The sequence below is a fragment of the Drosophila suzukii genome, unplaced genomic scaffold (assembly GCF_043229965.1).
Source record: "Drosophila suzukii unplaced genomic scaffold, CBGP_Dsuzu_IsoJpt1.0 scf_4, whole genome shotgun sequence".
Lineage (NCBI taxonomy): Eukaryota > Metazoa > Arthropoda > Insecta > Diptera > Drosophilidae > Drosophila > Drosophila suzukii.
The window spans coordinates 5677734-5749822 of record NW_027255927.1 but is presented as its reverse complement, the minus strand read 5'-3'; the positions used below and the strand labels follow the sequence as shown (position 1 = coordinate 5749822).

The 72089-nt window shown below is 35.6% G+C and overlaps 1 long non-coding RNA gene across 2 annotated transcripts; it reads right to left on the bottom strand.

Annotated features, from left to right (window-relative positions):
* Positions 1-65375: 65375 nt before the first annotated feature.
* Positions 65376-66937, bottom strand: LOC139354917 (uncharacterized). Of its 2 annotated transcripts, XR_011605748.1 has the most exons (3): positions 66744-66937; positions 66518-66657; positions 65376-66403 (listed from the first exon to the last, which is right to left on the bottom strand). It is a non-coding gene; the product is annotated as an uncharacterized lncRNA (long non-coding RNA). The 2 variants fall into 2 exon arrangements; XR_011605747.1 differs by lacking the exon at positions 65376-66403 and having other exon boundaries at positions 66446-66657.
* Positions 66938-72089: the final 5152 nt, after the last annotated feature.

Below are 72089 nucleotides of genomic sequence, written 5' to 3'. Positions count from 1 at the left end.
AATATTGAATAAGCACCTTTCTCAAGGAACGATCTCTTAAAGCCCGCGATGTAGACCTAAGTAATATTGTTGAGAAATAAAGTATTACTATTGCACTTAATAACATTTTCTTCTATTAAGTTTCAGAACTTGGTTAACATGCCATCCATTTGCTTTGAATACTTCCATATTCCGGAGAGCAGTTTCAACGCGCCCTTTAGATTGGTGGAGCAGTATCTTGTCCCGAAACGGAACACTCAGCCAGATGCCATATTTTTAGATACCATTATTGTGTTTAAATACTATGAATTAGTATTTGTCGGGTCAGCCAAAGCAGTTAATTAACGACTCTTAATCCAAGATCTTATATCAGCTGCATCGTAATAATCATCTCTTTCGATCTCGCTCTCTCGGTCTCTTGGCTTGCATTCTTGTGCCCAACGTTTGGCTGGCTAACTCTTGTAAAGTTGAACGAATTTATTCTCGACATTAAACACACTCCTTCCTCGCCTCTTGTAATATTTTGCTAATAAATTGTTAATCAGTACATAAGCCAACAAAAATGTCGTATTTCTTCAATTCAACAACAGCTAATAGAAAAGCTTCTTAGCTCACCATAAACAATATTTAGTGCAAATCATACGTATGGGTGAAATTTTTAAAGCGCAAAGCAACTGCACTCTTTAATAGAGTGGAGCGTCTGGTGGATTCCTTATCAAGTGCGACGTTAACTTCATGTGATGAGTCCGGCCTTCACATCAAAGCGCGCCTTGCCATTGCTTTCGAACTCAACATTTGCTGATTGTTTTTCTCGCGGTGCTTTTGGCCCTCAGCAGCGTCAGACTCGACATAGGGCAACCTTACTGCCCCCTCTTGAGCTTCCGAAATTCTCAGGAGACTATGCGGGTTTCATCATAGATTATAGATAGCCATCCTGACCTTACCAACACAGAAAAGCCACAACATCTACGATCATGTCTAAGGGACTTTGCGCTGGAAACCATTCGCTCGCTGGATATTTCGGATTGAAACTATTCTATTGCTTTAGTTTTGTTGCTGGTTTATTGTTGGACACATTACTGAGATCCTGGGGCTAAAGGCGTTTCAGCTTGGTTCCGTTTTGATGATCCGCGCATAAATTCAACGCTCACATACGCGCTCTAAAGGTACTGGGCACATCGGAACAAATCTCAGGTTGCATCATCGACCAAATACTGCTTCAAAAGCTGGATCCGACAAGTCAGACAAAATGGAAAGAGCGTCTGGAACACCCTGCTTTAGTCAACGTAATTCATGTGAGGCAATGCAATTTCAGTAATTGCCGTACATGAAGATCTGAGCACCACACCCTGCTTCACCTAGGAAATTAGCTTCCACTTCTTTGCAAGAAACATCGCAGTCTCCAGAAACGCTTGCCTCTGTCTCACTAAATCTTGTCATAGAACTCTCTGTATTTACTTTCGCTTCAACTGTACTGGTTCACAGGATTGTAGTAATGATATTGTGCCAAAGATTTAGTAAAAAGCCGATCTGTGGTTTTCGTTCCTTGTCGAGCTCTACTCGAATCGGGCTCTCAGAGCAACTAATAACATCCAGAATAACAAACCAGCTTTAAGCAAAGCAGATAAGGACTTCAGCATCTGTAACAGGAATAGGAGATTCTAATTTTGTGACGGGATGTCACTCGGTTAATATTACAATACAGTCCCGAACATCCTAATACTCATTTAACATTACCGCAGTAATCAAAACGAATATAACAGAGCGACAGCTTAGCTTACAGTAAGCTAACCCCAAGTTTTATGCTCCCCAGGGTGTGGACCTCTTGATTGGAGCCAGCTACGAGCTGTTGTGCGGTTGGCAAATCAAGCTTTTTCCTGGATTACCTCTAATTCAAAAGACTCGCCAGGACCTGGTTGTTTCTGAAGGTTATTGCCTCTCCCATGGCTCCTCCTTAATGTCGTCTCATGATCTACCCTTCGCTAGAAAAGTGAATAGTTTGGTTGGGTTAGATGATCTTGTTCGACGATTTGGGGAGTGGAAAGCTACGCGAAGTCAATTATACGAGCTACAAAGTAAGAGTTAGACTGTGAGGTGCACTTCGTTTGCCAGCCGGTCATTATTCTGTTCGATTACCTGCCAAACTGAATCTTGATCTGTTTGATCCTACCAGCAAGCTCATCGTAGATTCTTGTCTGTAGACAGAAAGCTGGATTGTCGGCCAACCTTGAAGGCTTAATATGTGGCATTCATAAAGAAATTCCTTGATTTATGACATATGTCATTTGTGACATCGCCGGTGACATCGGGTCGTGCCGATACTTCTTGCTTCATCATAGCGTCCTAAAGAAAAATAGCTACACCACAAAACTTCGCGTAGTTTTCGATGGATCTGCGGCCAGTTAATCTGGCTATTCTCTCAACGATGTGCATATGGCGGGTCCAGTAATTCAGTATAATCTGTAACTGTTCTAGATTCTTCTTCGGTTTTGCTCACAACCAGTAGCAATCACTGGAGATACTTGCAAAGTGTACAGTTTTTTTTAGTTTTGCAAGGAGGATAGCTATTTGCATTGCATTCTGTGGAGGGAATCCCCTACTTATGAAACGAAACCAGCATCATTACTGTCTGTACAAAAAACGCACAAGTTGTCAGCAGACGTGCTGACAGCGTTTCCACTTGGGGCTGAGGTCCTGCTTCGCGATTTTTATGTTGATGACCTAACAAAATTCTAGCCATGGAAAATTCTAAACTTAGAAAGTTGTTATCGATGGTGCCCGCTGTTGTGGATGGAGTTGCTGAAGATGATAAAGAGTCGAATTTAAAGTTTGATGATGGCACTGAATTCACCAAAACGCTAGGTCTCCCTTCGGATTCTGTTTCTGACCAGTTACTGTTCTCCTTCTTGGTCTCACATTCAGCCTCAACCCCTTGTAAATGATCTGTTTTGTCTGCAACTGCGCGATTTTATGATTTACTCGTATTGGTTGGCTGTAATCACAAAATCGAAAATTTTTCTTCAGCAACTGTGCAAGGAGAAGTTGTCTTGGGATGAAAGCCTTCCTGAGTCTCACAACACGGAATGGAATGCTATATGCAAGAATTTTGGGCAGATTAAACAAGCGTCATATCCCCGTTTGGTTCTTTTTTTCCAAATTTCGAGAATGAGATTCATGGATTTTGTGATGCCAGCATAGAAGCATATGCCGCCTGTGTCTACATCGTTTTCAACGAACAAGCTCATTTGCTTTGCTCAAAGTCGAAAGTACCACCTCTGAAACCACTCACTGTGCCTGAAACTTGCTGGTGCTGAACTTTGTGGTGCTGAACTACTGTCTAGGCTCATCGCAGAAATGTCTGGGACGGCCATATTCGAGGGAAGGTTTTATTGCTGTTGTGACTCCACGGTTGCGCTTTTATGGATCCGAGACGTGCCCTTAAGATTCAACATTTTTGTAGCAAGCCGAGTTGCTGGTATTAAAGAGTTAACTAAGTCAGTGAAGTGGCGTTACGTTCCAACATCTCTAAATCCAGCCGATATTCCGTCCCGAGGTGCTTTTCCACTGAACTGAGCAAGTCTCCTTTCTGGGCTCATGAACCTCCATTTCTCTGTGGCTCCAAAGCTGACTGGCCGCCCTAAACAATCATCGCTGAACAGCCAGCACTTGAGCTTCGTCAAAGGATCCTGGTAATAAAGTCTCCATACGAAGACATAGTAGCCACCTCCAAATTTGCCAGCTCTTTTGCTGCGCTTTAAAGAATTTTCGAATACATCTATAAGATTAGTAATCCCATTCGTCACCCAATGCTCACGGTGGCCGATCTTCAAAATGGTACTCAGCTGTTGCTTCGTCTTGTCAATCGCTCTCATTTATGGGACGACATAAAATCGTTGCAGTCGAAGTGGTAAGTACATCCATCTAGCTCGCTCGCATATCATTTGCCTTTCATTGACCAGCTTAAGCTTCTTAAAGTGGATGGCCGACTGAGAAACTCATCGCTAGATTGTAATGGCCGTCATCCACTTATATTACCACGGGGTCATTCGATCACTAGGGCCATCATTACTCACTTTCATGAACGCAATCTGCACACTGGTTCCCCAGCTCTACTTGGCACAATTCGATCGCAATATTGGCCTATTGGGGGAGGAAGACGGTAAGCAAGGCAGTTAACAAATGCGTCAGATGTTTTCGTTCGATGGATCTTATGCATTTAAAGTCATTGGCATTGCTGTTTGCTGGCATTTCCGCTACAAGTCGGAAGTGCGAAACAAGCCTTCAGTAAAATGCTACGTTTGCGTCTTCGTTTGCTTTGCCAAGAAATCAATTCATTTCAAATTCATCAAAGATCTCTCGACGATGTCGTTTCTTTATGGTCTTAAACGATGTACATGCACCAGAAGAAAGCTGCTGCGAATTTGGTCTAACAATGCAACCAACTTTGTAGGCGCGCGCCATGAGCTGCTTGAACTAAGACCAATGTTCCTCAGCGACGCCCACCAGAAATCTACATTGGACTTTTGCCTATAGGAATCCATTAATTGGTCACTTATTCAACCGAGATCACCGCACTTTGGTGGTCTTTGTGAAGCGGATGTGAAGATTGCTGACCATCATTTATATCGCACTATTGGTCCTTCTGTTTTAGCCTTTGATAAGTTGCGGACCCTGGTGTGCCATATTTCTGCTATGGTTAATTCTCGACCCTTAGTCTCGATTTCGAAGATCCCTGCTGATCTGGATGTGTTAGCCCCAGCTCACTTTTAAATGGTGGTCCGCCTTCCTTATTCGTGGAGCCTGATGCGACCAGCCTTTTCTTCAATCTCCTGGATGGATGGCATTTCATTTCGTCAATTTAACAACAGCTAATAAAAAAGCCTATTAGCTGCAATATTCTTTTGTTAGATTTCTTGCTTCTGGAGACCTGAAACGCCACGTTGGATCCACATATTGGATAAGCAAGCCACACTTTTGCCGTTTCCGGGGGACAATGTCATAAACAGACATCGAACATATGCGGCGATGATGCATTTCCCCTTTATTAGCGTACTATGAAGTCATATAGTGGCACATATCTAATTATACGCTGAGTCGTGCTCGTCGTTACATCAGGAACGCATTTGGAACTCTCAGTGCAAATGCGATGACTGTTTAACGTACTTTGCTGAGCACTCCGAGCAAGTCCCAAAAAGTTATTGCAACCCGTTGTGCCCTGCATAATTTTTTAATGCGGAAGAGTCCAGAAACTTACGCGTTGCGCGATGTACTGAGCAATGTGCTTTTCAACCTGCGAGCCTGCTGACGAGGTCGCCCCCAGTATTTCAGTAAGGAAGTCCGAAACAACTTGATGGAATACCTGAACGGTAGTGCTATAAAAAAATAAAATAAAAATAATTTGAATGTTTAACAGATGTTTTTTTTATCTGAATTAGTAGATTAGGGATTTTTTCTCGTCCTACAGAAGCTTCGTCACCTTCTTCTCCACCTTGGCAGCATCTTCCGAACGCATGGTGTTTAGCCTTGATGGAGTGGAGTTGTCCAGCTGATGATGCAGGAAGTCGTAGCATGTTAAACAAGGGCCCGGCTTGTGAGCAATCAACGTCCAGCTTTCGCTTCTTTGTGGGCATCCTTTTTCCTCCCCCTATGAAAGAACACGTTAAATGTATTAGGAATATTATTCCTCGGGTACCTAATCATCTAGCGCGGCCTTCAGCTCGGCTTCAGCTACATAGTAGCTGATGGTGGTGGAGTCCAGTGACTCTTCATTGGAGATCTCGTCTGAGATCACACTACTGGTGGTTCTGCTATAATTGAAGTGATTAGTACAACGTAACCAAATTCTTTTATTAACCAAATTCTTAGGCGGCTTAAGCTTTTCGTCGGTTCTGTTGTTCAGCGCGGTACTCAGATGAACTAATGAAATACCAGAAATATACCAGATTTAGCGAGTAAATTTCGATGAACGCCGTTAGTCGGGGCCCAAAGAATAAGAAATTCAATCTTTAACGGTGTTCGTGCAGTATGGAAACAAAAACTAAAAATGGAAAAAGGACGAGTAATCCAATATGTTGCCCATTATTGTGGGACTTCACCGACAGAAAGCATTGCCACAACAGGGAAAATCCGCAGAATAGTCGAAGTGCTGAAGGAGATCCAAAAGAGATCCACTAGGCGTGTCATAGCAAAGAAAATAAGTTCTGGCCAAAAGAATTTGATTACGTTATACTAATAGAAGTATTTTTTTAACCATTAGTAATACAATCTACGACGAACTCTTCATTGAAGAACCACAGGACTCCCACTCCACCAGCTACTTGGCAGCTAAAGAGGAGACGGAGGACTCGCTGGCTTATATAGAAGAAGAAAAAAAAGGGTGCCCGCTAAGGGAAAGCTGGAGGAGCCATTACCAGCCATTGCCAGGATGCTGGGCGACCTCCTGAAGCTTCAGTCTAACACCCCTTTCCCAATCAGGCTCCCACTTCCTCAAGGTCCAATATGCCTATTTGGATTTTGAGCTGGACTGCAGATGGGGCGGGCAAGATGGCGAAGCATCCGTTGAACGAAAAGAAAGCTTTACACTACTAATGAAATTAAAAATAAATGAAATCATTCATTGAACATTCAATTTAATTATATTTTATTTTCTTTGTGCACCAGGAGACTCTTCTGTTTTAAATTGCTCCAATTTATTTGTTTTCCGTTTGTCAACAAACTGAATGACAGTAAGATCGTGTTACATGCATTGCGGATGAACTTCGAAAACTTCGGTCACACCACAAAGAATACGATTTTACGACTTGTGAAACTCTTAGCTGATCTGAGTACTAGGCTTAAACTAAGGGAATATAATCATGTCATGAATCCCGGAATTGACAATAACATTTCGACGCTAACTCAAAAATAACTATAAAGTCCTTTATAAATCGTGTTCACGTGGCACGTCGCTTCCTACATAAACATCTTGTCGGACGTGTCCTCGCAAAGAAAATTTGTTCTGACCAAAAAAATTTGGTTACGTTGTACTAATAACCACCAGTAATACACTCTCCGACGAGGTCACCATTGGGGAATCGCCGGAATCCACTACCAGCGACATCGGAATAAATTCTAGCTCCGAATACACCTATAATCTTATATGAATAGTAATTCAATATTAAAAAAAAAATGAAATATTAAAAAAATATATCGATATTAATTCCCTTTTCCCAAATTTGCCACTATGCAGCACTAGCCCATCCATTTTTATACCCGTTACTGGTAGATTCGTTGGAAAGTGTGTAATAGGTAGAAGAAAGAGTTTCCGACCCCATAAAGTATATATATTCTTGATCAGGACCACTAGCCGAGTCGATCTAGCCATATCCGTCTGTCCGTTTGTCCGTATGAATGCTGTGATCTCGGGAACTATAAAAGCTGCAATACTGGGACATCAAAAGTTTGTTTCGTCAGTGTGCAACGCCCACTCTAACGCCCACAAACCGCCCGAAGGTGTGGCTCCTACAGTTTTAATGCTAGAATACAATTTTTAACTGAAATGTGTTGTTCTGATCAATACCTATCGAATCAATACCCAAACCTGTGGCGCCCACAATTTTCATGTTAGAAAAAAAATTTAACTGAAATGTATTAGTCCCGTCAGTACCTATCTATTGACCCAAAAATAAAATTCCCACGCCCACTCTAATTAATATGCTAGAAAAATTTTTTTGCTAAAATGTATTATTGTCTCGTCAGTACCTATCGACTGACCCAAAAAAAGTTTGCCACGCCCACGCTTAAATCTGGTTGCCGCCCACATAACTATATATTGAGATCGCGTGTAGGTGGCGCATTACAATGTCGATTTGCTGCTTGCCTACTCCACGGAACACATTTTATTGAAATTGTCTTAAATCACATAAACACACAGGTTGGGCACTCGTAACTGAACAATCTTTTTAGTTCTGAAGTCGGGTGACACGCCAGAAGGCAAAAACACTCTGCCGCTGTCGACGTCTGCAGAGAAGTTGACTGCCGACGGAAACGGTTGGGCAAGAAAGAGAGGCAGATACTCGGAGATTTTCCTATCTTTCCAAGTCTTATAATCTAGTGTTTCTGCCTTTAATAGGCGCCTTCACAGAGTCGGATTTCGGGGTTCCGCTAGTCTCTATTCTTGCTAATACGCCCTAGAAAAGCAAGACGAAACGAGAAAAAAGTCTTGACATCGCTCATTCTTATGGCGTTATCAAACTGAAAAAAAGCGTTTTTCAGTAAGTGCGTCAGCAATTTAACGTTTAACAAGAGAGAACGCTATAGTCGAGTACCTCGACTATCAGATACCCGTTACTCAGCAAGCAGTAAAGCGAGATTGACATGCGCCACCTACCCGCGATCTCAATATATGGTTAATTTGGTGGTAGACAGATTTAGGCGTTATGGGCGTTAGAGTGGGCGTGGCAAACTTTTTTTGGGGACAATCTATAGGTTTTGACGAGACTAATACATTTCAGTTAACATTTCTTTCTAGCATGAAAATTGTGGGCGCCACAGGCCTATGCGGTTTGTGGGCGTAAGAGTGGGCGTGGCAAACTTTTTTTGGATCAATCGATAGGTTTAGTACAAAATCATTTCAGTTTATCTAGCATTAAAATTGTGGGCACCTTAGATTTGGGCGGCTTGTGGACGTTAAAGTGGGCATGGCATCTTTGCGTAACAAACATGCATTGCGTACAAGGGTACGGAATATAAACCTTAAATCCCAATTCTCTAATTTTTATAGTTTCTGAGATATCCGCGTTCATATTTACGATTTTTTGAAGTTTGTGGGTGGTTTGTGGGCGTTAGAGTGGGCGTGGCACATTGCTGAAACAAACTTGCGCTGCGTAAGAAGCTCAGCAATCGGCAAGCCAAATATCAATAGCCTAGCTCTTATAGTTTATGAGATCTCAGCGTTCATCCGGTCGGACAGACAGACGGACAGACTGTCAGACGGTCAAACGGACAGACGGACACGGCTAGATCGACTCGGCTAGTGATCCTGATCAAGAATATATATACTTCATGGCTTACCTATTGTCGATAAGGCAGTTTGTCGGTAAAGCAGTGCAAGCCAAGCTACAACTTAAACTTAAAGATTAAATCCGAAAGATACAATACAAACACAAGCGACAAATACAACTAACTTTTATCAAATCAAACAATTAATACACATAAAAGAGTCATGGGTTCTTCTGCTCCACCCACTAAACGTACCCGCAACAATGCAGGAACTGCCAGCGAACGCATCTCGGATGTAAATTCGCCACAGCTTCTGGAGCTCCTAAAGGCTCGCTTCGAGGAACTAACCGAGAAAATTGAGCCGGCCGTTCGGGAAGCTGAACAGCGAATGCTCAGCCGCCTTATGGATCGCTTGGACATAATCGCCGCGAAAGTAAAGCAAATGGATGCTCGTGTCCTGACGTTGTAGCGCGAGGTTGCCGATCTTCGCTCCATGAGGGACCGAATGGGTGAGCGGGCTGAGACGCTGAAACGGGAGGTGGAAAATCTACTAGCAGCAGGTGAGAGGTTGGGTGCACTGGAGGTCAGGCTGGCAACGCAATGCAGGGAGACTAGCTCGTGTGATCTGAGGGTTCATGGAGTTCCCTATGTCGAAGGTGAAGGTCTCAGAGCGCTCTATCTCAAGCGATGCTTTAATCTCCAGCTGACTCCACCACCAAAAGTCTGGCATATCTTCCGAGCAAGGAAATCACAACAAACACATGAGGATCCAGTAAAAATAATTAAAAAGCTAAGCCCACGCGAAAGATCAAGCTGCTTGGTGAAGTCGGAAGGTACAGGCGCGAGCACAAAAAAACAAAGTAGTATGGAAACGTGGATTCTGGGACAAGACATTTTTTTTCGCCCCAGAATGATTAACTGGTAAATTTTCCAAGATCTTTCCTTTCCACAAACGGGTCATATACATATCATAAAAGGGATTGAGGCAAGAGCTACCCAAACATGCGCACCTGTCTATTACCTGACCGGAATAAAAGGAATACATGCAGAAGTCTGAAGGCGCACGCCCATTGAAAAGATCATGGGCCTCACGCCAACGATCACACGCTGACTGCTACTCTAATAAGTTCCCATAAGGGTTGAAATAACGACCGCGCAACAACTCGCAAGTAGCCGACATATCTCACTCAAGGAAATATTTTTCATTTTCCGTACCTGTAATTTTAACTTGAAATAAAAGGTCAGAAGTTTAGTTTGTAGCATAATATTACATTTATTCATTAATTTTGGTATTGCGAACATGTTTTATTATATATTGAAATTAATTTTCTGCTTTGATTCCGGCGACTTGCATAGAAGAGGCAGGAGCACGTTTCTGACGTCAATTCAGGATTACAAAATGTAAAGTGTTCACCAAAATTCGTAGTTTTGAGATTATGTCGACCTCGATTCATGAACATAGTTTTTGTCTTTAGAAGGTATTGAAAATTCTGACTAAATATATGTCCTTTAAATTGTTCAATAAATTGGTCAATTTCCTCATGAAACTTAATTTGGTTAATTTTGTTTTCTTGCACATCTTTACACATCTAATCTCAACTTTAAAATAATGTATAAAAATTATTTTATTGATTTGGAGCTACCTTTAAAAAACGTCAAAATAATGTATGCATTGTTAAGAGCACAAACCAGGCCTTTAAGGTGTGTTTCACAATAGGGAAACCGGTTTCCTTTAAACCTGTTTAATGATGGACAGCCCATTTCCGCGATATTAATGAGCTGATGACTCCCAAAAAAACGTATGCAGAAATCGTTTCTTTTCCACACCTTTACAAATAATTTGTTTTTCCGCTTGTAATTGTCCTTAGATACTTTAGAGTTTGTTGAAAACTATTTTCTCCATCGTTCCAAAAAATGTTGTGATGTGTATTGGTTAACCAAATTGCAGTCTTTCAAGATTTTGTATTTACCAAAGTAAAATCATATGGTGCTTCTATTAAGAAACTATTATTTAAGTTTGGATCTTTTTCGAATACAATTAAAATTTCCTTTAGAATGAAATTATTATTAGTATGAAAGAAACATTGAACATCAATCAAAACAGTATCTCTCAATATTTTTCTAATGTTAAACAACTCGTTGTACTAGTCTGTTTAATGGGTTATATTCAACTGAACGGTCATGTATGAGGAGATAGTAAGCTTGGGTATTGACTCATGACTTAGTTTCTTCAGTTCTATTGAAATTCTCACATCAATAGGTCCAGTTTTCACTGATTCGATTTGATATGAAAGATCAACCACAATAATAGGGGTCTTCAATTTAAATTCATTTGAGGTCAAAAATAGTTGTGATTCACGATTATAGTAACTAGATTGAAACCTTTTATACATTTCATATAGGTGAGCATACTAATTCTTACTAAAATCAACATTTATATTATCAGATGGATATGACTCAGAACTCAAGTGAACTTTCAAGTTTGATAAGTTATTTGTGATAAGTTCTCCATTTAGTGTAAATCCAATTATGGCAAATCTTGGTTTTTTTGCGGTTAGCCGACAATTTCACATTTCAGCTGTGTTTACTACCATTCCCCAATTTGGGGTTAACATATGAATCCCAACTCTGGAATGCCATTGGTAGGTTTCATTTCATTTTTTTCATTTTTGGAATTCATTTGGGGAATTTTCCAGGTTTTATTCGTAATTTCCAGTTAAAAAGTTTTGTTCATTTCTGATTTGTTTAAACACATCGCCAAGATTCTTAGTTAGCATCAACACTTCTTCATGTAAGCATTTTAACAAAACTTTTTTATAATCCTCAGCAAATCCCAACAAATTTTTTAATGGTGTAGAAAAGTTGAAGTTTGGTCCCGTAGAAATCTCGTCTCCACTGCTCACCCCAGAATTTAATAGATATTGACTTTGTAGATTATCCAGAGATATACAATTTTTTTAGGGTAGTAGTCATACCGACATAGACTTGACACGTTGGACACGTTGTATTTAGTTGTTACCTAGCAGTATTTTGATGGTTACTTTCTGTTTAGTCTTGTTTTTGGATGGTTACTATCTGTATAATATCTGTAAAATACTCGGTTTTAGATAATAACTAAATGCTAACAAGTGTTATGAGTTGTTATGGTCCCTTATTACACAAGTTAAAGTTTCTCAGATGTGTTAGCCAAACACACTTGCAGTGAACTATCATTACCTGACCGTCATCAAAGTCACATGCCCAAGACCCAAGGACATTGAATAAAATACTTTCCCTACATTTGTACCTGTAGTTTTAATTACAGTCAGAAACAAATTTTGTAGGATCATTCAATATTTTTTTATATACTTTATTATTGTAAACATATTACATTAAATTCATAAATAATTATATTTTATGTATATTTGTATATAATTAATTTTCTGACTCCATTCCTCTGTAAGAAATATGTCGGTTATTAATCTTCGTTCCAAACGCAGATTTTCGCTTGGTTCCCATAGATAGATGTAAAATAGTTCTCACAATGTAATCTTTTTCAGATGTTGGATTATTTGTAAAGCATTCATTTGTTCTAACCCATATTAATATTTTAACATATTTTGAAAGCATCATTACCTAACATAGGAGCGCCTTTCAATTTAATTTCTGATTCAAGTTTATGATAGAGGTGTTGGGACCTGGTAATATCGGTTTTTGTTGTCAACTATTTTTCTAGTTCTAGTTTTCTAGTTCTATTCTATTTGTATACTATTTGTATGAGTAAGGCATTATTGTTTAAGATTTTGAATAAGTTTAATAAACTCTTTAATTACAATACTCATCTGGTTTTCGTGATTCATGATGGCGGTTTAGCTGCTTGGACTCTGATTACTAGCTGTTGTTAACTGTTATGAGCTAATATAATATGGTTACTATCTGCTTAGCAGCTGTCTATTAGTTGCTTACTACTAGTTATTAGGTGGTTTCTATATGTTTAGTAGATGCATACAAGTGGTTTACTAGCTGTTTAGTATCTGGTTTCTATATGTTAAGTAGATGTATACAAGTTGTTTACTAGATGTTATTAGCCGGTTGCTAGCTCTTTAGTATCTGTATACTTGATGTTTACTAATTATTATTAACTGGTTACTAGTTCTTATTAACTTCTACGAGCTTTCATAGTCTTTTGATAAGAATGATCAAAAATTCTTGTTCACTAGACGAAGTAAAAATGTACACTCTGATTTTCAATGTGTTTGCTATGTACGTGAGAACGAACGCACAATTAAAATATATGAAGATTGATATATAAATCTTAGAGGAACATTTCCGATTATTATGGGGAAATATTTATCCTGTTATTGTAAAACTAATTAAGAAATAAGTTGTTCACAAGCTGTCTAAAAGCTGTTTAGAAGCTGTTTTGGTAAACAATTTTGATTCATAATGACAGATATTAAGAACATATAATAATATCATCCACTTTAACTAGTATATTGTAAAAATAAAACATTTCCATTTTTCATATTCTTTATATAATAAATGTATTCTTAACTACGATAGCTAGCCTTACATCCTATAACTATAGTTATTAGCTACAATAAAATGTCTAGAAAGAACAAAATATATGAATGTCAAAAAACGATTTAAAACTAACTATAATGAAAAACACTGTGATTATCCCATTTTCTATCACCATAACAAATGTCTATACCCACAAATCCAAATGTCTTTGACTTTCACTTATAAATTTGTCACCGATAATTTAAATCTCATTGCTAAAATGCCTCGACGCAGGCACAAAGGTCAAGGTATTGGAAAAAAATCATGGAATATTATCCTTTCATAAAAGAGGTCATAAAATATATAATTAGGAAAGTATTTTTAATTAGCGAAAAATTTGTAACTGTTACCAACAACACAAATAGTTATGTTACAAAGGATTGTTAAAATTCCTCGATGCAGGCGCAAAGGTCAAGGTAATGGAAAAATTCATGAAATATTATCCGTTGACCAAAAACGAAAATTTCTTCTATTTGGATAATAAAAAAATATATATTAATTCAATAATTAGATTTTTCATCAAAATGCTAGATAAATCTGGTTGTTTTATATTCTCTAACTAATTAGGTAATGAGTTTTCATGTGCCTATTTAATTTACCAAAAACAGTATTAGTCTTCTCTTATAAAATTGATCTTTTGGATCCCTCTAATTCCACACCGGTGAAATATATGTTGCTCATATTTAATAATGGTGGTTTGTCAAACCCGACCAACCTCCGCAACATAGATGGGTACTTGTAATTCATATTTAAGATATTTCCATCCTTCTCTAACTATTATCCTTTTGTTAATCATGTAAACAGGTTTAGAATTGTATTGCATGCTTCAACCCCTAGCCACACCCACCACTGTAACAGATTTGACTTTCACTTTGACTCATAAAATGTAACTAGCAGAATATAGTCAAAGATATCAGACTCTAAAGAGACAAGATTTACCCACAATTCAATTTACCATCTACAATACCTGGAGAACAGTTTAGTACTTGCAGTTTAATTTTCTAATTTAATACCAATTGAATACCAATTTTTAATAAATGGCTGCCAACTCAATACCATTCAGACACAGGTTTACAACCTCATAGAACTGACTCTCGAGGTATCTGTAATGCGCAATATATTTCCGTCCCTTTCCTTCTAATCAATATTAAAAAATTTCAAAAACTGGTTTTGGAGTTCATTTTATTCTTACAACTAAATAATTAAAAATTATTAAGACAACAGAGATGTTTTTGTGATAATATCCCATGATAATTCTTATTTGCATATTTTTTAAAATTACTTAATTCAGAAAATTATTCATTAATCGCATTCAAATACTTTTCATAATATATCTTACAATTTTTTAGATTTATCAATAGAGTTTCCCAATTATTAATATTAAATGATATTGCATCATATCTATTTTTAAGATTAAGAATTAAGAATAAAAATTATGTACCACTCCTCCTACTTAATCATGACCATTATGAAATTATCATTATCAACAACTATTATATTAAATATAATTATATATATAATAATCGGGAATCTGTGAAATCAATAAATTACAAAATTAAACTGCAAATACTAAACTGTTACTTTGAATTTTAAATGTATTTTCCAGGTTATAGTCTTTTAGTTTATTGTAAATAAAATCGGTGATATCATTCAATTCATATGATCCAGTTGGAATTGTAATAACTTTGTCACCTATGTGGAAGAGGTTATTTTTTTCATAAATATTTGGAATCGAATTATACATATGAAAATCGATAAGAGCGCACTCATATCGACCATACAATTCGATAGGTGAAAAAAAGTTTGTATTTATAATGGAACTATTTCCATTCAAGGATAATGCAAGTGATCTAGACATATTGAAATCTCTTTATAAACTGTGGGATTGTAAGTATCTAACCAAGCTTTATATTGAAATTACTCCTTAAATCATAATAAATTGATCAAATCCTTTTCTGTATCTTCCGTTATCCATTTCGTTATCCTTGCTAATTAATAGGAATCCGTGCTTGTCCTCCCTACATTTTTGACAAATTTTCACAAATGTTTCAGATTTCATATCAGTGTTAATATGGTCCCGATATATATGCCGCATATTTAAATCATCTTGCTTAAACATTATAATAAAGTTGGCATTGTCACGAATCAGATGTTTAAGTATATGACTATACGTTTGACATAAATAAAAAGAGTCGATATTTTTATGTCGACCCATACAAAAATAAGATCTTATGTTATCTTGTTTTTCACAAGCTACGTCATCGAATATCATAATGGAATTGTTTTTAGCTTCACTGGGGTCTAGTACACCCTCATTATGGGAGAATGTATGATATCCCATTCCTTTAATCGGTTTGATTAATTTCTCCAAGTACTCATATTTAGGTTGATATAAACTTTTTGAAAATATATAAACATTTTCGAATTTTAATCCATTAGGACTCTCTATTAGACTTAACATAATATTAGTTTTACCACAATTCGAAGGCCCAACAATTAGAGCCCTTATTGTGTTCGGTAAGAGAGCACTATGTCGTGGCGGTAGATTTTTCTCGTTTTCCACGTTAATATTTCTAACTACAATTTTTTGTTTCTGACTTATTAAACGCATCTTTTAACCTAATGTACCTCATTCAATGAGAAATCTTTGATGATTAAACATCAATAAAATGGGGAAACGTTTTTATAATCGCATCAGTCGTATTTTTAATTGTAAACACGGTGGTGGTCTTGTCGATAAGCTAATTAATACATTACCGTTTGAAGCCCATATTCCGGGATATAATTTTTGTGGACCGGGTACAAAGTTACAGAAACGGTTGGAACGTGGTGATCAAGGAATAAACCCATTGGATGAAGCTTGCAAAGAGCACGATATCGCATATTCTCAAAACAAGGCATTGAGTGAACGACATAGGGCAGACTCCATATTAATTGACAAAGCCTGGTCGCGTGTCAAGGCACCAGATAGCAGTCTTGGTGAAAGAGCAGCAGCATACTTTGTTACAAATATAATGAAAGCCAAGAAAAAATTTGGTATGGGATTGAATAAAACGGAAAAAAAAGGAAGGAAAAAGATATTGAAAAACAAGGAAGAACGCTATAGTCGAGTACCTCGACTATCAGATACCCGTTACTCAAAGGGAAATGGAGATATGCAAGCAGCAAAGCGAAATTAAAATGCGCCACCTACCGGCGGTAGACAGATTTAAGCGTTATGGGCGTTAGAGTGGGCGTGGCAAAATTATTTTTGGATCAATCGATAGGTATTGACGACACCAATACATTTCAGTTAAAATTTTTTATCTAGCATGCAAATTGTGGGCGTCACAGGTTTTCGCGGTTTGTGGGCGTTTAAGTGGGCGTGGCAAATTTTTTTTTAGGTCAATCGATAGGTATTGATGAGAACAATACATTTCAGTTAAAATTTTCTATCTAGCATTCTGTAGGAGTTACAGTTTTGGGCGGTTTGTGGGCGTTAGAGTGGGCGGGGCAGTCTACTGAAACAAACTTGCGCTGCGTAAGAAGCTCAGGAATCTGTACGCCAAATCTCAATAGCCTAGCTCTCATAGTTTCCGAGATCTCAGCGTTCATCCGGACGGACAGACAGACGGACAGACGGACAGACGGTCAGACGGACAGACGGACAGACGGACAGACGGACATGGCTAGATCGACTCGGCTAGTGATCCTGATCAAGAATATATATACTTTATGGGGTCGGAAACGCTTCCTTCTGCCTGTTACATACTTTCCGACGAATCTAGTATACCCTTTTACTCTACGAGTAACGGGTATAATAATATGAAGAAGACAAAGCTTTCGACTGTAATTAATGCTGCTACTAAGACATTAAAAAAACAAAAACCATTAGACATTATGAGTGCAATTAAAGTTGCACGTAAATCAATTCATCAATCAATGGGTTCTAAGAAAAATGTTAAAGTACCTCGTGTAATTAATGTACCCAAAATTGGAGGTTTCCTACCAATCGTGCCGATCTTGACAGCCCTCAGCGCACTTGGTAGTTTAGCAAGTGGTAGTGCAGCAATTGCAAAAACAATTAACAATGCGAGAATGGCTAAGGAAGATATGGAGGAGAAAAAACGTCACAATAGAAAAATTGAAAGTGTTGCTGTAGGAGAAGGATTATATCTCAAGCCCTATAGAAAGGGTTATGGTTTCTTTCTTAAGCCCTATAGTAAGGGGAAAGGAATTAAGAAGCGAAAAAACTAATTTCTCTGCTACCCAATAGACCACTATCAAATATCGACATTATACATTTTGCTAGGAAATATATCCCACATTTTAGAGGGGTGTTTATGAGAGATCTACTCCCAGAAGCACCAAAAAGTAGGGAGTGTGGTATAGTAAACTTAGATAATTCCCGATCAAGTGGTACACATTGGGTTGCAAATAATAAAAATAAAAATAATATACATTATTTCGACAGTTTTGGAAATCTTCAACCACCTAGAGAAGTTGTGAAATACTTGGGACATAGAATACAATACAACTACGATAGAGTTCAAGACTTTGATACATACAACTGTGGACACCTGTGCCTCGCTTTTCTACTTTCTTTCGTAGAAAATGTGGAGTCAAAACCGGTATATTTAAATGGTTAATTTACATTTGGGGGGTTGAAAATCAATGTATGGGTACGTGTATGTGTGAACTCTGTATGGTATAAAAAGTGGACCTGCACGCGTTCAAATTTACAGTCTAAGTTTCTACTTCACATCGAACGTCATCTAGAGGACAAGAATTTTTGATCATTCTTAACAAAAAAAACCTATAACTGCTCATAGCAGCTCAAAACAGCTGGTGACCAGCTTATAACAACTAGTAAACAACTAGTTAACAGCTACTAAGCAGATAATAACCATCTAATAACAGCTATTAACCAGCTAAAACAAGTAGTAAGCAACTACGAAACAAGTACTGAACAACTGCTAAACAGGTAGTAAACATCAAAATACAGCTAAAAACAACGTGGAACAACTGTACCAAGTCAAAAAAACTCAACAACCATCATGAATCAGGAAAACCAGATGAACATTGTAGTTAAAGAGTTCAATAAATTTAATAAAAAGACACTGCTATCGAAGACAAGGATGCCTGAAAATGTAAGATTCCCGATCCTCAAGGCGGAGCGCAAAACAACAAAGGTTGGAGAATCTATTGCTCTCGAGTTGGAGGAGCACATTTTGTACATGCCGGAAAGGTACACCTCTCTTCAAGATGATATCATCAATGAAATGGTTGATGGAAAATTTAATATTTATAAAAGTAATGACAATTTGTATTTAGAAATAAGTCAGTAATCTTTAAAATGATTGAGATTTTAAGAATATAACAATAACTACACCTTTTTAAATATAATGAAGAAAATGTATCGAATCTTTTTTTTTATTCGGAAATGGTATATAAATATTACAGATTTTGGCGTTCCCTAAACAGAATTTGTTTAGTAACTGAGGAGTGACTACATGAATTTCGGAAATTTTAAGTCTTTCACCTATAAAGTTTGTAAAATATACTACAATGAATATTTTGTTACAGTTAATCAAAGCTAGATTTGCTTTGAAGCTATAATTCGATGATCTCAAACAAGTCAAAAATCATACGAATTTACAACTGGAGGAAAATTTCAAACCTATTACTGAACCCTTACATGAACTTGTTAAGGAAAATAAAAAACAAAAGATTTCTAATGTAAAAAATAGTATAAAAGTAAAGCGTGAAATGAAGCAAATTAAAAAATACGATGATGATGAGAGAGAGCTTGACGATTTCTACTTCACAACTAATAAGAAAGATCTGCAGTCTAATCGAAACATAACTCCACCAAAGTCCTTCGATGATAGTGATTCCTATAATTAATTCTTTTCACAAACGAATGTAGAGGGAGATATGGAAGATGAGAAAAAGGAGAGGGAAAAGAGTGACGAAGAAGGGACAACACCTTTACCAATGTATACAGGAGAGGCCGATTTGGGTGTGGATGCAGAGCTAGAAGATAATAACGCTGGTTATAACTATGATTTAAATATCAGTAATTTGACCAGAGGAAATGTATTGGATAAAGGTTATGGTCCTAAAAAAAGTACAAACAATTCATTAACATTGGGAGATAAAGAATTAAAAATTAAAGACAATAAAATAACATTTTCTAGTGGAATGAATTGTGATCTGACTCCTGGTCTGTACTCTCTAATTTTTCTTAGTAAACCTGAAAACTATGATGATCAAGACTTGAAAATGTATAAAAAAATTATTTTAGAAACGAATATACATAGAGTAGGCTTTAAATCAAATAAAAGAATCATACAAATATAACCATATTATTAAGAAGTTGATAGACAAAGATTTCAGTCCTACAACGTCTACTCCACTTCGCTCAAAAACAGGTTTAGGTTACATGACTCTTCAGAAATCAAATCCAAACTATGTACATTTATAAACATCATGTCTGTCGACAAGTTTGGACATTTTTCTGTTGATAAGGAACGATCAGAAAATTTGAAAAGACGTGTTAATTCTACTGAGGGATTGTTCATCGATGAGGTCGGTAATCTAAATGCTCAAAACAAACGTATCAAAAACGGATCTAAGCCTTTAGACAACAATGATCTAGCAACGAAACAATATACTGATGAGATCCTCGGAAAGTTGGGAGAAGATTTAAGAAAAATTATAACTCAAAATGTTAATCGTCGAGTCACAAAAATTTTAAGCTTAGAAAATAAAATTGAATTGAATAATAAAAGAGCAGACAGCGCTGACCAAATTTTTTCAAAAATTCTGGAAAAGATTAAAACCATTGAGGACTATATATTTAAATACATAAATTTAATATAGTTTATTTATTTTATCGAATGTAATATCATTTTTCGTCACAATTGTTGATATCAGAAATTTTTGTTAAGAGCGCTTTCGCCACTACTTTTTACCTCGTTAAGAGGTGTTTTTGTTTGACATCAGAAGTTTTTTTTGCACAAGAGTTTAAGTACCTCAATACCATGACTAGGAGTCGTCCCCATATGGCTTGGCTATTGAAAAACCAAACACACACTTTCATGTTCCACTTCGGCTTAACTTTATTCTAATAAGGTATGGGTTGTTTACACTTACATTTTAATAAGAATGATACATATAATATGAATATTAAACTTTTTAATAACAAGTTTTATCGCTACCTATTTTAATAGCAGAAGTTTGGAATCTAAAGGGTTGTACAGTTTCAGATTCGAAGATAAAAATGTCGTTCCTTACATTTCCCGCTGAACTAGCGGGTTTTTCCAAAGGGGTAGAACAAATAGATCAAGTTTCCTAGCAAGTTTAGCTTCATGCAAGTAAAGGACCCTAAAATCATAACAGATTTTCCGTTTGAAAAAATCTAATAAGAATATTGTTCATTAAATTGGTTTTTTTCTTGTTTATTCCAATAAGTATGAAATATTACGTATACGGAGCTGAAACCAGTTGCACTTTTTACCGCTTAATATCTTCCAAACGGTAATTTTTAGGGTAAAAAGTGTTATACATCAAAAGTTGAGGAATCTTAAGGGCTACAAGATATAAAATTTAAAAAGAAATCGTTAGACTCAATTTTGAGAAAATAGTCAAAAAGTGGTTTTAAGAAATAACTTTTTATCGTAACTCTAAATCTATTATATTCATACAATTTTACTGTATAAAGAGTATTGCAAATTAAATTATCTTTTCAGAGATATATAGCACGTTTCTGTAGCATTAGTAGTTTAGCTACTATAATCATTTTAAATCTGGCTTTTATTTTTGATTTTCCGCTAAACTAGCGTGTTTTTCCAAAAGTCGTAGAACAAACGTTTTCTATTTCAAGCTACTTTATACACCCATAGGGTTTCCAAAACCCTAAAACTGAGATGGGATGCATACAAACCCACAAACAGGGACAAACATTTTCATTTTGGGAAGAAGAAGAAAATCTTGTTTTTTGAATTACTTTTGAACGGAACGGCGAAGAATACTGCCACAGCCCGTCATAGCTTGTCGTAGGAGGCGACTAATATGGCAAATGGTTGCCCCATCCGAGCTTGTCGGAGCTGAAGGGGTGAGGCCTACCGAGCCTGTAATTTCGGTACCACGGGTTGAGCAGCTCCAAGACTGCTCATTGAGGTCGGCCCCCTTGTGGGAGTATCGTGGTGGCTGTGGTTGACACCTAAATCGCGGGTAGAGTCTCCGGGCTCGACGTGGATGTTGCGTCACACAACTCGGTTGCTGTGACCCACAGAACGGTAGAGATTTTAGATAGATCTCGCCCCTACGCAAGGGGAAGTGCTTGCCCGACAAGTAAGTACTCGAATTGCTACTGGGGTGGTTGCTATGTACATTGCTATAGCTTCTAGTCCGGGGCGTTGGTCTGGCGCTTAACCTAGACCCGTGCATTATATACTCACTTGTGGGTATATTAGAATGCCGTGGCAGTAATCCCTTCAGTGCGGAAGACGTCACGTTAAATAAGTTTTGGGGGATCCGAGACACACCTGTATTTTTTACTTAAGAAGTAAAAATGACAGTCGGATATATTTCACCTAGAAAGGGTATAAGTGCAGTGGCACGTGCCAACAGCGAAGAGAAAACAAAAGAAATTAAGTAAAGGGGTGAGAGGAAGACTTGGTGCATTTGCATTCTGTTTGAGTGATTGCAAAAGAAGCATAGATTTGAATTGTGCGCAACAGCTTACCTAAAACGTGTTTAAAAGTTAAAATTATAAACCCAGGTAAGTGTTACGTTAAGTTGAGACTTGTGCATTAAACTGACTTTAAAGGTACGTTAGTTTAAAAACTATTTTATGCATTTGACAAAATAACCCAAAAAATCTAATTCCATTGGCCGAAAGTGGATTGATAAAAAAAATTACATAACGGACCTAATTACATAACAAGAAAAAATCATTTGTGCACGTTTTTAATATTAAACTTCGCTAATCAACTCTCATTTTCCGGGCAAGACAAAATTTTTAATTGTGAAATATACAGCTACGCCCAAAAACATAATGATTTTGCGATGCGCATTATTAAAAAAAAAATTAAAGCAATCGTTAAAATATTGTATCTATTTTGTTTATTAAACAGTCATTAAAATTGATTTATTTAACAATAATCTAAATCTAATATATTTAAACAAAAAATAATTCTTTTGAATAGCAAAATCACTTTCATTTTGGACACAGATGAATATATCATAATTAATAAAAAATAAAGATTATAAAATAAAAATGTTTGGTTATGCTTATCTCAAAAATTAAATACTTATTTATAAATAAAAAAATAAATAATTATTTATAAATAATAAATAAATAATTATTTATAAATATATACAGCTGTGTTCATTGAATTAGCAGTGCATTCGACCTGCACGTATAAAATTGAAAAACACTATTATAAACACATCATTGAAACAAAACTTAAATACAACAGTTTTAATTATTTATTTTTAAATAATTTAGCTGTTTTTTCCTGTTGGGTACTTCAATATTTTAGCAAATATGGATAATAACAAAAAAGAAAGACTGAATTATGGTGTTCATTGAAATAGCAGTCTTAAAAGAAAAATATGATAAAATTCAATATGGCTCATTAATAACTTAATCCTACTAAATATCGATTTTGTTACGACCAAATATTTTGTTGTAGGGCCTTTATTGGCTATTACAGGCTAACACCTACGTGGCATGGAGTCCCCCAAGTCCTTGCAACGTTTGCGGGAAATCTGACCCCATCCCTCCTGCACAACTTGCCAAAGCTGCGGCTAAGAAGTCGGGGATTTCTTGACAACAAAACGCTTATGTCCCTCGATAAGTTCTCAATCGGATTTAAATCCGGGGACTGTGCTGGACACGGCAGTACGTCAATTTGTTTTTGGCTAAATGTTGGTGTGGCTCATTTGTTGGTGTGTTTAGGATCATTGTCCTGCTGAAATGTCCATATTAAGGACATTTCATCATCAGTATACGACAGAATGACGTTTCTCAGTATATTTACGTAAACATGTTGGTCCATGATCTCATCGATCAAACGTATGGGGCCCACACCGCTATATGAGAAATTTGCCCATACCATGATTTTAAGGCCATCTGCTTAACGGTCTTGAGATTTTGTTTTGGGTGGTACCCGGTGTTTGGTGGTCGACGGACATTCTATTTTAAACCTGTTCCACCAAAAAACACCAGCTAAGACTCATCTGTCCAAAGGATATGTCGACCTTTTGAAAGTGGCTAGTTCAAGTGGCTTTTGGCAAACTTCAACTTGTCTTTGGGGTGCCAAGTAATGGGTCCTTTGGTGGACTTGTAGCATTCAAATTTTCATCGAACAGACTTCGGAGAATAGTGCCATCCCTGATTCCCAAGCTCACATCCGCTTTTATAGTCCTACAGGATGCAAAAGGATAAGTTTTGCTGAAGCGCACTTTGCGAAAGTCCTCTATAATTGTGGTTTTCCGTATCGCATAACGTGTTTCGGGCTTCGGTTCATAGTTTATGGCATTGTAACTCATATTGGCTGGATACGTGGATACGTTTTGCCCTCATTTCTAAGCTCAAACAATTTTTCCTTTCTCCCTTGAAGCAATGAGGTCCTCTACCCACTAAAGTAAATTTTTTTCTATAGTTATAGTGTATTATGGTTCAATTTATAATAATGATTTCATTAAAAACCTACTTTTACCAAATTACAAACATTTTCGGGACTTTTCCTGGAAGAAAATCAAAAACTGCTATTTTAGTGAACAGCCGAAATTTTGTGTCCGTGTGCAAAAATATGAAAGAAACCCAAAAACAGACCAAATCTAATGGGGTTTTTGCTTGATTTGTAACTCTATGATCCATTCTACAAAAGAAATGTACTAGCGATTAATTAACGAAAAGGACTATGCTAAACCGTTATATAGTTTCGCTTCTGTCGCACTGCTATTTTAATGAACACAGCTGTATATAATTAAAGATCTGCACCATAAGTGTATTAAAAAAAATCTTTATTTAATTTTACTTTTACACTGGTTACAATATTTTGGAAGAACACCGACCTACTGTTGATAAGTCTCAAACTGAACTCATTCTCTAACTCCTACTTCACTTACGATCATACCTCGGTTTTAAGCTTTAGAGCTTTCTGTGAGTGGGATCTATTGCAATTGAGTGATTCTTTAAATTTAGACTTTGGACTCCAGACTTGGGTCCCGTAATCTGAGTATCCTGATTCGTGGGAACGTGCCGATAGTCTGAACAGCGGCTCGTTCTAATTGTTTAGTCTATAAAGTTTGGTTTTTTGTTTCATGGAAATTTCCTCTGGCTTGCTTTTAGTTCGGTAAATTTCCATTAGCTTGTTGACAATTAAATCTGGATTCTTATTTCTTAAAGGGTGTCTTGAGGGTGACTGCATAATGTGTGTATGTATGTGTGGGTGTGTGGACATGTACATAGGAGTATGTGGTACTATGGATATGTCACTATATATATAAATATTTAAAAATAATTATTTATTTTTTTATTTAATATTTATAAATATATATATATATATATATATATATATATATAAATAATTATTTATTTATTATTTATAAATAATTATTATTTATTATTTATAACTAATTACTTATTTATTTATTTATAAATAATATAATATATAAATAATAATTATTTATTTATTGTTTATAAATAATTATTATTTATTATTTATAACCAATTATTTATTTATTTATTTATAAATAATATAATTATTATAAATTATTTATAAATAATTATTTATTTATTATTATCACGAGGAAATTGGAGCTGATCAGGAAAACTTAGAAGAAGGTCAGGATAATCTAGAGTTAGGTGAGGAAAATTTAGAAGTTAATGAAAATTTAGATGTAGATCAGGAAAATGTATTAGGCGGTCAAGATAATGTAGAAGTTAATCAGGAAGATATAGAAAACATTGAGTCCGATCAGGGAGACTTAAATTTTAAGTTGAAGCAGTGGTATATAAAGCACAAGCCAACTCGTAGTTGCGCTATAGATCTAATCAAAATTTTAAATGAAGAAAATTTAAATGTTAGGCCTTTTTATAAATTTAAATGCAGGAATACATTAGACATTACGGAAATAGATGGGGGTTCCTATTTGCATATTAGCTTTTCGAAGCAATTAGTAAAATTATCTGTGGTAGCAGAATTACCAGAAGTTTTAAGCATTGACGTTAATATTGACGGTCTTCCCTTAACTAAGAGCTCTCGTGCACAATTGTGGCCTATTTTAGTTCGAGTTAATAATATTAATAAATGCCCCGTTTTTCCAGTACGAGTTTTTTCATCTAAAAATAAGCCATCAAATTGTGTTCAATACATGTAAAAATTTACAAGGAAGAACGCTATAGTCGAGTACCTCGACTATCAGATACCCGTTACTCAGCTAAATGGAGATATGCAAGCAGCAAAGCGAGATTAAAATGCGCCACCTACCGGCGGTAGACAGATTTAAGCGTTATGGGCGTTAGAGTGGGCGTGGCAAATTTATTTTTGGATAAATCGATAGGTATTGACGACACCAATACATTTCAGTTAAAATTTTTTATGTAGCATGCAAATTGTGGGCGTCACAGGTTTTCGCGGTTTGTGGGCGTTTAAGTGGGCGTGGCAAATTTTTTTTTAGGTCAATCGATAGGTATTGATGAGAACAATACATTTCAGTTAAAATTTTTTATCTAGCATCAAAACTGTTGGAGTTACAGTTTTGGGCGGTTTGTGGGCGTTAGAGTGGGCGTGGCAGTCTACTGAAACAAACTTGCGCTGCGTAAGAAGCTCAGGAATCTGTACGCCAAATCTCAATAGCCTAGCTCTCATAGTTTCCGAGATCTCAGCGTTCATCCGGACAGACAGACGGACAGACGGACAGACGGACAGACGGACATGGCTAGATCGACTCGGCTAGTGATCCTGATCAAGAATATATATACTTTATGGGGTCGGAAACGCTTCCTTCTGCCTGTTACATACTTTCCGACGAATCTAGTATACCCTTTTACTCTACGAGTAACGGGTATAACTAGTGAATTGTCCGATCTTTTTATAAACGGACTTACAATTTTAAACAAAAAAGTAAATATAGAACTTAGGGCGGTGGTTTGTGATGCACCTGCAAGGGCATTTGTTACAGGAACCCCTGGACATACATCCAGTCACGGCTGTACCAAATGTCCTCAGGTTGGTCGCAAAGTAGATGGTACATTAACATACAGTACTGTTGCTAGTCAGTTAATTACTGATGAAGACTTTGCGAATAGAATTTATCCAAACCGTCACAGCAAAGATTATTTGAATAGTCCGTCCGCTTTTGAAACGCTTGGTGTTCGTATGATAACCCAAATTCCTTTAGATTGTATGCAAAATAAATTCGTCGTTAATAGATGAATTAAAAAAATTTATTTTTTATTATTAAAACTTGGGTGATAAACCTTTATTCTTAAATTCAATTAATACAAGACACTTTTTAAAAATTGTGAGCCGATCGCGGTCTCGGATAAAATAGGACTGAATCTTAATTCTAAAAAATTATCCAATGAACCTCGGCCAGAAGCTTTCCTTTTCTTAAGCTTCCAGAACTTTAATTTTTGTTTAAAATAAAAGCTTATGCTGAAACTGTCGCATCTCATTGTGAAATGAAATTATGCTGACCGATGCAATTTGATTGAAAATCGGAACGCAATATGTTCTGAACTTAGAACGCAATACTGTGGGCTTTGAACGGAAAAGTTTGGGCTTCGAACGGAAGCTTGTGTATACTTTACGATTGGTTTATTTATCTTAGCAGGACGGTCAAGCGCGGCCCTCGAAGTGAATGGCAAAGGCAAAGGCAGAATCTTAAACAAAGGCAAAGGCAATATCGCTGAAGGCAAGGGTAACATAGCTGAGATTGAATTCAAAAATTTGTTTATAAATTCCATAAGTGGAACCGTTTCACGGGTTGGATAACTCTCCCCCTTCTAAAATGGATCGTCCCGATTCAATATGAAATTCATTTAATTGATCTCTTAATTCTGTTAAAAAATTTTCTTGGTTAATAGATTTTTCTGGTTCTGGGTGTGGTTTTTTGGTTACAAATAATATGACATTTTTGTATTTTGTAATAAGTAAAAAAATCAAATATATAATGATTAAAATTAATAATATAAAGGTAAGTGATATTTTAATATTATTAATTTTAATGAAAGGATTTAAAATGTTTATATTATCTAAAGAAAGTTCTGAGTTATTTGATAATATGTAATCGGATATTTCATAATTTTTGAAGTGGTTCGTAGTTAAGTAGTAAAGAATTTTGTTTTCCAAATTGGTATAAGAAATATTATTAATTTCGGTTAAACCATTAAATGTTATCAAAAATGAACCGTTTAAATGAGAGTTGTTCACAATATTGTTACCATTTATAAGAATGGCACCATCTTGTATGATAACCTTTTTTTTTTATTTTTCTCTCTTATTTTTTTACAAGTGGATTTCTCGCCATTTAATAAGCGGGTAAAACAAGTTTTTTCATTATTTAAAGTGCAATAATTATTAAAAAGTTCGTTCTTAAAGTTAGACATTTCATAAAACGTATTTGCGCATTTTGCGATTTGATTGCTTCCCATCGATTTGGGAAATCGCTCTAGCGTGATGTATTTCGCATCTGTTTTTTATTATTGGGTACTTTATATAAATTATTACTAGTTCTTTATGCAATGCGATTTTAAAAACAGAGATGTCCATTAAGTCAGCGATAATTACTGGTTTTTGTTCATGTTTTAATATTTCCATGATGTCATCATTGTTTAATATTTTGGTATTAAAAACGTCAATTTTTGCTAGTGTGATTGTGTCAATTAAATTTTGCACATCAAATGTTAATAATCGTAAGCGATGTTTTCGCAGTGGTAAATCTTGATCAATAAAAACATTTTTAAAATCATCAGAAAGAGATTCCATTTTTTTTAACAGTTTGGAATTGATAATAAATTGCTTATTATTATTTTCAATTAATTCATCGATTTTATTCTGTATTTTAATAAAATCATCATGATCCGGAGTTCCAGCTAACCATCTCCACACAGTGCCTATCTCATTTATCCCCCTTTTTGATCTAGTTGATATTAATTGTGATAAAATTAATTCGATTACTTCTATGTCATATTTAATTTCCCATTGTGACCTTTTATTAGTATTCCTTTTTATATTATCTGATTCCAATTTTATTATTTCTTTATAAAAACTTAAGTTAGTTATGTGGAATAATTCTGCGTATGAATCGTACGTCAATACGTCTTTATTGTCCTTGAATAAAAGATACTCCTGACTTGTATAGTCAATTATTTCTGATTTTGTTAATAAAATAAGGTGTAGTATGAGCACCTGAGAAAACATTTTCTGGAAAAGATAAAAAAAAAAGTAACATATAAATTTTTAGAATTTTATATTATCTTTGTGAATAATTCTATTTCTGTTGTTGATTATTATTTTGTTAGATAAATTTTTTTTTAACTACTTGTTTTTTAAGTTTATTTTTTTCCCCGTGTTTCTTATCATAAACTACCTGTCCTACATGATATACTTTTTCTTTTCTGTTTTCATTATGTGTTTCTAACATTTTCTCTTGTGTATTTTTTAAAATTTGAGGAATGTTATCGTGCTCTATTTTATTATATAGTACGTCAAAAGGTTTTTGGTTCGTTGTAGAATGAATGCTCTGATTATATTCTTGAGCGGTTCTTATTACTATTTCGGAATAGTCGGTTAGATTAAGTTCTTCTTTAATGCATCTAGCTAATTCTGTTAGTGTAGAATGTGCCGTGTGTGTGTCAACTTGTCCGTTTGAGGTACTGTGCCTCGGGTCTGCGTAATGTAAAGTTAAACCGCACCTTTGTGCAAAAGATTTAAATTGGGCCGAGGTAAAGCTTGGTTCATTATCGGTCATTATTACTTTGGCTTGTGGAAATTGTTGAAGAAGTTCCATTACTTTGTTTTCGATATTTAATTTATTTTGGATTTCTTTACTACTTACTATATATGTCGATGTGTAAATTTTCGCCTTCTACTCGGGATTGGGGCTTCTCCAATTGGAATTTTTAGTTGGGTGTCTGTTATATTTGTTTTCATTGCAAATTTTACAATTTTTTATATATTCTTTTAATTTTGTAAGTAAGTTTGGCCAATAATACAATCTACTGATTTGTTTATAATTTTCGTCAAGTCCCCTGTGTGCTCTGCAATGTGTTTCTTCGATTATAAGTGCTCTGTCCTCAGGAGTTTCTACATCTTGGACAAATATTTTTGTATACAAAAATTTATTCACAAAATTATCTTTAAATGGTTTTTGAATTCTATAAAAGTCCTCTAAAGTACAATGAATACCTACCGTTAAATTAGGAGGAATATATTCTCTTAAGATTGATATCAAATTTTCGGGAGTGTCAAATTCTATTATATGTCTGGTATTTTCGAATATATTAATCGTCTCATGTATTGTATACCTCCCCGTTGCTAATAACAATTGTTGCTTAAACTGGCTTAAGGGTTTACGGGTTTCTTGTATAACATTCTCAAAACTACTCTCTGCTGAATGCTGAGTGTTTTGATCTGAGACCGATTCGATACTGTCAGTTAAGTTGTTGATCTGAATTCTTGATAAGGCGTCTGCAACTACATTAGTTGTACCTGGCTTATAAATGACTTTAGGAGTGAAACTTTCTATGAAGGAGGACCAGCGTTTCATTTCAATATTAGGATTTTTATCAGAGATTGCAAAAATAATGGTTAATGATCGGTTTGGATTTCGATTCCAATCACTCCGTATAAGTAATTTCTTAGATTTTTAAGAGCCCATACTATGGCTAAAAGTTCCTTCTTATTAGTTGCATAAACTTGTTCCGTTTTAGTCAAGGTTTTTGAAATAAAAGTAATTGGTTTACCTTCTTGAGATAATACTGCACCAATTGCGACGTCCGAAGCGTAGGTGGTCAGGGTAAATTTTTTATTATAATCCGGTTGAACTAATTCTACTTGAGCAATGAGATTTTCTTTCAGCTCGTTAAAAGCTTTAATAGCTGGGTCATCCAGCTGAATTAACATTTTTGTTGACATTCTTTTTGAAATTTGGCCATTATGACCTCCAAGATATTTTGTTAGAGGTTTGGCTATAGAGGCTTAATTTAAAACAAATTTTCTATAATAGCCCGTAAGGCCTAAGAAACTTCTTAGTTCCCGAATATTTTTTTGGAAGCGGATATTTAATTATGGTGTCAATTTTTTCTGGGTCTGTCTTGATGACGTTGTAAGATACGATGTATCCTAGAAAACTGGTTTCGCGTTTAAAAAACTTTGATTTTTCTAAAGAGATTTTCATGTTTGCCTTTAATAATATATTTATAATTTTGTTTAAGTCTTTATAATGTTGTTCAATCGAGTTTGAAAATATTATAATGTCGTCCATGTAGACATGACATGTTTTCCCTATTTGTTCTCTTAGGATGTCGTCCATTGCTCTCTGAAAAATTCTTGGTGCATTTGTTAGTCCGAATGGCATTCTTAAAAATTCGTATTTTCCACTATTTATTGAAAAGGATGTTTTTTATACATCAGATTCTTTCATTAATATCTGATGAAAACCTGATTCTAAATCTATTGTTGAAAAATATCTTGCTTTTCCCAAATTAGATAGAATTACTGATGGGTCTTGCATTGGGTACCTGTCAGGTATGGTATTTTCATTTAATTTTTTATAGTCAATGACGAGTCTTAATTTACGGCTTCCGTCTTGATTTTCTCCTTTCTTTGGTACTACCAGAACTGGTGAATTATAAGGGCTTTGACTAGGCCTTATAATTTCCTCTGCTAACATTCTACTGATTTCGCTGTTCACAAAGTCGGTGACAGAAAAAGCGTACGGATATTGTTTCCCGTATATTGGCCTGTCGTGAATAAGATTTATTTCCCCCTTTATGTCTGTTCTAAAAGGAATTTGCATATTTATCTTCGAATGCTCTTTTTCAATATAGAGAACTATTTTTTCCTTTAGTCCGTCTAATTGATCAGTACCTATATTGTTTATCTGTTGTTTGTCGGATAACTCAACGACGGCGGGCTTGAAATTTTTATATTTCAAAAGATTTTTATTTATTTGATTTTTGACGGTAATTACTTCGTCGGCACTCTCCGGATTTTGAATTCCCAAGATATTTGTATTTTTATTGACGGTATTTACTTCGTCGGCACTCTCAGGATTTTGAATTCCCAAGATATTTGTATTTTTATTGACGGTATTTACTTCGTCGGCACTCTCAGGATCTGGAATTCCCAAGATATTTGTATTTTTATTGACGGTATTTACTTCGTCGGCACTCTCAGGATTTTGAATTCCCAAGCTTTTTTCACTATTTTCCACAAATAAAGAATCTGTGTTTTCGCTATTTTTTTCATCAAAATATTTTTTTATAATAAATTCTTTTAACGGAAGAATATTATTTTCTTCAATTAAACTTATTTCATTTTTTTCCTCATTATCATAATATTTTAACTTTTCTGTTTTCCCTTTATATTCCAAGACTCCCTTTTCTATATTTATTATAGCTCCAATTTTTCTTAATAAATTAAATCCAATTAGCAGATCAGATTCTAATCCTTCGATTTCATAAAATAATTGTCTTGTTTCAAATATATTTATTACTGCTTCTTGGTTTTTCGGTCTGTCCTATTTAAATAAGGCATTCCCCTGTAGGGGTCTGGTCTAAAAAATGATCTTCGTTGATATTGTTTAATCTGGTTACTTTATTAGCTGGCTGATTTACTGTTCCTTCTGGTTCCCTTTTCTGAGCTTGAGTTTGCTCTTTATTTTGATTAGCGCGATAGTAATTTGATCGATTATTATTTTGATAATAATTATTATTGTATTTACCTCGATTATTATTTGCCTGCCAATTATTATTCGGCTGTCGATTGTAACTAGGTTTATTCTGGAGTTGAATCGATGGATCAACATCCATTGGCTCGACGGCTTGTTGCTTTTGATTATTATTATGATTATCGTTTTGCCAAAAATTTCCCTTTTGTGGCCAATTATAATTCTGGTTATTACTCCAATAATTTCCCGTTTTATTAGTATTATTGTTCTGTCTTTTTTGATCAAATCGTAAGTTGTTTTAAGTTGTTTTTAAACCTGTTTGCAAATTGAGCACGGAAATTGTTTGATTCTAGTTCTTGGACCTTTGCCAAAGCGTTGGGTAAATCTGGTGGATTTAGTGAGAAAAGAGTTTCTGAGATATATCCATTTAGCCCAGATATAAAAATTCGTAAAGCATTGCTCCTTATAGTTTTGTTTGTTTCTTTGGCAATTACGCTGTCCTTTCCGTATGTCATTATGGTTTTGTTTATTAGTAGTGTCATTTTTTTATTGACTTCATTATAGTATTCTGTAACTGTCATTCGTCCCTGCCTGAGGATACTTAGTTCTGACTTGAGAATATGTATTGGTCGTTTATCGCTATACATAAAGTCCAATCTAGATAAGATTGCTCGAAAGTTTAAAACGGTGCCATGATTGGTAAGAGCATCATGGGCAGCTCCCAAAATTTTATTTCGTAAAATTGGTAAGGCGATAAAATATTGGTCACTTTGAATTTTATAGAGACTCATTACAGTTTCTGCGGCTTCCCTCCAACTTACATATTGTGTTGGTTCCCCCGTGAATTTTGGTAAAGATTTTACCACTTCAAGTGTTGTATCGCATTTTATAGTTGGGTCGATTGTTTGTATTTTATAATACTCCACAGTGTTTGCATCTGTGGCTAACTTTCCTTCTAAACCTTCTATTTTCCTGCTCACTTCATTTAATTGAACATTTTTCAATCTATTTATTAATTCCACTGTTAAGCCGCCTGCTGTGAAAAATTTGGTGCTGAACCTCCGGTTGCCATGGTTAGATTTATTTCACCAAAGCTATTTATTAAATCTTCCTGATTGTTTCTCAATATTTTTTATTAAATCGTAAATCTATCTTACTTTCTATCAATGTTTAAATTTTATATTATTATTTTTTTTTTTTTTTTTAAATTCCTTGATTTTAGATTATAATTTTTATTTTTTTTTTTTATTGAAAATTAATTTCTCACGAGACTGTCCCGATGGGGTCTTCCTTCTGCGAGGTTGTGGTTTGATCTTCCTTCCTGGATTCAGTAGAAATTATTGGCAATAGAATGCCCTTCCTTCCTTCTTTAATTTTTCCTGTTTCAGCGAGTTGTGATTTTGTTGTTGTTGTTGTAAGAGCTGGTTTGTTTAACTGTTTTTGTTTAGTGCGTTTCTGGTTTTGCTTTATTTTGTGTTCTTGTATTTATTTTTTTTTTATTTAAGATCTTGGTCCACCCTTTTTTTAAAGTTCACCTTTAAATGGATTATTTCATTTATTAATTTCCATTTAATTATTGTTAACGCCACTGTCACTTTGTAGTGATGTTTGGTGGATTTTTTAATTTCTCCACTAGAAATGTTGAGTTGTTGGCCGCGCGAGCTCCGTTTATATTTAACTTATTTTTCACTAAATAATTTTTGGAACTTTTTATTTAACGCGGCCCCACGTTGGGCGCCAATTAAATTCGTCGTTAATAGATGAATTAAAAAAATTTATTTTTTATTTTTAAAACTTGGGTGATAAACCTTTATTCTTAAATTCAATTAATACAAGACACTTTTTAAAAATTGTGAACCGTCTCGGATAAAATAGGACTGAATCTTAATTCTAAAAAATTATCTAATGAACCTCGGCCAGAAGCTTTCCTTTTCTTAAGCTTCCAGAACTTTAATTTTTGTTTAAAATAAAAGCTTGTGCTGAAACTGTCGCATCTCGTTGTGAAATGAAATTATGCTGACCGATGCAATTTGATTGAAAATCGGAACGCAATACGTTCTGAACTTAGAACGCAATACTGTGGGCTTTGAACGGAAAAGTTTGGGCTTCGAACGGAAGCTTGTGTTTACTTTACGATTGGTTTATTTATCTTAGCAGGACGGTCAAGCGCGGCCCTCGAAGTGAATGGCAAAGGCAAAGGCAGAATCTTAAGCAAAGGCAAAGGCAATGTCGCTGAAGGCAAGGGTAACATAGCTGAGATTGAATTCAAAAATTTGTTTATAAATTCCATAAGTGGAACCGTTTCACGGGTAGGATAACTTGCATCTTATTGAGTTGGGGGTAATGCGCAAATTTTTAGAACGAATTTATTATAACAAAGTCATAAATAAAGTTTCAAAACAAAACCAAAACAGTATTTCCGCTAAATTAATGTCAATGCGAACTTTTATACCTAGAGAATTTGCAAGGAAGCCGAGAACATTTTTAGAGCTTCCTAACTGGAAAAGCACTGAGTTTAGGCTGTTCTTATTATACACTGGTATTGTAGCTCTTAAAGATTCAATATTTGATGACCAGCATTATTTATTTTTATTACTGCACTGCGCATATAGACTGCTCTGTTCGCAAAAGCAACGGGGAAATAATATTGAAAATGCTCAACAAATATTAAATCTATTTGTTGAAAATTTCCCCATTGTATTTGGAGCAAACAGTGTGACTTACAATGTCCTCGGCTTACTTCATGTAAGAGATACTATTAATCAAGTCGGAAATCCGGTTTTAGGATCTTCTTACTCCTTTGAGAATTACTTGCAGCTCCTTAAAAAATGTGGTAGAAAAAAATCTTATATCTTAAAACAAATATTTAGGAAGATAGTCGAAGAAAAATACGTAGCCCCAGCAGAAGAACAAATAAAATTAGTAGGCAGACATCTTAAAATGAACGACTGCACACTTAGTGATAGGCAACCAGACAATTTTTGTTTTGTAGGAGATGAGGTTCCAGTTCAAATAGAATCTTTTGAAGAGGTAGATGTGGAAATTTTTATTAATGGAAGGGAATTGCAAGATAGGGACAGTTTTTTTATTGGGCCAATGAATTCTTCTGGCCTAGGTATATATTTAGTTAATTTAGAAGTGCCTTCTAGTATAAAAAGATTTTTAATAATGGAATTTAGGAGAAAAGCGGTAGCCATTCCTTATTTAAAAAAAAATAGTAGTAGTACTCTAAATTTATAAAATAAATCGCCATTGACGACAAGTTTCTAAAAATCAGGGCGATTACTATTTTAAGTCTATTTTGATGTTTTATTTATTTTTTGTAATATATACAAATTAAAATTTCAGAAGAGGTTCGCCAGACCCGCAGGGAGATCTCTGTAATATCGCAGACGCTCGACATTTTGGCGGACAAAGTGGCGGAAGTCACCGCGTTTTGGAAGGCATCGTTCGCTCCAGACAAGGAGATTACGGGCGCGGTACCGTTTCCGTTAAAAACGGAAGAGGAACTAGATGCGTTCAAAAATTCCTTGACCCCGGAGCTCATCGGTTTTTACGTAAGTATCGAGCAAGGCCGACTTGTTTTTGCATTTCTATGTTTCTTTTTTATTTCTATTTGCAGACAAAGAAAATATCCAAAATAATTGGTAGCGAACCGCTGTCAAAGAGGTTCAAGCTGGTCATAGCCGAAGAAATGATTAATAACTACAATTTGGACGGGTCCAACGGGAAGAAGTCCATCCGATCCCGTATAGGGTTTTACGGAGTTCTTAAAGGTAAATATACAAATAAACAAATAAAACGCATTTCTAAACATAAGCCATTACATTTTTTCAGGAGCGTTGGCCAAGGACTCCGAAGACCCGGACAAATGTTTGCGAAAAGCTATGACAAATGTAAAAAATAAACCAAACAAAAAAACAGAAATAATAATAACAATAATACCGTTTAATTAAAATTAACTAAAATGAAATTAAATATGTATGCATTTTAAATTCTATATTTTCATAATTGAACTCATTGGAAAAATTCTGATTTTCACAAGTGATTTCACTTGGGAAGTGTCACTTGCAAGTGAATTCATAAGTGAAAAATCATCAAGTAATTCTGATTTTCACAAGTGATTTCACTTGGGACGGGTCACTTGCAAGTGATTTCATAAGTGAAAACTCATGGAAAAATTTGGATTTTCCCAAGTGATTTCACTTGGGACGTGTCACCGGCACGTGACAGGCCATACGAAAAATTAGTATAAGGAACCATTGAAATCCCATGGGACTTCGAAAAATGTTCATTTGAATTTTCACTTGTGAAAATGCGGACATCCCATACAATTTTCTATATGGAGCGTCACTTGTTCTTCACTTGTGCAAAAGGACATGTCCGACGGGATTCACAAGGTGATTCCCAAGTGAAACTTTTTTTTGGAACTGAAGGGTTCCGTAAGGGGGACCACGTTCGTATCAGTAAATATAAACATGTCTTTGAGAAAGGGTATACACCAAACTATACAACAGAAATCTTTAAAACTAGAAAGGTGAAGAATACATACCCTAAAACATACTTACTTGAAGATTTAGATGGTAGCCCGATTCAGGGCGGATTCTATAAAGAAGAACTGACAAAAACACGATTTCCCCACTCATACCTAGTTGAAAAAGTTGTAAGGCGAAAAGGAAATAAAGTTTTGGTTAAGTGGCTCGGGTTTTCAAAGACTAGCTGGATAAACAAGGAAGACATTTTGTAGTATAATAAATGATTTATTTAATTAATTTTTATTTGTATATTAATTTTTATTTATATATTTATCTTATCTTATATTAAGTTTAATATTAATATTTTTGTACAATGTTTTAAACTAAAATTAAATATAATAAAAATACTTTTTACAAACTCAAAATCATTTTCATTTATATTTTCCAAAGTCTCGATCATAATAAAACATCTCCAATTCAACTGATTTATAAAAAAGGTCTTTTTCAATAAGTTGCTTTTAAAATTTAAGGCTATCTTATGATTCTCCATCGTTCACATAATTATTTTGTATCATCTCACCCAAGCAAAATGAATTTGATTCTAGCCATTCAACATTTTCTAAAATATCTTTTTCGATTAATCTCTGACAATTAACTCTACAAATTGTGTTTCATTTACATTACGTTATCTTTTGTTATCTTTGCCACAAAGAATTTTTTTGTTTACTTTAACTGTAGTTATTTTGTGTGCTTTTGATCTAAACATTGTTCTATTACCATATAGTGAGGCCCCAGATAATAAAATGTTTTTATAGTGTTCAATTGTAAGATTTCGTGAACTCAAAGGGAGCTTTGCTTTATTATGTGGAGATTCAACTTGATCTATTCTATAACAATAAACCTTTGAGCACAGACCTACAAATTCTGTCATGACTTTACCGTTAAGCTCATCTTTAAAAAACCCTAAACTTTTTTTGTTAACTCTTTTGAAATTATACAGATTAATTCTTTCATCTGAATAGTCCGATGTATCAAATTTTGCTTCAAGATCATTACGAATATCTTTATAAAAATACTCAGTTTTTATTGTATGGATAAATGAATCAGTATCCATATAATTTAAGAATAACTTTTCTTGAAACTCTGGCTTCATATATTGATAGTGAAAATCATACATTTTCCATTTCGATAAGTCTAATACTGCAAATCCCAAATACATTGGCTTAGTAAATAGAACGGACAATCTTTTCATTTGAATTGCATAGAAATTATCATTAATTTTAGTTGCACTATGAAAATTGGATTTTGAAATTTATGTTTTGGCTCAATGTGCTTTTCGTCCAGTCTTCGTGCTATCCGGAGCTTCCCATGTACTAATAAGCTTAATATCGACCCAGCGCTCGGGATCTTCCATTGTTTTTCCGTATACAGAATTATTCATTAATTTAAAAAAATCTTTTTCAAATTTATTTTTTGCATTTTGTCTATGTAAAGATCAATGTAATTCTTTAATCAAGGCTTTTGTAAAAACTGAACACCTCTATGGATCTTTTTCAATACTAACCCATTCGGTATACATTGTTGCAAATTCCGATAATGTATTACATAATTTTTCTTATTTCCCAGGTCAGCAATTAATTTTTTTACCATATCCTCTTTTGAGGCCAGACAATTTGACGGACAAAATGGAAAATCATTATGAAGATCATGTAAACGGTATGGATATATTAAGTCCACTTCCAAATGAATATCAAAATTGTCTATGTCTGTGGTAGACATCCACTTAAAATCTTTATATGGTAAAGGTTGTGACATTGCCCAACCATACAAGTTATTCGCATCCACATACATTAAAAATGAAGCCTCCTTCGAGGAATTATAATCTGACAAATATTTGTAATTTGCTTTTGTATATCTATGACAACATTGAACTAAACCAACTCGAATACAACTTTAAATAAATCTATACATATCTATATCTGTCAGCAATTCAAGTTGAATATTTGTAGTTTTCAACATTGCCTCCCAAGATAGACCTGGTGTCGTAAAATACTGAGCTGGGACAAGTGAATAAATTTGCTTACAAATTTTTCGGAAGTTTTCAAAAATGTCGGTTAAAAGAAATACATCAGTTTTTAAATATAATTCTAAATAATCTTTAAGAGTGAAACAAGTGAATGCGACCAAACTTTAAGACCTTGATCATAATCTTCCTGAGAGCATTCCCTTTCCGTTAAATTACTATAGAATGCTTCCCTTGGTGGGAGAGAAGTTTCCTCGAGTCTACTAGCGGAATCTAAATATTCATAGGGAAATATACCCTTTTTACGCATTAGTCCAAATTCTATATCATTACTGAAAAACGATTTAACGGTGTTCAATTGATCATCAACTTAATTAGAAGGTAGCGTATCTAAACTTGATGGCATAAATCTATATGTATCGAGAAAACGAATTTCAAAACTATTTCCACTTAAACTTTTTATTTTCTTTGAGACAGAAACAAAGTTTTCCTTATTTATTGGTATTACGGAAATTTCACCTGGAATCTTTCCCAACTCTTGAATAAATAAATGACAGTCGTATTTCGAAAAATTATGAAAAAATATTGGTATGAATTTGTTAACTTTATAATCCAAGTTACATTTAGAGTGGGCTGCACCTCTGAAGCGACCTGTGAAATGACAATGTTCTCTAACCCTATCAGTCCCTAAAACTTTCTGACAAATAGAACAATTCAATGAATTATCAAATATTTGCTGGTCATCCAAAGTCATTCTCATAGGAACTATTTTATGAAGTAGTCATCACTCAATTTAGTTAAATTTTTATCAATGAATCTACAAAACTTACTCCCGAATTTTTTCAAACAAACTAACAAATTTATCTAGTTTAGAATCATAAGCACACTTTATATAATACGCATATGATATTGGAATATGTTCATTAATATTAAATAATTTGGGGCTCACTTCAAAGTTTTTTGAACTTGAAGCTGATGTTGAACTTGGGTAAATTCCAATGTGTTATTCTGGGGGTGTGGCATCTTTAAAACCTTCCTACTGCAGAGCGTCTTGTGTTTCAATGCAGCTTCCTGGGTTCCGGAAAAATTCAAACACACATAGCAGAAAAATGACGCCCTCCTCTGATTTCCTATTTGAGCAGTCATTAGTCTTTGAAAGAGAAATATATACAAATTATTTAATTGCTTAAAAGAGATAAAAATGAATAAAAGAATTTACCTTGAAATATTTTTAAAGTACATGTATTAGTAGTAGGGAAACGCGGATTCTGGGACAACTAGCATATTAATGGCCCCCTCCCCCCTCATTAACGTATGCGGGTTCTGGGACAATTAGCATAATCCAATAAATTAACTGATTTTAATGGGCTTTGAAGTCATAAAAATGTCACGATCATGTCTATAAAGAGTAAAATTAATTGACCCCATCGCCCCCACATCCCCATGTGACAATATTGATCATGTACCCTTCCCCTCATTATGTGCAATTATTTGTCAGGTGAGAAAGGTGCACGTGAGAAAGGTCGCACAACCATAGTATCCAAAGGTTGTTATCTTAGAGGAACATATCCGATCATGTTGGGGAAAGGTGTGATCACGTACCCTTTTGCCTCATTATCACAGGTGTTGCTGTGCACGTGTGAAAGGTCGCACACCCAAAGTATTCAAAGATGGTTATCTTAGAGGAACATGTCCGATCATGTTGGGGAATAATGTTTCCTATGATTATAAAACTAATTTAGAAATCAAAAGAACCCCAAAAAATAAATCTCACAAGTTAATGATTCTCAGATGTGGAATATTTTCAAATACACATTTTTGTTTCCGCCCCAGAATGTTTAACTGGTAAATTGTCTAAGATTCTCTCCTTTCCACAAATCGGTCATAAACATGTCATAAAAGGGATTCAAGCAAGAGCTACCCGAACATGCGCACCTGTCAATTACCTGACCGCAATAAAAGGGACACATGCACAACCCAACAGGCGCACGCTTATTGACAAGATCATGGGCCTCACGCCAACGACCTCATACGACCTCATACGACGTTCCCATAATAGGGGTTGAAATCACGACCGCGCAACAACTCGCAAGTAGCCGACATATCTCAGTCAAGGAAATATTTTCCATTCTCCGCACCTGTAATTTTAACTCGAAATAAAAAGTCAGAAGTTTATTTTGTAGCATAATAATACATTTATTCATTTATTTTGGTATTGCGAACATGTTTTATTATGTTATTTAATCATTTTCATTCTTTTTTCTAGATTATAGTATATATTCATAATGTTGAGTGCTTCCTTTTTGTAATCCGAAATTCGATGGCATACACAAGTATCAACTCCCTCAGTGGCTGCATCATTGCTCCACACGCAGGTGTCCATATGATTTCCATGAATTGATGTTTTCATGTTACCTCGTTCACATTCAAAGAGTTTGGATTGTATGAACTGGAGCCGTACATAGTGTGCATTAAACAGAATTCCGTCAAATACATTCAGAAAGTTATTTATTTTAACTGAATGCATGTTGTCTATCTAAGTCAACAATCTCGTCTTACCCTTTTAAATATGCTTACACAATTTATAAGAAAATTGTATACAGGTTTTCATCTTCTTCTTTTACCCAAAAATATGCATTCTCGAAATTCAACAAATGAAAATCTTTGATTTTTCCTCTTCTTTTACCCAAAAATGTGCATTCTCGAAATTCAACAAATGAAAATCTTTGTTTTTTCCCAAACTCCAAATGATTTTTTCCAAACGGTCCCCTATTGGCTACCTGAGTATGATGGTGTGTATAAAAAATGACCTTTCCTTTCCCACCTGCAGCAAAGTATGTGCGACCTCTTCTAACCAACACTCTCCTTAATTCTATGATTCTGTGTCTCCTTTTTCGATTTGATGGTGTCCTATTGGTTACACATGTATCAAATATTTTTCAAAATCAATACTTCTCATCTCTTCTAACCACTGAATAGTCGATGTAACCTACTAGAATTACCTTAGTTTTTGAATTTAAAAAAATTTTAAGTATGCACCTCTCATCTTCAATATTATCGTACACGCCCACTTCAAACACTATAAATGATCGAGGACAATAGTTAGTCTACCAAAAATAGTCTTGAAGTGGGATACTCTGCTACGTCAAACACAACTTGAGTAAAAGTGAAAAAAGTGATCGTGAAAAAAGAATTTTACCAAAACGAATAAAATAAAATGAATAACCAAAATCAGTTTTGTCAATCCTGCAAGTGTTTCTTGCTAAAGAATAAGTGGGCAAATCATGTCCGTTCGGAGTTGCATAAGCGAAATGCAATTCAACCCCTTGACGGAAGAGTCAAAAAAATTTCTGAGGGATTCAAGGGAAGAATACTACATTACATGTATGTAAACGATGGATCGTACTTGATCTTACCAGAGAGTTTCTTGAGTGAAGCTGGATTGTCCCTGCTACCTCATCTCAGCATTCTGTTTGTGAACAGCGCCTAATATAGTATATACCAAACCTTCAATATTAGTGTAGAATAAGTCTTTTTTGATAATGTTACCAGACTCTACAAATGTAAGGTAGTCGAGACAGAGTCGTACTCAAGAGCAGAACGTGCGCAGAACACTTATAGTTATAATTTCTATATGTAACCTTATATCCAACACAACTATCCTAAAATAAACCTACACCACTCGAAAAGCTACCCTTCTCAGTTCAGAAGTGGGATCAGTGTGGTTGGATATGTGTGAAGCGGAGAAGTTGTGCCAAGAACTCTAACGAAAGCAGCAAGAATCGTCGGCGTGGAAGGTTTGCAATGGGATGTGTTCCCAGGTCTATGTGACAGCTTAAATTGCAAATTACGGATGTGTTCCAGTTCTACGTGGCAGGCAGATTCAAGGAAAGCAGATCGGGAATCTTAGTGGAACCCGTGGAGTCAAGCACATCAGTTAGATCAGGATTCTTAGTGAGCCTGTGGCCGCAGAAGTCTCAAGAGCAGCAGAAGTCTCAAGAGAAGCCAAAGCACATACACACAAAGCGGTTGTGAGTATTGGTGAATTTTACAAGTCGATGCAAGTCAGAATTTTCTAGAAGCCGGAGCACATACATGCATACAAGGAGTTTGTGTGTATTGGTCAAGGGAGAAAGCAGGTGCAGAACTTTGTGAGGTACATATAGTTGTCTCGCTCGCAAAGAGAACTGCCAACCTAGTCGCTAAAACAACATTAAAATGCCGAAAATAGCAGAACTTAAAGGCGACGTGTTAAGATTCCTGCTGAGATCTAGAAACGTGTCAGTTTCGGGCACCAGAGCCGAATTGGTTCAAAGACTAATACAGTTTGAACAATCGGAGGACGTAGAACTGCCAGCAGCAGTGGGTATCAACATGCAGCAAGAAGAAACGATGTCAGCACAGTCAGCGGCAATTTCACAATTGCAAAACGACATGAAGGAACTAAAGGACATGTTAGCTCAATTAGTTACCGTTCAAATGGGAAACGCAGCACCAGCACATGCAGGAAATCAGCAACAGCACCAAATAATCGATTTGGATATCAACGAGGTTAACAACGAGAGCATTCCTGTACAGGCTACTAGCAACGTGAGGCAAGCTTCAGTCAAGGAAATTGCCAACACCTTGCCAGAATTTGATCCCAACGACGACAACGCCATTTCAGTCAACCAGTTCATCGATCGTGTCAACAAAGTGGTTGATGCCTACCAGTGGGACGAGAAGTTCCTGTTACTCGCCATTTATACAAAGCTTAAAGGTCCAGCCAAGATGTGGCTTGATTCATCACCCATTCTACACACTACGTGGAAAAACTTCGCCGAAGCTATAAAGGAGGAGTTCGGCGCTAATCCAGACGAAGCAGAAGTGCATTTCAACATGGCCAATGCAACCAGGCGATCAAAGGAGACGGTAAAGGAGTACTGTTTCAGGATGTCAGCCCTTGGGGTGCGCTACAAGCTCAGCGAGGCAGCGATCATCAGATATGTTCGCGCAGGTCTACAGCATCGTGAATTGCAAAACAGTATTGCAGCAATTCATTTCGCCACAATGAAACAGCTTCGTGATGCAGCCGAATCGTATTTCGTTAATCGATGTCGGCCAAATACGAACAAGAAAGAGTATTCACCGAAAGCCAGCAACTTCGAGCAGAAACCAGACAGCGATGTTAAACCACCAAGGACAAAGGAATCCGTTATATGCTACAACTGCGGAGAAAAAGGACACTTTGCCAATTCGTGTCCAAAGGAGAAGAAAAAGTCACGCTGTACCAAATGCAACAAGTTCCACGAGCCAAATGGAAGTTGCCAAGCCACCAATGTCATGCGTGTAGGAGCCGCAAATCAGGACAAACTTTTCACGAGGAAAATCTGCGTACACTCGCACGATTACAGCGCCTTCATCGACACGGGTAGTCAAGCCAGTCTCATCCGACAATCGGTTGCCGAGCAAATAAACGCCAAGCGCCACAAGTGCTCTATGAAGATTAGAGGCATTTGCGGAGGTTCATGTATCCTCACAGAAGCGATGACTGTGGATATGGATATCGATGGGAAGACGATTACAGCGAAAGTGTATATAGCAGACAACGATATATTGCAGGAGGACTTTCTGTTGGGACAGGACGTCATCATCTCCGCTCATCTCGAGCTCAACTTTGAGTCAGGCGATTCTAAAATCGAACGAGCAGTCCATCAGCCAACAACCCCTGTAAGCACCAATATCGGGAAGCTGCTAGAAAATTTTGGGAACGACAAAGAATGTAAGCAAATGCGCAGCTTACTGGAGAACTTCGCCGATGTTTTCTCGACAGGATTGGAAGGCATAGGAAAGACAAGCGTGGTCAAAGCAGACATCACCGTCGAAAGCAATCAGGTAGTAGCACAAGCCCCATACCGAGTATCCGAGCCAAAGAAAGAAATCGTAAGCAGCATGGTCGACGAGCTGCTAAAGCAGGACATCATCACGTTGTCAACATCAGAGTACGCCAACCCGGTGGTGCTCATCAAGAAGCCGAATGGTAGCGATCGAATGTGCGTCGATTACCGCCGCCTAAACAAGCTGATCAAGAAGGAGAATTTTCCAGTGCCGAACATCGAAGAACGTCTGCAGCAGGCGAAAAGGTTTAAGTACTTCTCATCCCTAGACCTCAACAGTGGATACTATCAGATAGAGATAGTCCCAGAGAGCCGAAAGTTTACTGCCTTCATCACCACAAATGGATTATACGAATTCAAGCGACTTCCGTTCGGATTGAAGAACGCACCTGCGGATTTTAATCGACTCATGGCAGAGTTACAAAAGAGAGTGCAGAAAGGCGACATGATACACTACATGGACGACATCCTTATTGGCAGTCAAACATTTGATGAGATGTACGAGAAGCTTGAGAGGATCCTAAAAGTTTTAAAGGAGTGCGGATTAACGCTAAACCTGGACAAATGTGAGTTATATAAGCAGTCAATAACATTCCTTGGGCACCAGATACACGCAGAAGGAATCAGTCCTGGAGAAATTAAGACGAACGCCATCAGAATGTTCCCGAAACCAGCCAATGTTACCGATGTGAGAAAGTTTTTGGGTCTCACTGGTTATTTCCGAAAATTCGTTGCTGGATATGCCATCATTTCAGCGCCATTAAGAATCCTATTGCGCAAGGATCAGCCGTTTTCGTGGAAAGCGCCACAAGAAGAAGCCTTCGACGAATTAAAAAAATGTTTAATATCAAATCAAGTTGTCACCAGCTATCGTCTAGACGCAGAACATGAACTACATACCGATGCCAGCGCCGTTGGTTTAGCCGGAGTTTTGCTACAACGTGAGGAGGACCAGCTGAAACCAATCGCTTATTATAGCCGAGCTACTTCTAAGCCGGAGAAAAATTACCACAGCTACGAACTTGAGGCTTTAGCCGTCGTGGAATCGTTGGAGCGATTCAAATACTACATTTATGGCAAAAAGATAAAGGTTGTCACCGACTGCAATGCCCTAAAGACGTCGATGGAGAAGCGAGAACTGATACCCCGGATTGCAAGATGGTGGTTACGCATTCAAGAATTCGACATAGATATCGTTCATCGAGCAGGAACACAGATGAACCACGTAGACGCACTCAGTCGAGCTCCGTTCGAAGATGCTCGAGAGATGGATACCGCAAGTCTGAAAATAGCAAAAACTATAATCGACGAAGAGGACTGGCTATTTTCCATACAACTACAGGACGAGAAAATACAGAAAATTGTCGCAAACATGAAATTGGAAAAGAAATCTGAGAGCGACGAGTATGTGATCGAGCAAGATCGCTTGTTTCGAAAAAGTGGCAACAATTTATTATGGGTTGTGCCGAAGCAGTTAAGATTCCACATTTTACATGAATGTCACGATAAGGCCGGACATATGAGCACGGATAAGACTATGGCAAGAATTCTAAACTTATTTTGGTTTCCCCGAATGCGAAACTATGTCAAAAGCTACATTAAATCCTGTGTGGGCTGTGTGTTTTATAAAACACCAGGTGGACGTCAGGAAGGTCAGTACGATGACATCAAGCCGATTCCCTTTTCCACGATACACATGGACCACCTGGGGCCATTTCCAAAGAGTTCCAAGAGAAACGAGCATATTTTGGTAATAGTCGATGCATTCACCAAATTCACCATTGTACGAGCAACTAAACACGTCCTAGATGTCCTGCAAGATGTAACCAGCTACCTGGGAATGCCAGATCGAATTGTAACCGATCGTGGTACAGCATTTACATCAAAAGATTTCGAGAAGTACTGCAAGTCAAACAATGTAAAGCACTTTTTAAATGCAGTAAGGACACCCAGAGCCAATGGTCACGCAGAGCGCACAAATCGCATCATTTTGTCAATGTTGTTGCCTTCCAATGACATCGATAAGCGTTGGGATGACAATATCCGATCAATCCAGTGGAGCATTAATACCATGGTAAATAGTACTACTAAATGCTCTCCCTTTCAGCTCCTGTATGGGTATGAACCTCGAGATATCCTAAAGAACTCGATAACCAACATTATTCAAAGCCAAGACCAAAAGATGCTAACCGATGCGGAATTGGATCAACTTAGAGCAGATGCTGCGAGAACTGTCAACGATCACCGAGCTGCCGCCAAGAAACGCTACGATGCCAAACATGCGAAGCCAACTGTTTACAGCCTTGGAGACCTTGTGCTGGTCGAGAGTGAGCCATTCAGCACGGGCACATCACGCAAATTGGAGCCACGCTACAAAGGACCTTTTATAATCACCAAGGTCCTGCCGAACGACAGATATCTTGTAGAAGATATCCCTCACGCACAACGAAAGCAGAGACACTACAAGTCGGTGTATTCGTCCGACAAGATGAAGCGCTGGTGTGAGCTGCCACCGGAAGAGCCCGATGAAGATGACGACTTTGAAGATGATCCACCCCATGAATCCTGCGAGGACGCAGAGATTTGTCAGGAGAGGCCGACTGTGAACAGCGCCTAATATAGTATATACCAAACCTTCAATATTAGTGTAGAATAAGTCTTTTTTGATAATGTTACCAGACTCTACAAATGTAAGGTAGTCGAGACAGAGTCGTACTCAAGAGCAGAACGTGCGCAGAACACTTATAGTTATAATTTCTATATGTAACCTTATATCCAACACAACTATCCTAAAATAAACCTACACCACTCGAAAAGCTACCCTTCTCATGTTAGAAAGTTATACTTCAGCAAAAGTAAACTTTGAACTGTTTGCAGAGTATATACTATTTAAAGAAGAATCTGAAGAAATTGATATGAAAAGTTTTCAAAGTAAAATGACGATCATGAATAAAGATTCTGACTTAGAAAACATCTTCCATGAACATACCATGGAAATAATTTCAAAAACACAAGAATTTCAAGAGAGAGACAGTGGATGGTCTCTTATAAAATTGATTCGCTTGGAAATGAATGTGAATCATTATACACCGATGGCTGGTTCATCTTTCATACCACTTCCTCGTTTCCTTTTAACGAAAAAAGCCATAGTTAACGTTTGTAACGAAATTGATCAATATTGTTTTAAACGGGCTTTGATTTCTGCCTTGAAAATTGTTAACAGGCCGCAAAGATGTTCGGCATATAATATTGATATATCGCTGGAGATAATTCGTAAAAGTGATGAAATAATATTAGATTTCACAGGGTTAACTTTCCCCCTTGAAATAAAATGTATAAACAATTTTTTTAAGAAGAATACTCATATTAGTTTAAACGTATTCGGATATAGTGAAGAGACGAGGGAAATAATTGGACCACTCATATCAATATGATGTTTTTTGAAGAAGGAGGAAATGGACAATACAAGTAGTAGGGAAACGCGGATTCTGGGACAATTAGCATATTAATGGCCCCCCCCCCCCCCTCCCCCCCTCATTAACGTATGCGGGTTCTGGGACAATTAGCATAATCCAATAAATTAACTGATTTTAATGGGCTTTGAAGTCATAAAAATGTCACGATCATGTCTATAAAGAGTAAAATTAATTGACCCCATCGCCCCCACATCCCCATGTGACAATATTGATCATGTATCCTTCCCCTCATTATGTGCAATTAATAGTCAGGTGAGAAAAGTGCACGTGAGAAAGGTCGCACAACCATAGTATCCAAAGGTTGTTATCTTAGAGGAACATATCCGATCATGTTGGGGAAAGGTGTGATCACGTACCCTTTTGCCTCATTATCACAGGTGTTGCTGTGCACGTGTGAAAGGTCGCACACCCAAAGTATTCAAAGATGGTTATCTTAGAGGAACATGTCCGATTATGTTGGGGAATAATGTTTCCTATGATTATAAAACTAATTTAGAAATCAAAAGAACCCCAAAAAAATAAATCTCACAAGTTAATGATTTTCAGATGTGGAATATTTTCAAATACACATTTTTGTTTCCGCCCCAGAATGTTTAACTGGTAAATTGTCTAAGATTCTCTCCTTTCCACAAATCGGTCATAAACATGTCATAAAAGGGATTCAAGCAAGAGCTACCCAAACATGCGCACCTGTCAATTACCTGACCGCAATAAAAGGGACACATGCACAACCCAACAGGCGCACGCTCATTGACAAGATCATGGGCCTCACGACAACGACCTCATACGACGTTCCCATAATAGGGGTTGAAATCACGACCGCGCAACAACTCGCAAGTAGCCGACATATCTCAGTCAAGGAAATATTTTCCATTCTCCGCACCTGTAATTTAAACTCGAAATAAAAAATCAGAAGTTTATTTTGTAGCATAATAATACATTTATTCATTTATTTTGGTATTGCGAACATTTTTTTATATATAGAAATTCATTTTCTGCTTTGATTCCGGCGATTTGCATACAAGAAGCAGGCGCACGTTTCCGACGTCATTTCTGGATTACAAAATGTAAAGTGTTCACCATAATTCGTAGTTTTGAGATCATGTCCACCTCGGTTCATGAACATAGTTTTTGTGTTTAGAAGGTATTGAAAATGCTGACCAATTATATCTCCTTTAAATTGTTCAATAAATTGGTCAATTTCCTTATGAAATTTCATTTTGTTAATTTTATTTTCTTGTAGGTCTTTACACGTCTAGTCTCAACTTTAAAATGATGTATAACAATTATTTTATTGTTTTGGAGCTACTTTTAAAAAATGTCAAAATAATGTATGCATTGTTAAGAGCACAAACCCCGCCTTTAAGGTGTGTTTCACAATAGGGAAACCGGATTCCTTTAAACCTGTTTAATGATGGACAGCCCATTTCCGCGATATTAATGAGCTGATGACTCCCAAAAAAACGTGTGCAGAAATCGTTTCTTTTCCACAACTTTACAAATAATTTGTTTTTCCGCTTGTAATTGTCCTTAGATACTTTCGAGTTTGTGGAAAACTATTTTCTCCATCGTTCCAAAAAATTTTGTGATGTGTATTGGCTAACCAAATTGCAGTCTTTCAAGATTTTGTATTTACCAAAGTAAAATCATATGGTGGTTCTATTAAGAAACTATTACTTAAGTTTGGATCTTTTTCGAATACAATTAAAATTTGCTTTAGAATAAAATTATTATTAGTATCAAAGAAACCTTGAACATCAATCGAAACAGTATCTTTCAACATTTTTCTAATGTTAAACAACTCGTTGTACTAGTCTGTTTAATGGGTTATATTCAACTAAACGGTCATGTATGAGGAGATAGTAATCTTGGGTATTGACTCATGACTTAGTTTCTTCAGTTCTATTGAAGTTCTCACATCAATAGGTCCAGTTTTCACTGATTCGATTTGATATGAAAGATCAACCACAATAATAGGGGTCTTCAATTTAAATACATTTGGGGTCAAAAATAGTTGTGATTCACGATTATAGTAACTAGATTGAAATCTTGTATACATTTCATATAGGTGAGCTTACTGATTCTTACTAAAATCAACATTCAGATTATCATATGGATATGACTCTGAATTAAAGTGAACTTTCAAGTTTGATAAGTTATTTGTGATAAGTTCTCCATTTAGTGTAAATCCAATTATAGCAAATCTTGGTTTTTCGCGGTTAGCCGACAATTTCACATTCCAGCTGTGTTGACTTCCATACCCCAATTTGGGGTTAACATATGAATCCCAACTCCGGAATGCGATTGGTAGGTTTACACCACTTTTAATAATATCGTACATCTTAATTATTGCAAAATCGCTCGGAGTTACATGGGGTATTTTCCAGGTTATATTCGTCATTTCCAACTTAAAAGTTTGTTCACTTCTGGTTTGTTCAAACACATCACCAAGATTCTTAGTTAGCATCAACACTAGTTCGTGTTTACAATTTAACAAAACTTTTTTATAATCCTCAGCAAATCCCAATAAATTTTTTAATGGTACAGAAAAGTTAAAGTGGGGTCCCGTAGATATTTCGTCCCCACTGCTCCATCCGGAATTTAATAGATTTTGACTTTGAAGATTATCCAGAGATATATAATTTTTTAGGGTTGTAGTCATACCGACAAATCGTGTTTTATCAATCTCACATCCATTTATTTCTAACTTAGTTCCATCCAAAAAGTAAGCCAAACAAATATTTTTAAAAAAAGTGGTAACATTATCAGTTGTAGGTCCATTCTAATAATTCCTTGAAAATTAAGGTAACTTTCGTGAGGAAGCACGTACCAGTCTTGATTTTGAATAGTAATTCGAATTTCATCGTTTGGCTTAAATGTTTGATTATACGATGAATAAGTATGAAACTCTTTCTTGGAAATACTCTCATCTGAGTAAACCTTTTCTCGAACATTTAAAATTTCGTTCATTGTTTTCCTTTCCACCTTTTATATTATACTCGAAGCTTCAAGCCTAACGACTTTAAAAATAGTTTATTTTTCAAAGTAAGTGAGCTTCTTTTTACTTTTGATCCTCTTTCTATAGCTTTACAATTAGTAATGCTTGGCTGAGGACTTAAGCTACGTCTTTTATTATAAATAATCATTCTATTAACCGAATGTGCATGCGAATCGAAACGTTTTCACCACGTAAATTCACCAAATCACCGTTTTGATCAACTATGCGTATAGATAGTGTGCTTATCTCGTCACAGTTGATTGGTAAATAAATTAGGTTATGTCGTGTCACTGTCATTTTATTATTCTATTATCTACATATGAACCGCTGATTATATTACATTCCAAACGAATTGTATTAATTCTTAATATGTTCACGGTCTGATCTGATCGATAGGTTTTTGTAGGATGTGGTTCTAGTACTTTTTGATGGAAACCAAACAGCTGTCCAACCGATGTCCAACCAATGTTTCATAATTCATATCAGTGTTAATATGGTCCCGATATATATGCCGCATATTTAAATCATCTTGCTTAAACATTATAATAAAGTTGGCATTGTCACGAATCAGATGTTTAGGTATATGACTGTACGTTTGACATAAATAAAAAGAGTCGATATTTTTATGTCGACCCATACAAAAATAAGATCTTATGTTATCTTGTTTTTCAAAAGCTACGTCATCGAATATCATAATGGAATTGTTTTTAGCTTCACTGGGGTCTAGTACACCCTTATTATGGGAGAATGTATGATATCCCATTCCTTTAATCGGTTTGATTAATTTCTCCAAGTACTCATATTTAGGTTGATATAAACTTTTTGAAATATATAAACATTTTCGAATTTTATTCCATTAGGACTCTCTATTAGACTTAACATAATATTAGTTTTACCACAATTCGAAGGCCCAACAATTAGAGCCCTTATTGTGTTCGGTAAGAGAGCACTATGTCGTGGCGGTAGATTTTTCTCGTTTTCATCGTTAATATTTCTAACTACAATTTTTTGTTTCTGACTTATTAAACGCATCTTTTAACCTAATGTACCTCATTCAATGAGAAATCTTTGATGATTAAACGTCAATAAAATGGGGAAACGTTTTTAAATTCGCAACAGTCGTATTTTTAGTTGTAAACACGGTGGTGGTCTTGTCGATAAGCAAATCAATACATTACCATTTGAAGCCCATGTTCCGGGATATAATTTTTGTCGACCGGGTACAAAGTTACAGAAACGGTTGGAACGTGGTGATCAAGGAATAAACCCATTGGATGAAGCTTGCAAAGAGCACGATATTGCATATTCTCAAAACAAGGTATTAAGTGAACGACATAGGGCAGACTCCATATTAATTGACAAAGTCTGGTCGCGTGTCAAGGCATCAGATAGCAGTCTTGGTGAAAGAGCAGCAGCATACTTTGTTACAAATGTAATGAAAGCCAAGAAAAAATTTGGTATGGGATTGAATAAAACGGAAAAGAAAGGAAGGAAAAAGATATTGAAGAATAAAGTGAAAAAGACAAAGCTTTCGACTGTAATTAATGCTGCTACTAAGACATTAAAAAAACAAAAACCATTAGACATTATGAGTGCAATTAAAGTTGCACGTAAATCAATTCATCAATCAATGGGTTCTAAGAAAAATGTTAAAGTACATCGTGTAATTAATGTACCCAAAATTGGAGGTCTTCTACCAATCGTGCCGATCTTGACAGCCCTCAGCGCACTTGGTAGTTTAGCAAGTGGTAGTGCAGCAATTGCAAAAACAATTAACAATGCGAGAATGGCTAAGGAAGATATGGAGGAGAAAAAACGTCACAATAGAAAAATTGAAAGTGTTGCTGTAGGAGAAGGATTATATCTCAAGCCCTATAGAAAGGGTTATGGTTTCTTTCTTAAGCCCTATAGTAAGGGGAAAGGAATTAAGAAGCGAAAAAACTAATTTCTCTGCTACCCAATAGACCACTATCAAATATCGACATTATACATTTTGCTAGGAAATATATCCCACATTTTAGAGGGGTGTTTATGAGAGATCTACTCCCAGAAGCACCAAAAAGTAGGGAGTGTGGTATAGTAAACTTAGATAATTCCCGATCAAGTGGTACACATTGGGTTGCATATAATAAAAATAAAAATAATATACATTATTTCGACAGTTTTGGAAATCTTCAGCCACATAGAGAAGTTGTGAAATACTTGGGACATAGAATACAATACAACTACGATAGAGTTCAAGACTTTGATACATACATCTGTGGACACCTGTGCCTCGCTTTTCTACTTTCTTTCGTAGAAAATGTGGAGTCAAAACCGGTATATTTAAATGGTTAATTTACATTTGGGGGGTTGAAAATCAATGTATGGGTACGTGTATGTGTGAACTCTGTATGGTATAAAAAGTGGACCTGCACGCGTTCAAATTTACAGTCTAAGTTTCTACTTCACATCGAACGTCATCTAGAGGACAAGAATTTTTGATCATTCTTAACAAAAAAAACCTATAACTGCTCATAGCAGCTCAAAACAGCTGGTGACCAGCTTATAACAACTAGTAAACAACTAGTTAACAGCTACTAAGCAGATAATAACCATCTAATAACAGCTATTAACCAGCTAAAACAAGTAGTAAGCAACTACGAAACAAGTACTGAACAACTGCTAAACAGGTAGTAAACATCAAAATACAGCTAAAAACAACGTGGAACAACTGTACCAAGTCAAAAAAACTCAACAACCATCATGAATCAGGAAAACCAGATGAACATTGTAGTTAAAGAGTTCAATAAATTTAATAAAAAGACACTGCTATCGAAGACAAGGATGCCTGAAAATGTAAGATTCCCGATCCTCAAGGCGGAGCGCAAAACAACAAAGGTTGGAGAATCTATTGCTCTCGAGTTGGAGGAGCACATTTTGTACATGCCGGAAAGGTACACCTCTCTTCAAGATGATATCATCAATAAAATGGTTGATGGAAAATTTAATATTTATAAAAGTAATGACAATTTGTATTTATAAATAAGTCAGTAATCATTAAAAAGATTGACATTTTAAGAATATAACAATAAATACACTTTTTAAAATATAATGAAGAAAATGTATCGAATCTTTTTTTTTATTCGGAAATGGTATATAAATATTACAGATCTTGGCGTTCCCTAAACAGTATTTGTTTAGTAACTGAGGAGTGACTACATGAATTTCGGAAATTTTAAATCTTTCACCTATAAAGTTTGAACAATATACTACAATGAATATTTTGTCACAGTTAACCAAAGCTAGATTTGCTTTGAAGCGAAAATTCTATGATATCAAACAAGTCAAAAATCATACGAATTTACAATTGGAGGAAACTTTTAAACCTATTACTGAACCCTTACATGAACTTGTTAAGGAAAATAAAAAACAAAAGATTTCTAATGTAAAAGATAGTATAAAAGTAAAGCGTGAAATGAAGCAAATTAAGAAATACGATGATGATGAGAGAGAGCTTGACGATTTCTACTTTACAACTAATGAGAAAGATCCGAAGTCTAATCGAAACATAACTCCACCAAGGTCTTTCGATGATAGTGATTCCTATAATCAATTCTTTTCACAAACGAATATAGAGGAAGATATTGAAGAAGAGAAAAAGGAGACGGAAAAGAGTGAAGAAGAAGGGACAACACCTTTACCAATGTATACAGGAGAGGCCGATATGGGTGTGGATGCAGAGCTAGAAGATAATAACACTAGTTATAATTATGATTTTAATATCAGTAATTTGACCAGAGGAAATGTGTTGGATAAGGGTTATGGACCTAAAAAAAGCGCAAACAATTCATTAACTTTGGGAGATACAGAATTAAAAATTAAAAATAATAAAATAACACTTTCTAGTGGAATGAGTTGTGATCTGACTCCTGGTCTGTACTTTCTAATTTTTCTTAGTAAACCTGAAAACTATGATGATCAAGACTTGAAAATCTATAAAAAAATTATTTTAGAAACGAATATACATAGAGTAGGCTTTAAACCTAATAACAGAATCAAGGGTACACGAGCATACAAATATAGCCATATTATTAAGAAGTTGATAGACAAAGATTTCAGTCCTACAACGTCTACTCCACTTCGCTCAAAAACAGGCTTTGGTTACATGACTCTTCAGAAATCAAATCCAAACTATGTATATTGGAATGATGTAAATGAGTTAGTCGAACGATTGGAAATTTTAGTAGCATCAAAAGGAGCGGGTAACACCAGCCACAATAACAAAATTTTTTCAATATTAGAGGAATTGCGTGAAGAAAGGATTATATATTAATAAGTATAAATAGGATGGACAAATATGTTTTACATTTATAAACATCATGTCTGTCGACAAGTTTGGACATTTTTCTGTTGATAAGGAACGATCAGAAAATTTGAAAAGACGTGTTAATTCTACTGAGGGATTATTAATCGATGAGGACGGTAATCTAAATGCTCAAAATAAACGTATCAAAAACGGATCTAAGCCTTTAGACAACAATGATCTAGCAACGAAACAATATACTGATGAGATCCTCGGAAAGTTGGGAGAAGATTTAAGAAAAATTATAACTCAAAATGTTAATCGTCGACTCACAAAAATTTCAAGCTTAGAAAATAAAATTGAATTGAATAGTAAGAGGGCAGACAGCGCTGACCAAATTTTTTCCAAAATTCTGGAAAAGATTAAAACCATTGAGGACTATATATTTAAATATGTAACAAACCCGATATCATTACCGAAAAAAACCACAATTGAGTTAGAAGGTGTTGCTTTTCAGCCTATTGGAAGAATATGATTAAGCGAGAAATCGTAAATGAGTTGCACGGACCATCTCGAAAAAACTTTCAACGAAGACGAGTGATTACAAGGGGTATAAACGATCTGTGGCAAGCAGATTTGGTTGAAATGGGAGCCTTTTCAAAATCTAATGATGGGTACCGATACTTGTTTACTGTTATAGACACATTTTCGAAATATGCTTGGGGTGAGGCATTAAAATCAAAAAATGCAAATGATGTTTCCCAAGCCACGGAGAGAATATTTAAATCGGGTCATGGAACACCAAGAAACCTGCAAACTGATGATGGCACTGAATTCTTTAATTCTAAATTTAAGGTATTAATGAAAAGTTATAGGATAAATCATTATTCAACCTTCAGTACTCTAAAAGCATCAATAGTTGAACGTTTCAATAGAACTCTTAAAGAATTAATGTGGCGTGAGTTTAGTTTCAATGGAAAATATAAGTGGATAGATATGTATAAACCATTAATTAAAAAATATAATAATAGAGAGCATAGAACAATAAAAATGAGTCCAAGTAAAGTCAATTCTTCCAATGAAAAACAAATATTACAAACATCGTATAATCACCTGAAAATATTTGTTGCAAGTAAATTCCGTAAGGGGGACTACGTTCGTATCAGTAAATATAAACATGTCTTTGAGAAAGGGTATACACCAAACTATACAACAGAAATCTTTAAAATTAGAAAGGCGAAGAACACATACCCTAAAACATACTTACTTGAAGATTTAGATGGTAGCCCGATTCAGGGCGGATTCTATAAAGAAGAACTGAAAAAAACACGATTTCCCCACACATTCCTAGTTGAAAAAGTTGTAAGGCGAAAAGGAAATAAAGTTTTGGTTAAGTGGCTCGGGTTTTCAAAGACAAACTGGATAAACAAGGAAGACATTTTGTAGTATAATAAATGATTTATTTAATTAATTTTTATTTGTATATTAATTTTTATTTATATATTTATTTTATCTTATATTTAGTTTAATATTAACATTTTTGTACAATGTTTTAAACTAAAATTAAATATAATAAAAATACTTTTTACAAACTCAAAATCATTTTCATTTATATTTTCCAAGGTCTCGATCATAAAAAACATCTCCAATTCAACTGATTTATAAAACAGTTCTTTTTCAATATGTTCCTTTTGAAATTGAAGGCTATCTAATGATTCTCCATCGTTCACATAATTATTTTGTATCATCTCACCCAAGCAAAATGAATTTGATTCTAGCCTTCAACATTTTCTAAAATATCTTTTTCAATTAATCTCTGATGTTTTATTGATGTCGTACCATGGTCTTCATTTCTTAACTCTAAAAATTGTGTTCCATTAACATTACGTTTTCTTTTGTTATCTTTGCCACAAAGAATTTTTTTATTTACTTTAACTGTAGTTATTTTATGTGCTTTTGATCTAAACATTGTTCTATTACCATATAGTGAGGCCCCAGTTAATAAAACATTTTTATAGTCTTCAATTGTAAGATTTCGTGAACTCACTCCCTTTGCTTTATTATGTGAAGATTCAACTTGATCTATTCTATAACAATAAACCTTTGAGCACAGACGTACAAATTCTGTCATGACTTTACCGTTAAGCTCATCTTTAAAAAACCCTAAACTTTTTTTGTTAACTCTTTTGAAATTATACAGATTAATTCTTTCATCTGAATAGTCCGATGTATCAAATTTTGCTTCAAGATCATTACGAATATCTTTATAAAAATACTCAGTTTTTATTGTATGGATAAATGAATCAGTATCCATATAATTTAAGAATAACTTTTCTTGAAACTCTGGCTTCATATATTGATAGTGAAAATCATACATTTTCCATTTCGATAAGTCTAATACTGCAAATCCCAAATACATTGGCTTAGTAAATAGAACGGACAATCTTTTCATTTGAATTGCATAGAAATTATCATTAATTTTAGTTGCACTATGAAAATTGGATTTTGAAATTTATGTTTTGGCTCAATGTGCTTTTCGTCCAGTCTTCGTGCTATCCGGAGCTTCCCATGTACTAATAAGCTTAATATCGACCCAGCGCTCGGGATCTTCCATTGTTTTTCCGTATACAGAATTATTCATTAATTTAAAAAAATCTTTTTCAAATTTATTTTTTGCATTTTGTCTATGTAAAGATCAATGTAATTCTTTAATCAAGGCTTTTGTAAAAACTGAACACCTCTATGGATCTTTTTCAATACTAACCCATTCGGTATACATTGTTGCAAATTCCGATAATGTATTACATAATTTTTCTTATTTCCCAGGTCAGCAATTAATTTTTTTACCATATCCTCTTTTGAGGCCAGACAATTTGACGGACAAAATGGAAAATCATTATGAAGATCATGTAAACGGTATGGATATATTAAGTCCACTTCCAAATGAATATCAAAATTGTCTATGTCTGTGGTAGACATCCACTTAAAATCTTTATATGGTAAAGGTTGTGACATTGCCCAACCATACAAGTTATTCGCATCCACATACATTAAAAATGAAGCCTCCTTCGAGGAATTATAATCTGACAAATATTTGTAATTTGCTTTTGTATATCTATGACAACATTGAACTAAACCAACTCGAATACAACTTTAAATAAATCTATACATATCTACAATATATCTGTCAGCAATTCAAGTTGAATATTTGTAGTTTTCAACATTGCCTCCCAAGATAGACCTGGTGTCGTAAAATACTGAGCTGGGACAAGTGAATAAATTTGCTTACAAATTTTTCGGAAGTTTTCAAAAATGTCGGTTAAAAGAAATACATCAGTTTTTAAATATAATTCTAAATAATCTTTAAGAGTGAAACAAGTGAATGCGACCAAACTTTAAGACCTTGATCATAATCTTCCTGAGAGCATTCCCTTTCCGTTAAATTACTATAGAATGCTTCCCTTGGTGGGAGAGAAGTTTCCTCGAGTCTACTAGCGGAATCTAAATATTCATAGGGAAATATACCCTTTTTACGCATTAGTCCAAATTCTATATCATTACTGAAAAACGATTTAACGGTGTTCAATTGATAATTAACTTAATTAGAAGCTAGCGTATCTAAACTTGATGGCATAAATCTATATGTATCGAGAAAACGAATTTCAAAACTATTTCCACTTAAACTTTTTATTTTCTTTGAGACAGAAACAAAGTTTTCCTTATTTATTGGTATTACGGAAATTTCACCTGGAATCTTTCCCAACTCTTGAATAAATAAATGACAGTCGTATTTCGAAAAATTATGAAAAAATATTGGTATGAATTTGTTAACTTTATAATCCAAGTTACATTTAGAGTGGGCTGCACCTCTGAAGCGACCTGTGAAATGACAATGTTCTCTAACCCTATCAGTCCCTAAAACTTTCTGACAAATAGAACAATTCAATGAATTATCAAATATTTGCTGGTCATCCAAAGTCATTCTCATAGGAACTATTTTATGAAGTAGTCATCACTCAATTTAGTTAAATTTTTATCAATGAATCTACAAAACTTACTCCCGAATTTTTTCAAACAAACTAACAAATTTATCTAGTTTAGAATCATAAGCACACTTTATATAATACGCATATGATATTGGAATATGTTCATTAATATTAAATAATTTGGGGCTCACTTCAAAATTTTTTGAACTTGAAGCTGATGTTGAACTTGGGTAAATTCCAATGTGTTATTCTGGGGGTGTGGCATCTTTGAAACCTTCCTACTGCAGAGCGTCTTGTGTTTCAATGCAGCTTCCTGGGTTCCGGAAAAATTCAAACACACATAGCAGAAAAATGACGCCCTCCTCTGATTTCCTATTTGAGCAGTCATTAGTCTTTGAAAGAGAAATATATACAAATTAGTTAATTGCTTAAAAGAGATAAAAATGTATAAAAGAATTAACCTTGAAATATTTTTAAAGTACATGTAATGTCCATTTTCACCTTCTTCCAAAAACATCATATTGATATGAAGAGGCTTTTCCACTTCCGATTGAAAAAGCGGTCCAATTATTTCCCTCGTCTCTTCACTATATCCGAATACGTTAAAACTCATATGAGTATTCTTCTTAAAAAAAATTTTTATACATTTTATTTCAAGGGGGAAAGTTAACCCTGTGAAATCTAATATTATTTCATCACTTTTACGAATTAAAATATTATATGCCGAACATCTTTGCGGCCTGTTAACAATTTTCAAGGCAGAAATCAAAGCCCGTTTAAAACAATATTGATCAATTTCGTTACAAACGTTAACTATGCCTTTTTTTGTTAAAAGGAAACGTGGAAGTGGTATGAAAGATGAACCAGCCATCGGTGTATAATGATTCACATTCATTTCCAAGCGAATCAATTTTATAAGAGACCATTCACTGTCTCTCTCTTGAAATTCTTGTGTTTTTGAAATTATTTCCATGGTATGTTCATGGAAGATATTTTCTAAGTCAGAATCTTTATTCATGATCGTCATTTTACTTTGAAAACTTTTCATTTCAATTTCTTTAGATTCATCTTTAAAAAGTGTATACTCTGTAAACAGTTCAAGGTTTACTTTTGCTGAAGTATAACTTTCTAATAGAATGCTGGGATGAGGTAGCAGGAACAATCCAGCTTCACTCAAGAAACTCTCAGGTAAGATCAAGTACGATCCATCGTTTACATACATGTAATGTAGTATTCTTCCCTTGAATCCCTCAGAAATTTTGTTGACTCTTCCGTCAAGGGGTTGAATTGCATTTCGCTTATGCAACTCCGAACGGACATGATTTGCCCACTTGTTCTTTCACAAGAAACACTTGCAGGATTGACAAAACTGATTTTGGTTATTCATTTTATTTTATTCGATTTTTTTAAATTCTTTTTGCACGATCATTTTTTCACTTTTACTTAAGTTGTGTTTGACGTAGCAGAGTATCCCACTTCAAGACTATTTTTGGAAGACTAACTATTGTCCTTAATCATTTATAGTGTTTGAAGTGGGCGTGAAGGATAATATTGAAGATGAGAGGTGCATACTTAAGATTTTTTTAAATTTAAAAACTTAGGCAATTCTAGTAGGTTACATCGACTATTCATTGGTTAGAAGAGATGAGAAATATTGATTTTGAAAAATATTTGATACAAGTGTTACCAACAGGACACCATCAAATCGATAAAGGAGACACAAAATCATAGAATAAAGGAGAGTGTTGGTTAGAAGAGGTCGCACATACTTTGCTGCAGGTGGGAAAGGAAAGATCTTGTCAATTTATACACACAATCATACTCAGGTAGCCAATAGGGGACAGTTCGGTAAAAATCATTTCGAGTTTGGGAAAAACCAAAGATTTTCATTTGTTGAATTTCGAGAATGTACATCTTTGGGTAAAAGAAGAGGAAATATAAAAGATTTTCATTTGTTAAATTTCGAGAATGCATATTTTTGGGTAAAACAAGAAGATGAAAACCTGTATAAAATTTCCTTATAAATTGTGTAAGCATATTTAAAAGGGTAAGACGAGATTGTTGACTTGAAGTAGATAGACAACATGAATTCAGTTAAAATAAATAACTTTCTGAATGTATTTGACGGAATTCTGTTCAATCCACACTATGTACGGCTCCAGTTCATACAATCAAAACTCTTTGAATGTGAACGAGGTAATATGAAAATATCTGTTCATGGAAATCATATGGACACCTGCGTGTGGAGCAATGATGCAGCCACTGAGGGAGTTGATACTTGTGTATGCCATCGAATTTCGGATTACAAAAAGGAAGCACTCAACATTATGAATATATACTATAATCTAGAAAAAAGAATGAAAATTATTAAATAAAATAATAAAACATGTTCGCAATACCAAAATAAATGGATAAATGTATTGTTATGCTACAAAATAAACTTCTGACTTTTTATTTCGAGTTAAAATTACAGGTACGGAGAATGGAAAATATTTCCTTGACTGAGATAATTAATTTTACTCTTTATAGACATGATCGCGACATTTTTATGACTTCAAAGCCTATTAAAATCAGTTAATTTATTGGATTATGCTAATTGTCCCAGAACCCGCATATGTTAATGAGAGGGAAGGGGGGCGGGGACCATTAATATGCTAATTGTCCCATAACCCGCGTTTTCATACTACTAAGGCTTTAATGTTTATCGGTCTGATCGTACTGGTCATGCAGGAGGTGTTGCTATATATGTGAATGTGAAGCTGAAATGTAAAGTGCTACTTAAACAGCCAAGTGACAGTACTATTGAATACATTCTATTAGAACTTCCCAATAAATCCCATGGAAGAACCCTTCTAGGTTGCATATATAGACCGAATCGGACAATTGACTTCGGGTAATTACTTAATGTTGTTTCAGACATTTCGTTGGACTACATCGATCGATATCATATTGGCAGGCGATTTCAACAGCAACCTATTGTCAGAAAGCCATCTCGTGGATAACTTTAAATCCCTAGGTTTGTTTTCCGTAAACGAAACGATTCCCACGCACTATAGCAGCCACCGTTATAGATTACTTGACTTATTTCTTATTAATGACCCTTGCAAAATCATACATTATGACCAGGTTTCTGTACCAGCCTTCTCCAGACATGATTTAATATTTTTAACATACAGCTTGACCTTTAACAGAAAAATCAATTCTTTTACGTATAGAGATTACAAAAATATAAACTATAATGAATTCAAAACGGAATTTTTGTGCTGTGACTGGTAATATATTTACCATCTTCGTCATGTAGATTGTCAACAATGTCCAGTATTTGTTCAACAAGTTTGTGCCCCTAAGGACCAAGGGGATTAGGCCAATGCAAAAAAACGGTTAGGTATTGGAAAATGTAAGCAACAGACAGAGTCTGACGTGGACGTCGAATTAATAAACAAAAAGTTTTTGAAAATGAATGTGTCTGAAGCAACATGCAGTCCGTACCTGAATACTACACACCTCTGTGATAGTAGTTTTAGCTTTATATGTATAAACCAAAGTGATGTCCTAGCTAGTATTTTGCATGTCAAGTCCGATGCTGTAGGTCACGATAATATGAGTCCAAAATTTGTAAGGCTTTTCTTCCTTAATGTTGCCTCTTGTTACATATATTTTTAAGACGGCTATTACAACGTTTTCATTTCCGACAATATGGAAGAACGCCAAAATTTTCGCAATTCCTAAGCTAAACAATGACTATAGACCTATTTTAACATTACCTTTCCTATCAAAAGTCTTTGAAAACATTGTCCTCACAGATTCAACTATACTTAGCTAATAATTCTCTACTTAATGAAAAACAATCTGGATTCCGTAAGACAAGGAGTTGTATTACTGCAATCACTAATATTTTTGAGGATATAAGACAAAAACTGGACTGTAACTGCTTAACGTTTTTGACGCTCCTTGACCACAGAAAGGCTTTTGATTCTGTGAATTCTTTGTACAGACGGACAGACGGTCAGACGGACAGACGGACATGGCTAGATCGACTCGGCTAGTGATTCTGATCAAGAATATATATACTTAATGGGGTCGGAAACGCTTCCTTCTGCCTGTTACATACTTTCCGACGAATCTAGTATACCCTTTTACTCTACGAGTAACGGGTATAAAAACAGGTTAAAGGGCAATCCCTCGCACAAATAAAAATAGTTACAAAGAAGGAAGGACGACCCCAGCAAGATCATCAATCAAGAGAATGACGCCTCTAGAACCTCTAGAAAATAATACAATGTTAAATGTAGGAGATTTAATAAAACAAATCGAAAATTTTGAATTGAATCCATTGTGGCGATCATAATTTCTGCCATCTGGCATCGCTGAAAACTTCTCAGAATATATTAGTATCTATAAACCTTCTCTGGTCACACTCCCTTAACAACAACGCAAAAAAGCGCACTAAGAAAAGAGATCTCAATTTCAACAACCACTCAGTTGTAACAAAGTACAAAATATATATTTTAATCTAAGCATCCCAGTTGTATGTTTCACTTAAGTGCAGGACTTACTTTGGTTTACCATTAAAAGAGGAAATCGAGAACTTAAGATCGCATCTATTTCACAAAATAAAAAAGGTTGAAGATTTTCAATCTTATGAGATCATCAAATCGGTTAGAGAATATAAAGGTGAGGAAGACAAATATGTTGGAGAGAATCAGCTGAAAGACCTATGGGGCAACATGCCAGAGGCAGTGAATGGTTTTATTCTGCCTTGTCAATATTAAGAAATAAAATCACGGGAATGGCTAATTATGCCTAAAGACATAATGGTACGGTGTTAAATTCCGATGCCATACTGCCCTGACTTGACTTTGTCTTTAGTGACAAACGTCCCATTCATATTATCGAACAAGAATTGAGTGTATTGAGTCAGGGAAAATTATCCAAAATTGACTATTTTGGAATGGGTAATAAAAAAATAACTCTATTATTCAATAAAACGATTATGACTTATGGTAGGAATAAACCAATAACACAAGAAATTAACGAAAAGCATAGGAAGACAGCTCTCAGAGTGTTATTACCAGCCTTAATGGCCAAGTTTTGGACGCAATTTTCTCATTGAATCCTCCTAACTTACCAAACGCAATGGTAATAATTCAAGAGTTAGAAAGTAACAACACGATGGCTCATTTCGCAAATAGTTTCTCAACTTCTCGGAGAAAGTATAACAAGCCAACCTCGGGTGGAAATGGACAAACATATTTAAACCACAAACCAAGACAACAAAACAATAATTTTAGCAGCCAGAGGAACATTAATAAATTAAGGTTTAACCAAGGCAACAATCAGGACCAAAATACTTATAGTAATTATAATTAAAATAAAAATAGTTCCTGGAATCCGGATAGGTTTAATCAACAAAATCAGTGGAACACTTATGGGCAGCCTCAAAATAAGCCAGGGCCAGATTGAAAATAAGGCCAATAATGGTTAGAATCAAGGCTATAAATAATAAAAAGATAGTAAAATAAATAAAAAGTTAAAATATAAATTGACAATTGGCAACCTCGTGGTATATTGAAAGAGGAATATATAAAAATAGAAATGAGCTTCCAATCTATAAAAGAGTATCCACACTGAATGGGTATTCAACAATTAAATAATAAATAAATAAATATGAAAACTATATTTGATACTCGATATACATTTTTTGAGATAGAAAGGTTAGATTCAGATTTACTAATTGGTGATAACCTTTCGAAAAAAATTCGAGCTGTGATTGATACAGCTAAAGGAGTAATAGAATGTAACGGAAAGGAAGAAAAATTTTAAAATCATGAAATAAAATAAAAGTTTGGGATTAACAAATCCTGAACACGACGTCGTTGAATTATCCGACAAATTGGGAATTAACAAGGGAGCACGCTATAGTCGAGTACCTCGACTATCAGTACCCGTTACTCAGCAAACAGTAGAGCGAGATTGACATGCGCCACTTACCCGCGATCTCAATATATGGTTATGTTGGTGGTAGACAGATTTAGGCGTTATGGGCGTTAGAGTGGGCGTGGCAAACTTTTTTTTGGGTCAATCAATAGGTATTGACGAGACTAATACATTTCAGTTAAAATTTCTTTCTAGCATGAAAATTGTGGGCGCCACAGGCTTATGCGGTTTGTGGGCGTTAGAGTAAGCGTGGCAAACTTTTTTTCGGATCAATCGATAGGTTTAGTACAAATACATTTCAGTTTATCTAGCATTACAATTTTGGGCGGTTTGTGGGCGTTAAAGTGCGTACAAGGCTACGGAATATAAATCTGAAATCCCAATTCTCTAACTTCTATAGTTTAGAGATATCCGCGTTCATATTAACGATTTTTTGAAGTTTGTGGGCGGTTTGTGGGCGTTAAAGTGGGCGAGCCAAACTTTTTTTGAGTTAATCGATAGGTATTGATGAGGACAATACATTTCAGTTAAAATTTTTATTCTAGCATCAAAACTGTAAGAGCCACAGTTTTGGTCGGTTTTTGGGCATTAGAGTGGGCGTGGAACATTGCTGAAACAAACTTGTGCTGCGTAAGAAGCTCAGGAATCTGCAAGCCAAATCTCAATACCCTAGCTCTTATAGTTTATGAGATCTCAGCGTTCATCCGGACGGACAGACAGACGGACAGACGGTCCGACGGACAGACAGACATGGCTAGATCGACTCGGCTAGTGATCCTGATCAAGAATATACATACCTTGTGGGGTCGGAAACGCTTCCTTCTGCCTGTTACATACTTTCGGACGAATCTAGTATACCCTTTTACTCTACGAGTAACGGGTATAAAAATCCTGAACCCGCAGTCGTTGACTTATCCGCCAACCAAAAAAAAACAATATATATATATCATCTGCACATCAAAGAAAAGATTTGGAGAATGAAATATTGAATATTATCAATGAGAAGCATTTAAAAATAAATATAATGTTCCTTTTTAGGACGGATATATGCGATTAAAAAATACCGTAAATTAAAGAGCCATTTACAGCAAACAGCAAACAGTATGATGATGCAGGAAGTCGCCTAGCTTGTTAAACGTGGGCACGGCTTGTGAGCCATCAACGTCCATCTTTCGCTTCCTTGTGGGCTGCCTTTTTCCTCCCCCTATGAAAGTACACGTAAAACCATTAAATATTAGAAAATCAAACGCGAATAGAGCAATTTACGTAGGAATATTATTCCTAGGGTACCTAATCATTTAGCGCGGCCTTCAGCTCCGCTTCAACTGCAAAGTAGCTGATGGTGGTGGAGTCCAGTGACTCTTCATTGGAGATCTCGTCTGAGATCACACTACTGGTGGTTCTGCTATAATTGAAGTGATTAGTACAACGTAACCAAATTCTTTTATTAACCAAATTCTTAGGCTTTTCGTCGGTTCTGTTGTTCAGCGCGGTACTCAGATGAACTAATGAAATACCAGAAATATACCAGATTTAGCGAGTTAATTTCGATGAACGCCGTTAGCCGGGGCCCAAAGAATAAGAAATTTAATCTTTGGCAGTGTTTGTGCAGTGTGGAAACGAAAAATTAAAAATGGAAAAAGGACGAGTAATCCAATATGTTGCCCATTATTGTGGGACTTCACCGACAGAAAGCATTACCACAACAGGGAAAAAAAGAGATCCTTGTTTTACGTTTAAAAATGCGTTTTTAAGTTTAAGTCAGATAAGTGATACTATAATTAATTAATTACAATCAATTAAATTATGTAAATTAATTCTTAAAAGTTTTTTTTTTGTTTCGTTCTTTGACGCAGCGCTGTCTGTGAAACAAATATAATTTAAAACTACAATATAGTAAAAACCTGTATTTATTTTTAGTATGAACGACCGTGACAAATGTTTTTGCAAGTCGCTCCAAAAATTGCAACATAAATAAGCTAAAAAAACCATAAAAAATAAATAAATACTATAACATACATTTTTTATCGATGACTTTTAGTTTTGCCACACATGAAAACACCATGGACTTGTCCAGAGGTAACATCCCATATTACAAATACGTATAAGGCACGTAAGAAACGAAGTCTGACTTCAAAAAATTTTCATATGAGATGTCCGATACAAACGTCTATATGGAGTGTCACGCGTGGAACGACAACAAATTGGAAAGCATTTTCTGCAAAAGAGCCAATGCCACGATGTGTGTGGATGATGATAGGTGCTTGAAAATTATATTAAAGATATTATTAAAATATGCCTTTTATATTAAACAGAAAACAACGACGAGTACTTCAAAGAGAGCTTCCGTAAGAGAAGAAGGCCTTTTCGTTTTTGGTGGACCGACTGCCTTCTTCGAAGACCTCAACCATCTTTTAAGCGCATTGTATTTCAAATTTACTACAGATACAGATTTTCCTATTTAAACATCGGCTCTGCAGGGCTCTGCAACGACTTCACTATTTATCAAAAGCCCAGTCTGGCAAGGAAAATGGTGTCTTCTCCGTTCCTTCAGGGAAAAACAGAGGAAAATTGAGGTGCAAAGGTTCAGGAGTTGCTTATTTGGAACTCTGCCTTCGATTATCCCAAACGCTGACCATTTTCCACAACTGCGTCTGAAGCACAGTGAAATTTCAACTACAGTCTGTCCAAAGTTAGGCGAGTAGTAGAAAGTGCTTTTGAAAAACCGTGTCCCCACATTTTGTCTTACCTCACAGAGGTTGTTCCAATGTGCAAGTTATATAACAACTTTGAGCCAAGAGCCAATCTCCAAATAACTCTGACTGACTCCGAGATAAATCCGTGGTCAGCTATTTCTCTTAACTACGCGAGTGTATGTAAAGAGCAGTGAATAAAATAAAAGTTTTTAATAGTGAGTAAGTGAATTTCAAAAATAAATATAAATTGTTTTAACAAATTCACTGGAGAGAAAGTTAATTGGCGCACAACGTGGGGCCGCATTACTAAAATTCTAAAACGAGACTTTAAAACTAAAAAAATTTTAAAGTGGAAAAAGAATTAGTGCGGCCAAAAACCCAATACAACCGACAAAAACGAAAAAGTTGGTGTTGATGTTGAAAATAATATATAATAATCCCCATAAAACTCAGACAACCGACGAAATTAAAAAGTTTTTGTTGATAAAAAAAGTTAAGGTGGAAAATAGTTAATGGAATAATCCCCTTAAATCTCCAAATTACAAATAGTGATCGTAACGAAAAATGCACTGCTCTCTAATTAAAAAAAATAAACAACTTATCTAATTATCAAAAAAAAAACAAACAAGGGAGAACGCTATAGTCGAGTACCTCAACTATCAGATACTCGTTACTCAGCAACCAGATCTCAATATATGGTTATGTGGGCAGTAGACAGATTTAGGCGTTATGGCCGTTAGAGTGGGTGTGGCAAACTTTTTTGGGGTCAATCGATAGGTATTGACGATACTAATACATTTCAGTTAACATTTCTTTCTAGCATGAAAATTGTGGGCGCCACAGGCTTATGCGGTTTGTAGGCGTTAGAGTGGGCGTGGCAAACTTGGATCAATCGATAGGTACTAACAAGACAAATACATTTCAGTTAAAACTTTTTATCAAGCATTACAATTGTGGGCACCACAGATTTGGGTGGTTTGTGGACGTTAAAGTGGGCATGGCATCTTTATGTAACAAACATGCACTGCGTACAAGGCTACGGAATATAAACCTGAAATCCCAATTCTCTAACTTCTATAGTTTCTGAGATATCCGCGTTAATTTTTTGAAGTTTGTGAGCGGTTTTTGGGCGTTAGAGTGGGCATGGCAAATTCGAGCATTAAAACTGTAGGAGCGACAGTTTTGGGCGGCTTGTGGGCGTTAGAGTGGGATTGGAATATTTCTGAAACAAAACTGCGCTGCGTAAGAAGCTCAGGAATCGGCAAGCCAAATCTCAATAGCCTAGCTCTTATAGTTTACGAGATCTCAGCGTTCATCCGGACGGATAGATCGATTTGGCTAGTGATCCTGATCAAGAATATATATACTTTACGGCTCAGCTATTGTCGATAAGGCAGTTTGTCGGTAAAGCAGTGCAAGCTAAGCTACAACTTAAACTTAAAGATTAAATCCGAAAGATACAATACAAACACAAGCGACAAATACAACTAACTTTTATCAAATCAAACAATTAATACAGATAAAAAAGTCATGGGTTCTTCTGCTCCACCCACTAAACGTACTCGCAACAATGCAGGAACTGGCAACGAACGCATCTCAGATGTAAATTCGCCACAGCTTCTGGAGCTCCTAAAGACTCGCTTCGAGGAAATAACCGAGAAAATCTAGCCGGCCGTTCGAGAAGCTGAACAGCGAATGCTCAGCCGCCTTATGGATCGCTTGGACATAATCGCCGCGAAAGTAAAGCAAATGGATGCTCGTGTCCTGACGTTGTAGCGCGAGGTTGCCGATCTTCGCTCCATGAGGGACCGAATGGGTGAGCGGGCTGAGACGCTGAAACGGGAGGTGGAAAATCTACAAGCAGCAGGTGAGAGGTTGGGTGCACTGGAGGTCAGGCTGGCAACGCAATGGGAGACTAGCTCGTGTGATCTGATGGTTCATGGAGTTCCCTATGTCGAAGGTGAAGATCTCAGAGCGCTCTATCACAAGCTATGCTTTAATCTCCAGCTGACTCCACCACCAAAAGTCTGCGATATCTTCCGAGCAAGGAAATCACAACAAACACATGAAGATCCAGTAATAATAATTAAAATGCTAAGCCCACGCGAAAAGATCAAGCTGCTTGGTCAAGTCGGAATGTACAGGCGCGAGCACAAAAAAACAACTTAGCTTGCAGTTTCTGGGTTTCAATTCAGAAGCATTAATTTATATTAATGAGCAATTGTTAAAAGAGCATTATTTCATCTTTAAAGAGGCTATGCGTATGAAAAATCATAAAGTCCTTACGGCTGTCTTTACACGATGCGCCCTTGTGCACGTACGCTGCACTCGAAGAGAGGGTGTATTTTGCATTAACAGTGTGGAGGAACTTTCGTCCATTAATCATTCGCCTTATCCACTTTCTACATCTCTCACTAACGCTTCGGCTGGACCTGAAGCTGATAGCTTTCGTTCTTAAGCGTATAAATCGTATCCTCTTAATTAAAATAGGTTTAAAACTAGTTTACTTTAAGAAATGTATAAGTTACGCCTTGAATATTGAGATTGCGCCCCTAATAATCATTGATAACAACAATGCAGGATGAGGAAGTTTGTTCCATAGCTAGTGCCATGATAAAAACTATAAGTATTTATAAGTTTGCTAAAGCAGATTGATGAGTTTAGATTTCTTTTCACTCAGTCTAATGTCTATGTGATATGTGTGTCTGAGACGTGGTTTGTACATGATCTATGTGATTCGTCTATTGTTTGTGAAGGCTTTAATGTTTATCGGTCCGATCATACTGGTCATGCAGGAGGTGTTGCTATATATGTAAATGTGAAGCTGAAATGTAAAGTGGTACTTAAACAGCCAAGTGACAGTACTATTGAATACATTCTATTAGAACTTCCCTCTAAATCCCATGGAAGAACCCTTCTAGGTTGCATATATAGACCGAATCGGACAATTGACTACGGGTCATTACTTAATGTTGTTTCAGACATTTCGTTGGACTACACCGACATCAGAAAGCCATCTCGTGGATAACTTTAAATCCCTAGGTTTGTTTTCCGTAAACGAAACGATTCCCACGCACTATAGCAGCCACTGTGATACATTACTTGACTTATTTCTTATTAATGACCCTAGCAAAATCATACATTATGACCAGGTTTCTGTACCAGCCTTCTCCAGACATGACTTAATATTTTTAACATACGACTTGACCTTCAACAGCAAAATCAATTCTTTTACGTATAGAGATTACAAAAATATAAACTATAATGAATTCAAAACTGAATTTTTGTGTTGTGACTGGTCATGTACTTACCATCTTCGTCATGTAGATTGTCAATTAGAGATTTTAAACAACAATGTCCAGTATTTGTTCAACAAGTTTGTGCCCCTAAGGACCAAGGTGATTAAGCCAATGCAAAATCCGTGGTTCAGTAGTGAAATTATAAACCTAACCCGTCAGCGATATGGAGCTTACCTCCTTATTTCGCAAACAATACAAAGAGGCTAGGGTATCAGTAAACAAAAAGATACAATCTGCAAAGATAGAGCATTATAATATACAATTTAATAACTGTGTTAACTCAAAAAACAGATGGAACAAACTTAAACGGTTAAGTATTGGAAAATGTAAGCAACAGACAGAGTCTGTCTGGATGTCGAATTAAAAAACAAAAAGTATTTTAAAAGAGTATGTACCTGAAGCAACATGCAATCCCTACCTGAATACTACACCCCTCTGTGATACTAGCTTTAGCTTTATATGTATATACCAAAGTGGTGTCCTAGCTAGTATTCTGCACGTCAAGTCCGATGCTGTAGGTCTCGATAATTTCAGTCCAAAATTTGTTAGGCTTTTGCTACCCTTAATGTTGCCTCATGTTACATATAATTTTAACACGGCTATTACAACGTCTTCATTTCCGACAATATGGAAAAACGCCA